The following is a 72,089-nucleotide window of genomic DNA, read 5'->3' as shown; positions in this document are numbered from 1 at the left end:
ACAGTGAGATAATCCCTTGCCTTCCTTTCTGTGCTTCAAACTAGTAGTGACTGGTCACAGTAACAGCAATGAAAAGAGAAAGGTTAAAAAATAAAAGGGTATAATAGATGCATTTCTGTCTCTTTTTCCCTTCCACCTGCCCCAAATTAAAACACAGAAGGCCTATAATTTTCCCTACGCAACAATATTTTAAAGGGAATGGAGGAGTGGAGGTTGTAGGTGAGGTGCAGTCCCTGATATATCTTTCATTTATTATGTAAACATTTATTTCTTTCCTAGATATTTACCCCAGGACCTACTCTGTGTGGATACTAGTTAAAAAAAAAACAGAAATACCTCATAGAATTGACAGGCTTCTCCTCAAAGTACCAGTCTCAAGAAGTACGCAGACCAACAAACAGCATCTCTAGAACATCTGACGCAACTGATACATTATAACTCATTTTATAACTTTTTCCTTTTTTAAAAATTTTTTGTTAGTGAAACATCATGAGGTACAGTTGTAGACTTACAAATTTTTGTGCTTGGATTTCAGTTATACAATAATCGAGTGCCCATCCCTCCACCAGTGCCATTCTCCACCACCACTGATCCCAGTATCCCTCCTACCCTACATCCCCCCATCCCACCCTGCCTCTGTGGCAGGGCATTCCGTTTTGTTCTCTCTCTCTCTCCTTTTGGGTGCTGAGATTTTCAAAAGGGGCATTGAGTGGCAATCATATTCAGACTATAGTCTACTTTCAGCATGCTTCTCCCATCCTGGGAGGGTGCTCCCAACATCATTTATTGGTGCTCCCTTCTCTATCTGAGCTGCCTTTTCCCCTGGCTTGTGTGAGTGGCCTCCAAGCCATGGAGTAAACCTCCCAGGACCTATCTCAGCTATTCTTGGATGTTAGTCTCCTATTTTGTTACTTTATGTTACCCAGATGAATGCAATCTTTCTATGTCTGTCCCTTTCTTTCTCAATCATTTCGCTTAGCTTGATACTTCCCATGTAGCACAACTTTTTAGCTTTTAAATTGGCAACTCTGCAGAAACGCTTAAAGCCCAAAAGTTTTTCATTTGAAATTCACCAAAATATACCATTATATTACTTATAACAGAAGTTTTTCACCTCCATCTGCTTAACATGTTTTTGCTCAAAATAATAAGCAATAATAGAACTTCCCATTTGTCTCTACTTTTATAAAGAACTAATTTTACTTATTCTACTTCTGTTATTACTTTTAACTTTTATTTTATTTTTTATTTTGGTTTTTGTGCTACACCTTATAGTGCTCAGACTACTCCTGACTCTGCATTCAGGTATGGCTCCTGGCTGGGCTTCAGGGACCATAGGCAGTGCTGGCAATAAAACTGAAGTGAGTGTGTGAAAAGCAGGCTCCTGACTCACAGGACTATCACTCCGGCCCACTTTTAACTTTAAAAGCTCAAAGATTTAGAGTTAGACAACTACATCATAAACCAAGATGACAGGAAAACAATTATATCTGTATATGAGAGTTAAGATTACATAATATGTTTTTATTATCTAACAATAAAATTCCTACAAAATCCACATGGTATAATACCTAATATGTAGCACTGTAGCACTGTCCTACCATTGTTCATCGATTTGCTCCAGCAGGCCCAGTAACATCTCCATTGTGAGACTTGTTGTTTCTGTGTTTGGCATATCAAATACGTCATGGGTAGCTTGCCAGGCTTTGCCGTGTGGGTGAGATACTCTCAGTAGCTTGCCGTGCTCTCTGAGAGGGGCAGAGAAATCAAACTCAGGTCTGCTGCTTGCAAGGCAAATGCCCTGCCTGCTGGGCTATCGCTCCAGCCCAATACCTAATATAGGATAGTCAAAATAAATTTAACATCTCCAACTCTAGCCTTTTTAAATAAAAGTGAAAATGTTATCTGTGTTATCTGTGATCATTTATTTTTATAATTTTCTTGCATTCTATAGGCAAAAGTAGCACTGTAGCACTGTCCTCCCGTTGTTCATCGATTTGCTCAAGCGGGCATCAGTAACATCTCCCAGCAAATTGTGAGACTTATTACTGTTTTTGGCATATTGAATACGTCATGGGTAGCTTGCCAGGCTTTGCCGTGCAGGCGAGATACTCTAGGTAGCTTGCCGGGCTCTCTGATAGAGACGGAGGAATCAAAGCCAGGGCAGACAAAATTCATAAGCTACTACTTTAGGAAAAGAACAAAGTGGACAAGACAGAATACTGATACACCGACCCTAAGAGAAAAAAAAAAAGAGAATATGGGCTAATTAAAGTTCACAGAACAACGAGAAAATGTTCTTTCCAAAGCTTGAAGTGCCATTATATTGCTCGTGTGACACCAGAGATTCGGGTTTGCTTTTTCAGCAATGCCAGGAGTCCTAGGACTGTAGCAGGCAATGCATGGTAAATAATACAGAAGGAAACAAGATCAGACCCCATGGGATGCAAGTGCCGACATGCGCTCATGTCTTAAATTTTCATTTTTTGAGAAATGTTTTGAGTCTTCATTAAGACTCATGTCTTACATTTTCATATTTTGAGAACCCAAATTCTTATAAGATGTCTGAGGGCTTAAGGAAACAAAATGACCTGAATTGTGCTTTTAAGAAATTTATCCTAGCATCCATGAGATAAATGAATAGCAAAATGGAAGCCTCAAGCCTGGCTGGGGGTATTAAGAGTTCACCAGGTGATGGTCAAGGGCAGAAGAAAAGAGAATGGAACATATTGAAGATGTAATTTGTTGTGTGTATATGGTGTACTGATTGAACTAGCATCACCACATGCAAGTCATGTGCTTTATATGTGAGTCCCATCCCTGCAAAAAAATAATATTTAAAAATTGTTATTGGGGTCACACCCAGAACTGTTGGTGGATAGCTATGTGATGCTGAGGATCAAACGTGTCTAGCATACGCTATCCTATAGAGCCATATCCTTGTCCAAGAGTGCAGCTATGTTTTCGAGGAAGACCTAAAATACTTTGCTTTTATAAATTAGTCATAAGGAAAAGAAGTGGATTAAGAACAATGTTTCGGAAAGTATAATTAGTACAGGGGCTACGGTGCTTACCTTGCATACAGTAGATTGTGGTTTCATGCTGCACACTGCATGTATTTCCCAGAGCACAACCAGGGGTCACTCCTAAGCACAAAGCCAGAAATGGCCCCTTGTATACAACTGTGTCTGTCCCCCCTCACCACTTCTCCCCGAAAGTATGTAGTTTATGTTTTCTGCTTTAGCTATTATAGAGTTGGGTAGACAGTTTGCTATTACTAAGATGGAGGAATATGGCCTGGAATATTAACCAGGACATTTCTTTATAAAGACATTCAATTTTATATAGTCCTCCCATTGTTCATCGATTTGCTCGAGCGGACCCAGTAACGTCTCCATTGTGAGACTTGTTGTTACTGTGTTTGGCATATTGAATATGCCACGGGTAGCTTGCCAGGCTTTGCCGTGCAGGCGAGATACTCTAGGTAGCTTGCCAGGCTCTCCGAGGAGGGTAAAGGAATCAAATCCGGGTCTGCCGTGCTGGCTACATGCAAGGCAAACACCTTACTGCTGTGCTATTGCTCCAGCCCAATTTTATATAATCATATCTGAGTCAGCCCGGCCGAGCCAGGTTTGATTCCTCTGCCCCTCTTGGAGAGCCTGGCAAGCTACTGAGAGTATCTCGCCCGCAGGGCAGAGCCTGGCAAGCTCCCCATGGCGCATTCGATATGCCAAACACAGTCTCAAAATGGAGACTTTACTGGGCCCACTTGAGCAAACTGATGAACAACGGGAGGACAGTGTTACAGTGCTATATATTTAATAGAGATATCAATCAAGTAGGCAGTTAAATACTTGAGTCCACAGTTCTAGGGAAATTTGAGGATTAGAGATAAAGAAGCCATACAACACAGATAATGCTTATGTATCTCCCTATAATGTGTTAAGTAATACCTTTTCTTATATTTACTCAATGAATACCCAGAGCAATCCCATGTTATGATTCTTCACAGTCAGTCACAGTCACAGTCCTCCCGTTGTTCATCGATTTGCTCTAGTGGGCCCAGTAACATCTCCATCGTGAGACTTATTGTTACTGTGTTTGGCATGTACAGTAAACTGAGGCACTCAACGTAAAGTTTTTGGTAATGGATGTGAAAGCCTCTTTCACGACACTATAATTCTGAAAACAATGTGACTCACTAATAGTAGGTGGGGTGACAATGAGACCAGTGCATAAAACAGAAATTTAAAAATCATGAAAATCTCCACATATTAGAACCTGAATGTTGACTATAAAGAGGGCTTTAAAAGTTGCATAAGTCAATGTATATTTTGTTTTGTTTTGGGGTCACCAGTGGTGCTCAGCTATTACATTTTTTGTGTATTGGGGGACCATATGAGGGGTTGGAGATTAAACCCAGCATCCTGCAAGCAAAGCATGCACTCCAGCCCATTTATCTCTCTTTCTGGCCCCAGAGTTGGTATTCTTTATTGGCATTTTTCTTCTCAGAGAGATCGCTGTGGAGGTGGGAACATTTGAACAAACAACTGTTGCAAAATCATGACTATTATGAGAAGACAGCTTGTTCCAAGAAATATTGCTTATACCACATAAACACTTTTAAAAAGATGCTTCAAATTAAAAAAGAAAAATAGAAACAACAAAAATTTGGTCAGAGTCTTAGAGAATATTTCTGAGAATTCTGACACTTCAGAGAACAATCAAATGGGCAAAATGAGCAACCAGTCTTTTTTCCCTTGCAAATTACTTCATACTTTTGTTGTTATATTCTTCTTTTAAACTTAGAGAATATAGAACATATTATACCCATTCAATTATAATTCTTTAATATCTATTGTACTAATAACTGCTTATAAAACATAATTCAATCAGTAGTAACATTGATTAATAGTATAATTTTTTTGATTAAGTAATCTTCCAGTAGGCAGGGGTCAAACCCACCAACTGGCCCCCCTGGCATCGTGTAATCCCATCAACGGCCAAGAGCCAGAAATTATAAAACCCAGCTCCCGGAAGAGAACAGCGCAGAGTCTCCTGTCCCCGTGCCTGCCTGTCCTTGCCAGGGCCCCTTGGAGCGGGGCGGGTTGAGTTTCCTTCCCTGCCTTGACCAGAGCTCCGGCAGCCGAACACCTCCAGAACCAGCCACAGCCATGCTGAGACCACTCTCCACACGCATGAAGGTACCGGCAGAGGAACAAAGGCATGCGGGTCCCGGGTCTGAACATCCTCCACTCAGATTCTACATCTTCCAGTAAGCAGGGGTCAAACCCACCAACTGGCCCCCTGGCATTGTGTAATCCGATCAACGGCCAAGACCCAGAGACTATAAAACCCAGCTCCCTGAAGCACATGGCCGCATTTGCAGCCACATGACATCTTATTATCTCATTCTTACTTTGGACAAACTGGCAGGCTACCGAATGTAATCTGCCCATATGGCAGAGTCTGGCAAACTCCCCGTGGTGTACCCAATATGCCAAATACCAGTAACAATAATGGGTATCATTCTCCTAACCCTGAAAGAACCTTGAATATGGCACTTTTTAAAAATCTCAGGGCTAGGATGAAGACGTTACTGGGGCCTGCTCGAGGCAATCGATGAACAAGTGAATACACTGGTCATACAGAGCAAAGAACCACAAATATTCTTGAAACAGAGAGATTATCAGATTAGCTCACATTTTCAGTTTTTACTTAATTGAGCCAAATTTGGCATTGCTCTAAGGTTACTCTCATCTCATCACTTGGGGAGGGGTTATTGTTAGCAGTGCTCAGAGGACCATATTGTGCTGGGGATCCAACCAAGGGCCTCTTGTGTATGTTCCAGCCATTTGAGTTACGTTAGGTCTTTTGGAAAAACATATCATGATCAAAATATCTAAGTAGAATATTTTATTCATACATTTATTTATTCATTTCAAATGTGTATTGAGCAGATTTAAAAATTTAAAAATAACCAAGTAGCTATCCTAGTACCCTCTTGGTACCAGTTGTGTGCTGAAGTTAATTCTGTGAACTACAGATAATTAAGGTGACTGTTCCTATTAAGAATACTTACTCCCTTTGATATTAATTTTTCATAAAGTAGGACTGATAATTTGCCTTAAAAGACATTCAAACAGTAAGTTTCTAACAAAGAAGTACCAACAACACCCCTTCCCCTACCACACACTAACAAATGATTTATATGAAAAAAATAGAAAGTAAGTCATATTGTGAAAGGTCTCGAAAGTGGTATGACAGAGATTGGTCATCAGATCCCCACACCTTTTCTTTTTGTTTTTCTATGTAGTTCGAGAAGATAGAGCTTTAGCCAGGACTAGACACTCTCAATTAAAAAGTGTCTTCTCTAGTTTCTCTCTCAGTAAGATGATTCTGTTTTGATAATTAGACAAATTAGACATGGGAGGTATATATTAATTACCACAATGAGAGGAGGGCACATCCCAGGTAAGAAATGGAGGTCATACTTGGAGGTACTTTCTATCTGTGCTCAGAGATTCATTTCATGCCAGGGATGGAGCTGGATTTCCCGCAGGCAAAGTATGGCTCAGACAACTATTTTTTCAACCCTGCATGTCATCATAAAGACAGATCTTATCCTTGATTTTCCTTTATTAATCTCACTCCAATTCCCACTGAAAAATCACAAGAGCAGCTTTGGAAACCGTGCATTAAAGATGGCAAAATTATTTCTCCAACTATGAGCTGTTCATACCTGTACTGAAATATGAGGTGAAATCATGTAGTACTAGTTTTATCACAACCACGACCACTACCACAACCATCCTGTTGTTCGTCGATTGCCTCGAGCCCCAGTAACGTCTCCTTCATCCTAGCCCTGAGATTTTTTTAAAAGTGCCATATTCAAGGCTCTTTCAGGGTTAGGAGAATGAGACTCATCATTGTTACTGGTATTTGGCATATTGGGTATGCCACGGGGAGTTTGTCAGACTCTGCGGTGTGGGCAGGTTACATTCGGTAGCCTGCCAGTTTGTCCAAAGTAGGAAGGAGATAATAAGATGTCGTGCAGCCGCGTGCTTCCGGGAGCTGGGTTTTATAGTCTCTGGGTCTTGGCCATTGTTTTATAATTCTGCATAATTCCCTAGAGATGCATGAGAGTCCTGTGTATCATAGATTCATTTGTTTTGATGGAAGTTATTCCATTCTGTTTTGCTTAATCATTCACTCATTGAAGAACATTTGAGGTTTTTATTTCAATTTGAACTTATGAATAATAAAACTGAGATAGTTATATAGGTAGCATTCTACCTGTGTATGTATATTTTCATTTCTGTGAGATAAATGTTCAAAATTACAACTGCTGATTGTATAAATGTTTATATTTATATTTTATTTTAAAGAAATTGCTAAAAGTTTTAGAATAGTTACATCATTTTATTTTCCCACTGGCAATCTGGCTTTCCAACATTCTTGCTAACAATATGACGATTATTTTGTATTTTAGACATTTTATCTACAGGTAGTAAGAATATGGTTTTAATTTGCATTTTCCAAATGACACCCAACATCTACTTCCACGTGCTTATTGTTTATATATTCACTTTGGTAAATGTCTGCTCAAATTCTTGTTTACTTTTATTTTACTGTTTTGTTCTTTACTGTCAACTTGTTTCTTATTGATATTTTTGGGGAGGGGTGGATTGGGACCACACCTGACTATGCTCATGGCTTACTCCTAGCTCTCTGCTCAGGGATCACTCCTGTATGTGCTCAGGTGACCATAGTAGTAGGAGCTGAGAATCAAATCTGGGAATCAACTTTGTCTGAGACAAGTGACTTACCTCTACACTATCCCCTTGAGCCCTTTCTGTTGAGTTTTTAAGTACTTTTTATCTATTCTGTATTTAAAAATACATGAACTATACATAAGAAAGCAAAATTGAACTTTATGATGAATTAATACTACTTTTTCTTATTGGCAGACCCAGCCAAAAGGATGCAAGGATAAATTTCAGACTGGAAAACAAATTTTCAAATCACATAGCCAGTCACGAATTTGTAACTGGTTTCAATGCTAGAGACTAAATATTTTCTTTGGTGCTTTTATGTAAAAGTTTACAGTTTTACATTTGAATTTTTTTATGTATTTTGTGTGAATTTTGGAAAATTTATCTTTTTATACCTTCAGAAATGTATCATTATTTAGTTTTGATGCATTAATGGGAAAGGTTTAGCTATGGATAGAATGAATTAGATTTCTAATACTCAATATTCTAATATTCAAAAATGATGCATTTTTTTCCCTCAGTGGAACACAAATTTAAAAGTATCAACTATCACATGAGGATGATAGAGGTTCCTATCATAGCAAATACTAAACTTGGTCAAAGAATAACTAGAAGATTATTTAAGTAAAGCATTATTCCTGTAATAGTCTACAGACTTTTGTTAATCCCTTTGATGATACAAACAAAGTATCAGCAGGGAAACTCATATAGCTGTTTGTGATTTAGAAAACAGTTCATTGATTTGCTCGAGCGGCCCAGTAACGTCTCCATTGGAGACTTTGTTGTTACTGTGTTAGGCTTATCAAATACATCACGGGTAGCTTGCCAGGCTCTGCTGTGCCGAAGAGATACTCTCGGTAGCTTGCCGGGCTCTCCAAGAGGGGCGGAGCAATCGAACTTGGGTCGGCATATTGGCTGCATGCAAGGCAAACGCCCTACCACTGTGCTATAGCTCCAGCTCTAGAAAACAGTATCTGAATTAATAATATAATAATAAGTCTTTCTTTTTAAGAAAAGTTGGCACAAATTAATACTTGAAAATATGAACTGTAACTATGCTTAACCAAAATTGATTCGGAACATTTAAACCTGACTCATAGTTTTGTACTCTAGAACACTGGTACATGAAAAAATCTGTCTCAATTTAAAGAGCTCTTTCAATAAGTACAAAATGAAAATTTCTAAATGACAAGGAAACATTATGTAATGGTTTGAAGAGCTTTCCTCCCTTAGTGCAACATTTTTTCTTCTAAATAAGTTTGAATATAATAAGTCCTGGTTAATTGTTATTTCTTCAGCTGCTTTTCTATAAGGCAAATCATTACCCATTCACACCCTGTCTGAAAAAGTACTCAAATGTTCCACTTTGATGAAGAAATCTAATCTTTATTTCTATGATGTTAGCACAATATACTCACACAATAGCTCTGATTTTTACTTAACAAAATACATTATAGCACTTTACAAACTTTGTCAGTTTGGAAAACATTGCATAACATTTTATTAAACACAATACTTTATATATATTATTTATATATATTCATAATTTTATTTACTTTAAAAAGATAATTAGATCTCTATATTCAATACTTGATTTCTTCAGTAAAGCACAGCCTAATAAAGGAAGAAGTGTTCTCATTAGCAAATAAGATCAATAGAACACTAAGAAGAGACACCATCTGTTAGTCTCATTCGTTTTAAATTAAGGTACTAGTGGAATGTAAACAAATCTTTTTTTGTATTTGTCTTTTTTACAAAAAGATGTGTTATCAAATATACATGCAGAGGTCTGAGTTCTAGCAACTATCGTAGTTCCTTAACAATGTGGTACAATTCATTAAGTCATTAAAAACTGTAGCCTTTGGCACTTTGAGTAGAAAAAGAATATCTCAATATTTATGTAAAGAAAAAAAATTTCCATGACTAGAGAAGTATTTTAAAATCTTTTGTTAGAAATAGGAAAGATTAGGAAATAACACACTGCACCTGAAATGTTGCAGCTTTTTTGTTCTTCAGAGTACTAAAACCAGTCCACCGGCCCTCGACACACTAGCAAATGCCAGCAGGAATGTTGTGATGGTGGTGGTGGTGGTGGTGGTGATGGTTGTAAGTGGGAAAGGCAACATTTAACTCCCACTTCCATCTCTGAGAAGGAAATTGCCCTCAGGGATATAGTTGAATCTGTATTTTATTGCCAGAGTTTTCAGTTCTGTTGGTTTCAGCTAAATCCCTAATGCTTTGGGAGATCGGTGACTCTAGAAAGCTCTGCCCTTTTACTGTCATTATGTGGTTCTCTTCGGCTCTAAATGCATTTTTTATTTTTCTTCTCATTTAAAACCTGAGAACCTGTCATCTAGTTTTATTTGTTCCCCTCGAACCCCTGGGCAATCATCAAGTTTATATTAGAATTATTAAGAAACAATGTAAAAAATGTTCAATACCAAACTCTAGGAACCAAATATTTCTTTGTATTTAAAATTTCCAGTTGGTAAACATTTCAAAATATTTTGTTTGTATCTTCTTATTATTGATAGTACTGGTTTCTTTTGATTTAGGCTGAAGGCTTTATTTAGGATAGGTAGCAAAAATTGGTGTTTGTATCTAAGCACTAAAATTGTGCCAGTTTAGATATTTTGAAGAAATACATTCTTAATTCATAATATTATGATACCTTTTCTTTATCAATATTCTTTTTTTTCCCGAATGTTTTCTGTTGGTGTCTAATAAAAACATTTTAGGGAAGAAGGTAATATCTAACCAGTGGCTCTAATTTGCTGGTTATCATGATATCAACATGTTAATAACAAGGACCAAGGAGAATTTTTGGATTTCTTGTTAAGATAGCAACCCAAGTCAGCTGATAAGAGACATCTGAGGGTAGACTTGACCAACATAGCTGGCAACATAACCTACAGTGTCAAGTTTTAGTTCAGATTTCTTATTTGTAAATTTACAGCGGTATATTTTGCTCAAGGAATGTCAACTATTATTTTGCTTTAGAAATAGAATAACTTATTTATAACATCAACATCTTTTTAAAAACAATAAATAAAATAGAAGCCACAAAATGCAAAATATGATCACAATAATTTCAAAAGATGCTCTTAAAACAATATGTAGTTATGTAAATCTACTCACTAAAAAAAGTCATCATTAGCAGTACCTATACGAAAATAAAAAATCAGAAAAAATATTCAGAACTTACTAGTTATTCTCTTTCACTGAAAATATTCTTACAATTTTTTTGTGGTAGAAAGCATAACTTTGAAAGAAATGCATGGAACCTTTTCATTCTTTTTGACTTTGACAGAGCCACTATGGAGAAGCTGCGGGGTGTCCTATTCTAACACAAAGGAGCCAGCCTCTTCGTAAAACAGTAGCATTTCTTTGACAAGGAATTGCACACCACTATTTCACAGCTAAATAGAATTTGAGAGCTTACATATTATATATACTATAATAATCAGCACCAGACACTTTGAACTTGAGGTGCAGATTTTGCAAAATGAATATATAATACTGCATGGCCTCTGCTGCACGGAAAACGTTTGTTCTGGTTTCCCACAGCTAATTATAAAGAAACATCCCTTACGTTGGCACATTCAGGAAACAATAGTATACATGGAAGGAAACCACTTTTTTTTTCTTTTTGATGATGTCTGAAGAAGTGTCTTCACATTATCACGTTAGGTTCTTGCATTGTGCTTTTCCTTCTCATTGTGAAATCAAGGAACTTGAATGTAAGTAGTCCTCAACAGTCAGTTAATTGGGGATCTGATGGTGGCTAAAATAGTCTGGTGAGAAGGTTTCCCGATCCACTGGATCAGAGCACAGGTAAAATCGACACTGATTTGCTGGGGGGCGGGGAGAGGGGCGGGGTGGTGTTGGGCGGGGCTGTCACCCAAACTACTGAATGGACATCTCTCAATCCTTGTAAGCCCGCGTGGGGGAGGTTCCTTTGTAGAAGATGTTTCGAGTGTTTTCCGGGCTGTTGCCTCGTTCGGGGATTAAGATGATGTTGCCCTTCCTGCGCAGGGTGGAGTCGCGGGAGGAAGACACGGACAGCGTCTCGGAGCCCATCTCGCTGCCCTCGACCGGCGTGACACGGATGGTGGTGATGCCGTGGTGGTGATGCTCGTTGCTGTCAATGTTGCTGCGCTTGCGGTCTCCGGACCCGAAACTGTCCTTCAGGGACTCGCAGCTCTCGGAGTCCCGGTTGAGATCGTTGAGCTCGTACGTCTGGCGCAGGCTGCTCTTCTCGGGCGCTTTCCACTTCCACGAGCCGCTGCCCTCGCCCTCGGTGGACGGGATCTGGATGATGGGCCTGTTGTTCTCTGGGTGCGCCTCGACCCTCACGATCCCGCTGGGCTCGTGGTCCGTCAGGGTTTTGTAGCGGATGGAGCCGGTGCAGGAGACGGAGCTGCCCTCCGTGTTCTTGGGGCTGCTCTGCAGGACACCCTGCTGCTTGGACATTGCGATCACCTGCATGATCCGGGGCTGGCTGTTGCCTCGGTTACACGCTACAGTCTTCTCCGCGGCTTTCAACCACTTGGCGCGAGCAGAGCTGCTTTTGGGGGAGGTGCTGATGTTTTCCTGGGTCTCCTCGGGGATGTGCACCAACTGCGAGGATCCTGGGCGGGACTGAATGGACACTCGGGGGCCACCGGGCATGCTGTTGTTGCACCCGGGGACACTGCCGGGCTGGATCTTGAGGTACTGATTGCCAGGACCGTGGTGGTCTCCGTTGACTCCCACTCTCGACGGCTCTGAGCTTGACCTCATCTCGATGGACCTGGGTGGGGACTGTCCCTGCTCCGTCTCTATGACTTGCAGGGACAGCTTCCGGCTTTCATTCTTATTCTTCCACTGGGTGAGGAGCTGCTTGGACCTTGCCGAATCCATCGAGGCATGGATGGAGGCGTTTCTCCGGACTGGGTCTTCTACAGATGGGGTGTTGGCTCTCGGGAGGGTATTGCTAAAGGTGACCATGTTCTCCTTCCCCATGGGGCTCCGTGGGGTGATGATTTCAACGTCAGCATTGGCTCTTTTGAGGTTGGTCAAGGAGCTAGCATCTCTGGGGTTGCGATTGAGGATGCCTTCGGTGTGAGCAATTCCATCACTGCCACTACCACTTTTGGCAGCTAAAACTCGGTTGGGGTCTTGATTGGGGTCGGTCAGAGATCGAAGGGCTTCTCTGTGCTGAAACATACTCTCTTCGCTAGGAAGAAAGTTCCCCACGGCATACAGACCCTAGTGTTGAAGAGAAACAACATCAAGCACCAAGAGACAGTCAGTGTCCCTACAGAAGTATGTAAAAAAAAAAAAAACCCATGGACTCCATACACATCACCAACACCACAAATAACCAAGAAGTAAACTGAGAATTACTCAGGAAATAGTTTCTAAGTGAAAGAAAGCATGAACCAATAAACACAGAGTAGATTATTAATTATTATTAGTTGGGTTTTCCTTTCCTTTCTCCAGTGGACAGGATAATTTTGAGACTCTCATCCTCTACATCTTTTGCACAACTAAATGTTGTCACCTTGGTATACTCATTTTTTCCCTCTGATTTCAATTTGATCATAGGTCTGTACTTGTACACTAAATTCGTAGTTCTGCAGTAGTACACAGTTTGAAGTTTTATTGAATTCTGTGTTTAGACACAGCATATAAAGTTTTGTTTTCAGACAGATAAGCATTTACATAAGGCCAAAGCTCTGATGAAGAAGTTTTACCCTTTTTGAACATATAACATCTAATCCCTGCTGGATTTTCTGTTTGGGGGATGTGCAAACAGCAGATACTTATTGGTTAACTTCAGTAGCACTGTAGCACTGTCCTGTAGCACTGTCCTCCTGTTCATCAATTTGATTTGCTCGAGCAGGCACCAGTAACGTCTCCATTGTGAGACTTGTTGTTACTGTTTTTGGCATATCGAATACGTCATGGGGAGCTTGGCAGGCTCTGCTGTGCGGGCAGGACGCTCTTGGTAGTTTGTTGGCTCTCTGAGAGGGGCGGAGGAATTGAACCTGGGTCAGCTGATGCAAGGCAAATGCCCTAACCGCTGTGCTATTGCTCCAGGCACATTTTAATTTCAGTAGATAGGACTTGATGTCTACTTTTAAGTAGATATTAAAGTAGACATACTTTTAAGTTCAGTAGGTGGAACTTAATGTCTACTTTTAAGATCTAACCATAAGAATCCATAGATTTGCCATTTTATAGAGTTTAACATGAATAAACAGCATTGGCTGTGAACTGATTACTTTCCAATTTCACATCATAGAATGTAAACAGAAATAGAATGAACTCGTTTCTGACTCCCCAATTACTTAATCCCTTGTTCAAAACTTCTTCTAAATTATATGTATCTAAACTCGGTTGCCGCATCTCCGGGATTAACAGTCCTAATCAAATGTTATGTTAAAATTGTACTTAAAGGTATTAATTTAGAAAAATCTTCCAGTACTTTACTCCTTTACTCTACAAATAAGTTCCGCTTGAATTTTTCAACATTCAGGACCAAGTACTGTGCTTCAAAAACACAGTTGTTTAGTTTTTATTCTGATATAAGGTAGAGAGTTACTACTTTGTATTCTATGTGAAAATATAGATTTCTGAGAGGACACATAATTTGCTAAGCAACAGAAGACTTGAAAAGTCATGGTACTTTTGATTATGGCTCCCAGACCCCATGCAAGTTCCAGGATGTCAAGAATGGATACTGTAAGGCAATGGTAGGCAGTTCTCACTCTCTACACATGTGCACATGTGTGTAGGGTGCTCCCAAGTTTGCTTAAGAGGTTCTGGGTCCCGAGGGCAATTCTGGGCCAGGTCAAGCTGGCAGGAGGTTCAATGCAAGGGCCTGAGACTGAGATGATGCACAGCCCTGAGATGCCAGTGGTGCCCAGGCCACCCTAATGGTGCTGGAGGCCTTCAGGGTTGCATCTTGTGATGCTCGGAGGACCATTTGGTGCCAGGAATTGAATGTGGGTAGGGCTCATGCTGTTGTATTATCTTTTGAATGCTTTTATATTCTTTAACAGACACTGATGATTCATCCATAGTTAATTCAATTCTATGAACATTTCTTAGTGCACAAACTTTATCAATTTCTGTCCCCACTATAGGAAGTAGTGGAGCATGAGATTTGATGTAATAATATTTACTATGCTAATTTTGAAAACAGAAAAGGAATCATTGCTCAATACTTCTAAACTTGTATTATATTATCTTCTAATCCATTTTCTTGCGATGCCTTTCACAGTGGACTCAGACCACATGGTTGAGAATTGTTGCTATAGAAGAACTAATTTTTCTGTCAGTTCATCTCAGTTTTCTGCATATTCTCTCTTCCTCTGCATGCTGGTATATTGGTATTCCTTGATTTCTTCAGTTCTTTTGAATTGGCAGTTTTATATATCTTCAAACATAATAGCATGAATACAAGTAAGTCCATCATTTCCAAATCTATTTCTGATTGCTCTTTGAACTCCAGATTCAACTACTCAACTGCTTCTTGACACTTAAACCTAGCTTGTCAATCCACTTTCCTTTGCAACCTGCTTCATCCCATCATTTGGATGGCCTGCCAATGCACATAGCATCTGCCCAGTCTTCAAGTAAGAAATCCAGACATTTTCTCTTATACCTCCTGTTCCCTCAGCCCCACTTACATTGCTTTTTTAAAATCTCATGTTTATCTTTGAAATATTTCTGAAAAATGTGCATTTTCTTATGCTCAAATGAACTTCCTTCTTTCTTCACACCAAGAAACTCTCATGTTTTAAAATATACAACACTTCTACAAAGGCTTATTTAATTGAACTTTTTTTTCCTACAAGCACTTCATCCATATCCTGTTATATCAGTTAATACATTATAACCACTTATATTAGTATTTAATCTGTAAACTACTTGAGGATGTGTCTTATTCTCAATGTTATAATACTCAAGATAACAATGCCATAATTTGTTGAATCAATGTAAAAATAATGGGTACATGCATGAGTTAATGAGATGGATATTTTCAGTTTCTTTTGCAGAAGCTATTTTCTTTGAAAGAAAATCAAGCCTGAAAACAGAGTACTTGTAAATAATTCAGGATTAGTAGATGATAGTTATGTTCTGTTACTATTGTTTTTTGTTGTCTATGTTATATAATAGTCTACAAAACTTTCACTTTCACTAATTTTACTTCTACTAATAATATTCATTTTCCTCTTCTATAAAGCTGTACTAAAAGTATCAGTGGCTTTTTTGGGTGGGAAGGAGTTTAAAGATAAAATACTTTAATCCTTCTAAAATATCAGTTTTTCATCCATGATAAAAATTAAATTTACATACACACATATATTTACACACTCATATGCCTTTTGGAAGTGGGATACCTGTTTTGGCTAAGATTAGTGATGCAATTAGAATATGACTAAATTATAGAATGAAATAGCATGTTTTTCTATATTAAGCATTATCAAGTAATAACAACAATAATCATAGACTGTTTACCAAGTACAGAGCAATTCCTCCTCCTATTAAAAAGCCACAATAGACATCCACTGGGTGGTTCTTATACTGAGTTATTCGTGTTAGCCCACAGATAATTCCACAGATGATAAATGTGAAGACCAAGAGAGGCTTCAGAAGCTTAGAAGAATCCGTTAATGTGGAATTGAAGTACATCTTAAAAATGAAAAACAAAGGGTAAGTACGTTAGCAAGGTCATCCTATTATGTTATAAGCAAGTTAAACTCAAAATCCTAATGATTGTTACACTTGACATCATACCCAAGCCATTATTATGTTTTATACTTGACAAAAAGAAACTGTATGATCAAATGCTTTAAGCAAGTCAGACATCTCATTTATCTACATGGAAGTTTGAAAAGAAAAGTCTGATCAGTTCAGTGAGCAGGGTAACTATTTGGTATATATAACTATAATTGTTAAATAATTTGTTTCTTTTTTTCACATAAGATGTCACTCATGGCTATAGTAGTAAATATAATGTGATGATTCATTAGCAATTATCACATTTACTCTATGAAGTGACATGAATACAGAGCACTTAAAAATAAAAGGTGTGTACTTTTAATGCAATTCTTGTTTATATCATTCACTTTGTAGTTTACAGTACTTTTCATGAAGTATAATATTGTATTATGTAGATAACAAGATTTTTGACTATATAGAAAAATTATTGAAATATTCTTTATAGTAGCATCCCATTTCTTCTTTTCATGCCATTGTGTGCAAGGTTTGCTGGAATAACATTTACTTTTTATTACTGCATGGTTGGATACCATAATTAGACACCTGAGGAGAGCATCGATTCTCTGCTTTTCTGGCAGTTTGGCTTAAAGACCAAGTTACTTACCGACACATATACAGCCGCAAAGGCAGCGAGAGTTGCATGTTGAGAAGGGAATGATTTTCTGTCAAAGAAAAAGTCAAATTATTCTTTCTGTTCAGAAACACTGTTAACAACTCTATCAAGTACATAGGGTGGTTAAAATGTTCAACTTCACAGCCACAAGACAACCAATAATAACTTTAATTTGTTTAGTTTTCTGGATAAAGAGCTGGATACAGTAATCACTGCTGATCTTCATTAATATTTACATTAGTTAATAAATGTGATACAGTTTTCATATAAAACCCTAGCTCTATAAGGAATTACTTTGTTACACCTCTGGATTGACAACTGATAAAAAATGGATTAGAAAACATTATAGTTGTTATTTGATATAAGAATCTATAATTTAAAACTAAAATTTAATAAAGCCTGGAATTTTAAAGCTTTAAGATTTTTTTCTTAAAAAAATGTTCTTAAGTATATGGTTTCAATTTCAGAAAAATCTAAGATGCAATTATGTTTTCACAGAAGTGGGTTCAAGTTTATTCTTATACTTTAAAAACCCCCTGAAAAATTTAATGAACTGTATCTTTGTATATTCCACTTTGAACTAATTATCATCTTGAGGCTCAGAGAGGTGAGAGAGTTTGAGAGAGGCTAAACAGAGAAGAGTGGGGGCAATTCTAAAAGTATGACAGAATAAAGGAGAACTTTTCTTAAGTGAGTAAAATAAAAATAAAGAAGAGAAAAAAAATTCAGAATATGACTCAGCAATAGGGTCATGCTTTACTTTCCATGAGGCTCTAGGTTCTATCCCATCAACACATACACACAGAGCATAGAAAAAATAAAATTCAGTTCTATTGCTATCCTCCTAGTTATTTTATACCCAGCAAAAAAGATTACCATTCAATTAAATATAAAAGCGGGAGGAAAAATGAGGATCTATAGGATGTAGACCTTAGTAATAATTTTTTGTTATTCTTCTGTAATTTATTTATTGGACATTATATTTCTTGAAATTCTTGGACATTATATTTCTTCATACAGGTTTGTTTATATTGATTGAAAAAAGGCTGCCTTGGGTATTTATTTATTTATTTTACTTTTTCTGTTTCTTAGTTCAGTTATGGATTATACAGGGTACATACATGAAGTGCCAGATAATATTCTTTAAAAAAAATCTATAGGGCTGGAGTAATACTGCAGCAGGTAGGATGCTTGCCTTGCACGGGGTCAGACTGGATTTGGTTCCTGGTACCACATATGGTCCCAGAGCCCCCCTGAGTACCACTGGGTGTGACCCCAAAACAAAAACAAAAATCTATCAAAAGGGGATCAAAGAGATAAATCTAAGGTCTAGAATATGTGCTTTGCACATGACTTGGGAGTAACTCCTAGAAATGCTTGAGGCCCCATGTAGTGGCAAACAATGTGCATGTCTCTGAAGTACAGCCAGGTGTTCTCCTTGCCTCCCTGCCCCTGCCCCCACAATAAACAAGTTTATTGAAAGGGGAAGGGCTGGAGCGATAGCCCAGCAGGTAGGGCGTTTGCCTTGCATGCAGCGGACCCGAGTTCGATTTCTTTGCCCCTCTCAGAGAGCCAGGAAAGCTACTGAGAGTATCTCACTCGAGGCAAGGCCTGGCAAGCTACCCATGACGTATTCGATATGCCAAACACAGTAACAACAAGTCTCACAATGGAGACGTCACTGGGCCCGCTCGAGCAAATCTCGACAGGAGGACAGTGCTACTGAAAGGAAAATTCACATTTTCCAACAAGCATATAATGAAATGGAAATATCATATATGTTTTAATGTTCCACTTAAGTCACTACAAGATGCGTAATGATAATAAACATTGAGGGATTAAATGAGATAAAAACAAAAAGCAAAAATGCAGCCTGATGATACAAAGATAAAATGTTAGGCTGAAAGTTGGAGACAGAGAGAAGGATCAGGAATGAGCTATAAATGAACTCCTATGCTATAATCACAAAAGAGATTGCTGATTTGAAAAGATCAGTTACAAAATTTTTGTAACTATGATACCCATAGCTATTACTAAGCAATGAAAATACGGACATAGGAGCTTTTAAATATAAATCTCTAACCTGCCACTATTAATAACAGTGAGATCAGATCCTGAGCAAATATCTTCCACAATGTAGGAATTTTCTTTGCAAGATACATTCAGAGAAGTATAGTTTGGTTTACACACTGTAAGAAAGTATGGGGCCTGATAGCCTGTGGACAGCTGGATGATATCTGTAATGAGAGCTGTAGAACATAGCCCGAAAACATGTACTCCTAGAAGTAAAAAGAAAGTGTTATCGAGTTAGTGCCAAAAGCTTAAGTCATGTCATCATCAATCATGTTTATTGTACATTATTATAACAATTTGTTGTGATCATTTTTTTGGAGTTTATTTTGAGAATATGGAACATAAATCCCTAAACTTCTAAACAGATAATTTATGTCAAAATAAAGTCACTGATTATATTCATAGCAGTTCTTTTGTGTCATTTTGTAAGTTGAGTTGCAAAAGGGACAATTTTTGATATGAATAACCAAAGGTACTTGTCAGATATCTAATATGTTAAAATGACAAGCTTATGACTTTTTAAAGCATAAAAATGTGGAGATTGAAAAACCTTCGAGTTGCAAGACTGGAAGCAGTTTAAAATTAAATTAAAAAATATTTAAAAGTTTGAGTATTCTTAAAATATTAAGAATATTTAGTTAGCTTGCTTCAACTTCCAGAGGTTTTTCTTTCTTGCAGATTCCAACTCTAGCCATAGTTACCAAAATACTACAAAATTAGTTTTAATTCACTCCAAGCTGTAGTGTTACAGGAATGCAAATTAAAATATAGAGAGCACAAACAGATCCTATTATGGAAATAATAATATCTTGGGTCAAGGACTGTGGCACCTTCTTGCATGTCTGCAAATAGACTTTAAAAAATTATTTCAAATCCATCACTTTCTTTGTCACCTGGGCTGGCCTTAAAGCCACCAATTCACAAATCTTGCCTGTATGGGCACTCAGATTCCATCTCTGCTCTCAGTGACTAGCCTTGGGAGTCTAACTCTCCTCACTTCATCATCTCTAAGGAGCCTATGCCCTCTTTGTCAACATCCAGGATCACACTTATGTTCACATTCATGATTTTCTCAGAGAAACCTCTGTGAGAGGTACCACGGTTAATCCTTGAGTGGATTCTTCTAGTCCAAGGTTATAGGCTTGCAAATGACCCTGGTTTGCACATTCCTTCACTGCTTGTTATCACACAATCAGAGAATCTCAATTCCTTCTCCACTCACTCACTTGAAATTCAGAGCACACAGCCTTTATTTCTAATATCTAACAACTGCAAGCTGTTGGAGAGGAATATGGCCAGGCAGAGAAGCCCAGCCCTTATTTCTGCTGCCAGATGGGACTCCCACAGAAGATGGGGCCTCTAGCTCTGCACCACCCTCAGTCAGGCATTTCAACTTGATTAAGTGCCGCGTTATCTATAATTTTTTGTTTGGTATATATCTGATGACGTATACACCTTATTTCTTTCTTTCTTTATTTATTGCTTTTAGTTTCCTTTATTTGTGATTTAGCCTATTCTTATGTTGCTTAGAGGAGTCAAGTCTAAAGTACAATTTAAGATATATGGGTTTTTTTTCTATAGGGAGCAAAAATTGAATTTAAACATCTGTTAGACTCTAAATGAAATGATATCTTCCTTTGAGTTGAAAGGTTCCAGGTAAAATTAACCTGTTACTGATATTGATAATGAACATAAAACAATCCCATTGATATGATATAATGTGAGTTGATTACTCAACTCAGATAAAGACCTCTGACTTGAAATTGTCCCTGTGCTAATCACAGGAAATGCATGAACTTGATTCAGATGCTTGGCAGCCATGTTTATGGATTCTCCTTAGATCTCATATGAATAGAAGGTGATGGCAGAGGATGTCATCAAGGACAAATAGTCATGACACCGCACTCTATGGTGACATTTTCATACATAATAATTTCTGGACAAAAGCACCTCAGAAGAGTTGAAATGGAGTCACCAATGTGGCAAAAGTAATTTCTGAAAGTTATTCATTCATTCTTGGCTTGCTGACATTTGTTCTCTATTTAAAAAATGACCATGGATCCACGGAAACCATTTTAAAGTAAATATATGTTTCAACCAGAGCTAGGACAAAAAATATACTGAAAAATATTTGCCTCCAGTCTCAAAACAAGGAGTCTAACAGTAAATAACACATTTCATATAAAAAATGCAAAATTTTGATGTTTTCACAATTTTTGTATTGTGTAAAATTCATCATGTACCCAAAATTATACCTCTAAGCTATAGCTTTTAGAACTTACTATCTGTAATTAAATATAACCTTTCTACTTAAAAAATCCTTTCTTTGTGCCTCCCCACACCCACCAACGAATCTGACAGCTCTTCTAAGAAAAGAGTTGAAGTTGCAGCCTCCAGCATTAATGTTGGGCTCCAGTCCAACCCCGTTTCTTCTTTTGGATAGGCAACAGTAGAGAATTCCTTCCCCTACCATAATCTGCAAAAAAAAAAAAAGATAGAGATAGAGAGGTTCAGAAAGTGGATTCAACGGTATAAGTGAATAATTTATCTCATAACATATCATCAGTTTTGCAAAGGTGAAGAAATTGCTATTGTTAAAACATTCTAAGCTATGAGCAATATATCCTGAGCATTTGAAGGAGCAGAGAGCTAGGGCAATCAGGGCACCTCAAAGACCATTACTTGTTTTGTACTCCTAACATATTAGTTAAGAGTGCGACAGCATCCTGGTGTTTCAATGTGGTTAAGACACATGGTCCCTTTCTTTAATCACACCCACTAACACCTAATTGAGTAATCACATGTTTACTGATTGACTCTAATTTTTATCCTTAAAACCAGGAAAACATAATGTTTGGGGGAATAAAATGTTCCAGTGTTAAAATCAGAAACATTTAGTAGATTGTTTTAATAAACTGCCTTGGGGATTGAACAGAAGGATCAGTTTATAAAAGGAATGCATAAGGGTAGAAAAGTTCTAATTCAAAACAGCCGTTCCCCCCAAACATATTAAAATTCAGTTTTATCTAAAAAAATTCTGCATTCACCAATATATTTTACAGAAACCCATAACGCAGCCAACACACACCTGCAATTATTGAATTTTTTTCTATTTAGTTACTGAAATTGAGGTGCTAAGGGGAATTTGCTTGTTTGTTCTAGTTTTATGGCCACACTTAGCTGTGTTTTGGACTTACTCCTGGCTTTCTGTTTAGGATCCTCTTGGTGGACTCAGGAGATCATATGGGATACTGGGGATTGAACCAAGTTCTGCCTGGTGAGGCCAAATTGCCCTACCCATCTATACTCTCTCTCTGCCTCTGAGGATCTAAGTTTTAAATTTCATTTCCTTATATTTAATTATTTAAATTTTAAATTAATCTGTATTTTAAATGAAATAGTCATAGATGGCTAATACTCTCTGGAGAGTACAGATTATAAAAGAATATAAAAATAAACAGAGTAGTATTTTCTACATATGATATATTTAGAAAATGTGTTTACACTGAACCAAATCCAATACTCTAGTATCAGAAGAATTATTTTAAGACAAAGAAGAGTACATTTGCTGTGGTATTTCAGAACGTAAGACATAAGTGAGAGAACTCAATATATTTTTGGCATCATTTTCTTCAAGAAAATTTTCATGTAACTCCTTTCTATACCTTAAACTGAATTCTATCTGCTTTTATATTCCCTAGCAACTCACTCTTTTCTCTAGTATAGCTTTTAGAGGACACCAATTTTTGTTTGTTTATCTCTCACTAGACTGGAATCTTCTGAAGGTAGAACCATTTCTTATTTATCTTTTATCTGCACTGACAAGCATATTGAGCACTGCAGAATCTGCACTGGCTACCTTCACTATGACATTTCCCTGGGCTAACTTTTCTAGGCATGTGGGTTTAGATATATTCGGTTGTTCTGAATAAGAAAAGCAAAAATTTAAATTGAGTTTTATTTATAAAATATATTCAAATATTTGGGGGCACGAGAGATTTTATAGTGAGTTGGGCATTTGCCTTGCATGTGGCTGGCCAGGGTTTGATCCCTCAGCATCACGTATTTCCACCAGGAGTGACTCCCAAACCGAGAGTCAAGATTAAGCTCCGAGCACAACCAAGTATGGCTCAAAACCAAAATCAATGAAAATATTTGGGGTTATAATACCTAAGATATTATTGTGAAATCAGAATTTGAATCTCTGTAGTGTGAAATATGGAGTTACATAAGACGCATTTACGTGACATCATGCCACTTTAACATAACACTAATCCAAGTTTAAGGCCTGAAAGCAGATTTCTGAGAGAAACTTCCAAGTTTCCATGACTTGTTTGATATCTACTTTATAAAATATTGAAACCAGTTTGTTTTTGTCAGTGTGTAGGGACACACTGCAATCCATGCTTGGAGTGCTGAGGAGATAATCTAGGAGATACTTGCCAATGAAGCCATATGGCTTGAATAATGGGCGTCTAAGATGTGACTGAGCTGCTAGGGACTATCAGGACCATACCTGTGTAGTGCTTAATTTAAAGCTGCAGGGCTATACCCAGTGGTTCTGGCACTAGGCATTGCTGGGGTCTGAGCTTTGGTGCTGGTCCCTGATTTTGAGGAAAAAAAAACTGACATCATTTTGATGAACTTCTGCTTTGAATCTTCAGTCTGCCTCATGTCTTTCTTGATGGTGTTTGTGTAACTTTAAACAGTCTTTTATAACAGTTGGGGAAAGTTTTGGGTCAGAAAGGCAGTGCTCAGATCTTACTCCTTGCCTCAGTGATCAGGAGTCACTCCTTGTGTGTTCTGGGGACCATATGTGGTGCTGAGCATCAAACCTGGATTAGCTGTACTATCTGTACTATCTCTGCACTATCTCGCCAGGTCTAAAAAAATCTTAATTTGTATGCAAGTATTTTTAATGGAACTCTACCTATGATCATACATGCATAAAAGTAAAGCAGCACATGTAATATACTCCTTTTAGATCAAAAAAAGAAAAATGGCAAAATGAATTTTTGAAATTATTATACATTGACTTTGTTAACGCTGCCATATTGGTAGCTCTTTCAGGGTCAGGAGAATGGGATCCATTGTATTTACTGGTTTTGGCATATCGAATACACGGGTAGCTTCCCAGGCTCTGCCGTGTGGGCAAAACACTCTCAGTAGCTTGCCAGGTTCTCCGAGAGGGATAGAGGCTTTTAGGGCGGCCTCTAATTGCCCTGACAGGTGTTCCCATGCTTCAAACCATATTTCAGTGCATTCAAGAACGTCATGAACTTGAGAATGTCATGTGACGACTGCAATGGGAAGGAATGGGAGTGAAGATAGAAGGTCGGCAACTACACAACCTGCGCTTTGCTGATGACATCGTTCTTATAACCCCAAACATCAGTCAAGCAGCACAAATGCTAGCCGACTTCGACTGTGAGTGTGGAAGGGTCGGTCTACAGCTGAATCTAACAAAGACAATGTTTATGAAAAATGTCTTGTTCCTGACGTTCCATTCACTCTCAATGGGATGAACATCTCCGAATGCAACAGTTATGTGTACCTAGGTCGAGAAGTCAACATGACAAATAACCTGGCACCTGAGTTGCACAAGAGGAAGAGAGCGGCTTGGAATGCCTTCAAGAACATCGAAGAAATAGCTAAGAGGATGAGAACCTCCGGCTCCGGGTACATCTCATCCATTCCACTGTTCTTCCTGCATTAACGTATGCCTCAGAGACCTGGGCCTATGAAAATAGGATGAGAACACTATTCAGGTCTCCCAAAGAGGAATCGAAAGAGCTATGCTTGGAGTATCACGCTTCACTCAAATGAGAGAAAGAATCTGGAGTTCCCACCTTCATCGATGATCAAGAATCAGGGACACTGTCTCATTTGCCAAAGTGTTGAAAATCAGATGGGCTGGATACGTAATGAGATTTGGAAATGACCACTGGACTAGAGCCATTACCGACTGGATTCCACGGGATATCAAAAGATCATGTGGCCGCCCACTTATGAGATGGTGAGACTTCTTCTTCAAGCTCCTGAATGATCAATTTGAGGCTCTTTGTGTTTCTTACCACTGGGCTACATTAGCACACGACAGGGATGAATGGAGACTTTGCTGGCACCCACTCGAGCGAATCGATGGATAATGGGATGTAAAGTGATCAAGTGATTATACATTGACTTAATTATTTCATGCAATATAATGCTACACTATTACTTTAAGTTAGACATGGAAACAATTGGTTCTATATTCTACACAGATAAATGCTACCTGATCTACCACACATACAGAATAAAATAATAGTTATGACGAATTCATCATTTCAAAAAAATTGACCACTTGTTCCTGAAGTATTGTAATATGATTAAAATAGAATGGTTTTATAGTCATAACTTTCATCTTATTTCTGTGAAAATTTTTGTTGTTCTTTCCAATTACATTTATTATTCTTGTCCATGAATGATAAATCATAAGAAGTTACTAATCCAGTGCTACTAGGGAAATGTACCTATCTGCAGCACAAACATCATTATCTCAAATGACCTTTAGATTTTAGTTTTTCTTAGTTAAATATTCTCAAAACATATTAAGGGAGACCTTCCCAGCATTGACTTGATTGTGTGACATGAACAGAAATTTTCTATAAATATTTTGACAGCATCTAACTTTCCCTGTTTCTAAGAAACACATCAATTCTTCTCCTGTATCACTGCTTCAGTTAATCTTGATCTATAAGTCAGCCCATAGATGTTTGAAAATGTTATATTAGATTTTAAGATAGAATTCTCCTCAGTTAAAAGGAAGTCATTATCTTATATATTTTCATTATTCCTATTTCTTTCCTTGATCTGGACTGCCTATTACCATGTTGTGATATTAGTTTCAGAGTTCAGTTCTCCATATAGAATTGTGTTGTTACTGTCATTTGTAAATAGGAAACTATTTACGAGATGTATATTTTTAAAGTATTCAGATTATCTCATACACAGCTAGAAAAACAATTATTTTTCATGTCAAATATCATAACAGATTTTTTGTTATTTTTTTTAAGAATTCTGCAGTGACTTTTACAGGGGAGATGTAGACAGGAAAAAAAATGCTTATTTTTACAAGGACACTGACTTTAGAATAGTCTCCAGAAGGATAACTCACAATCCAAAATGTTTTATAAAAACAACAGAACAAAAAAATGTAACTTTCACAATAGTATCTTCAGTGTTTTCATTTTCAGTTAATGTTTTTGTAAATCCTAAAACAATTAAATATTCTATATTTTGACCACATGGTGTTCTAAAACTAAAGTTGTGTTTTAGGAACTACAGTTTTTTAAAAGCATTCTTCTATAAAATACTTGTATTTTCGTGTCAATTTTTATGAAGTTTTTTTTTGTTCTTTTTTTTTTTTTGCTTTTTGGGTCACACCCGGCGATGCACAGGGGTTACTCCTGGTTCACGCACTCAAGTATCACTCCTGGCGATGGGGACCATATGGGATGCCGGGAATCAAACCTGGATGCAAGGCAAACACCCTACCTGCTGTGCTGTCACTCCAGGCCCTAAAGATTTATTTTAAACCCTGTTATTTTCTCTGAAAAATAATCTCCAAAGAACTGAACAAAATGTTTTCTTATTGCTTTTAAAAATAAAAATTTAATGTTAAGGATGAAAATATGCAATCTAAGAGATGATGTCTCTCTAGTTATAGAGAGAATAAGATAGATATTTCATAGATAAAAATAATTTTCACAAAAATAAAAACATAAAATAAGTAAATAAGAGATGAAACAAACTTCAGTTTCAAATATAATATCAACAAATTATTTTAAAAATATCCCTCAGACTATTTTAGGGAAACATAAATCGGCCACTCCAAATATGTCTTTGGTAAATGGTTACTAATTGGATGGGGACTCTGGAAGTAGATTGGAGATCACCTTTGAGAAACAAATTTATTTATTTATTCAAATCTTTATTTTTATTAAAAATGGTGATTTATAAAGTTGTTCATTTATAGTTCTTTCAGGCATTTAGTGTTTGCCTGACCTGTTTCTGAGGAACCCAGAAGGGTGCAGGATGATTTATTTTGTATTTGACAGCATAACACAGAATCTGTGAAGTAACCACTAAATAATTCATATAAGTCCTTTTATTAAATAAATTGGTGGGCTTTTGTTCAAAAAAACACCATGTAAAGTCTGTTGGTGGAAGGAGATCTTGTTTTGCTTTGTCTTCTCTCTAGATGAATGAAAACAGGGAGATTTTTTTTTTTCTCTCATACAAGTGAAATCTAGAAACTATTTCCAAATATAAGTTCTCTAAATTTTTATCTTAGTGTGTGCCTTGCCCCCACTCCACCTGGAGCAGACTTATAACACCACGAAGACAAAAAGAACAGGGTCAGGAGACAGTACAGTGGTTTGATCCCAGTACGACAAGGATGGCCTACTGAGCAAGGCTGCAGGGGCTTTAGAAGTTTCCCCATTCTTCCTGAATGGCACTTGGACGACTCCCCAAAGAGAATATAGAAGAAAAGAAAGAAAAGAAACAGAACATTCTTGGGAGTCAGGTATCAGACTGTTATTTTTATTTTTATAAAACGTTAAAAAAAGGTTAGAGTAATAATGTGACTAGAATGCAGCTGGAATTATGATTCTAAAACAAGGCAACTACAGACAGTATAGGATCAACATTGAGAAAAATGTATGTTTGAGAAGAAGGCCTTAAAAACAAGAAGGGATTAGTTGGTAACTAGGCCTTTGGTGCTAAGTGTGGGGTAGTACATATGCTTGTGATGGTGTGAAGCTGTCACTCCTAGTACTTACAAATTGTTGTAAACCGATGCTACCTCAATAGTAATAATAATAACAATAATGTTTAAAAAATAAAGAAAATCTTTGAAGAGAAGTGTGCCATGCAGTATGCTGTTAGCTGTTACTTATTTACCTTAAACCTAGGAAATCAAGGAAAGAATCGCTGATCTCATAAGTGTCCTGGAGCTTTAAGTGATATGGAGGAAATTAGAAACCCCAGGTTATGCTTATCTAGTTTGTCTTTTGGCATGCAGGAAGTAGGGAGGCCCTGTAGAGACAAAGGAATTAAGTGATGCCTTTGTGGTAGGTGTTGGCTGGCTCCCAGATAAAATGGGTCGAATTGGACTCTAAGGAAATTTTGTTCTTTCATTTTTAAGTGCTCAAGAAAGCAGCTTTAGATATTGCATATTAAAAACTTATTGTGGGAAATTATAGAAATAGGACATAGTGATGAGGCCAAGGTTACTGTCCCAGGACATGTAAACAGTGTCAGCAAAGGGGACACTTGTCAGAAATGATGCTTGAAAAAGTGCCAGTTAGACTGCCTCTCCTAGCAACTTAGTAAAATGCCCTAAGGAAGAAAAATTTCTGGCTATCTATCTATCTATCTATTATCTATCTATCTATCTATCTATCTATCATTTATCTATATGTTACGCATAGATAAAAATAAATGATGAAATGTCAACATATTTTCAGAAGTCATAAACATTTCTACATTATTTCATGCATTTTATTTAAAGTATAAAATTATGAATTGGGATTATTATACTCCAATTAGGAGTATTACTTTTGGTAAAATCTATTTAAGAATTTATTCTTTCTTCTTTTGTCAAGTAGCTGTGTGATATAGGTTTTGTTATGTCTTTGGATAAATGACAGAAAAATGCCACTATTGTAAGTAATATTGCACTTTAAAAGTGTTACTTTGAGTCCGTTTCAAGTATGTCATTAAGTTACAATCACCCTGGGTAATTCCAATAGTTCATAGTTCAAATGACTCACTAATAAAAAAATTGTTTTTGACTTTTGGGCTATATACAGGTGTGCTCAGGGTTTACTTCTGGTTCCGTGCTCAGGGATCATTCACGGCAGGGCTCAGGGGATTGAAAATGAGTTGGCCACGTGCAAGGCTACTAGTACTAGTACTGCTGTACTAGACCCCTACTGAATTAGCCCCTTCTCCTGACTCGTTAATGTTTAAAGTATCTGTAGAATTTTATTAAAGTCTGATAAAATTCTACAAAAATTAACTATACATTTATTTTTCAAAAATACTTTATATAATTGTAGTGTAAGTATTTGATATATACAAAGTTTACGAAAACACAAATTCATGCCATGTAAACATATGGAGTTTAGAAGGTATCTTCAGAGTCTTTTCTAAAACACCTAATATTTTAGATAAGAATAGGCCAATTAGGTAATCTTGTAAAAACCATTTAAAACACCTTTTTATTTGACAGCTACATTTTCTAACATTCATGAGCATTCAGAAACAAAGTAAGAGTTCCTATTGAACTCTGAAATAAATATTATTATACCTATAAAATGTTTTTGGTTCTTAAAGTAGGATTCTGGGAGTAGATATTGTGGAAGGGCTCAACTAGTCTTATCTATTAATTAGTCTTAGTTTGTTGTTAAAAATGTACAATTTAGCAAACTAAAAGCAACTATATTTTTAATTGAATTCCAGAGAATTTCTGTTACAGATTTTACATTGCAAATGGTTGTCTTAATCTCAATTTGTCTTTTGTGTGTGTTCCAGGAATGTGAGTAGCACCTTCTTTACATTATAATTATTAATGCTTAGTTAACATGATACATATTATAATATAAAATGCTGACATAATAAAAATGAAGTCTACAGGAACCAGAAAGATAATACAGAAAATATGGTACTGCCTTGAATGTAGTCAATCTGGGTCAATCCCTGGCACCCACATAATGCCCTGAGCCCAAAATCAGGACTAGAATGATCGCTAATTGCAAAATCTGGGGTGAGCCGAGTGTGGTCCACAAACAAAAGAAACAAATGAAACCTATACTTGGTGTCAAAATGTCCACTGTATATAGCCCCTGTTTTTCAGATATTTGATCAAACAACAAGATTCATTATATCAGAAATGTCTTATTAATTATTTAAAGAGAAATTTACAGTTACAAACTTTTCTTTTTCATAATTATTTGCAAAGCCAAGCAAAAGGGATATATGCATTTGGCTATTATATAATCTTAACCTTTAAAAAATTTTAAAAAATTTAATTGAATTACAGTGATGTATAAAGTTACAAAGATGCTCATTATTGGGTTTCAGTCATGAAATATTCCAACACCCATTCCTTCACCAGTGTACATTTCCCACCACCAATGCCCCCAGTTTCCTTTCCCTCCCACCTCTATGTAGGGCACTTTTCTTCTCTCTCTCTGTCTCTCTCTCTCACCTTTCTTTCTCTCTCTCTCTCTTATAGTTTACAATACAGATACTGGAAGGTTATCAGGTATAAGCTACTTTCAACACTCATCCAAACTGATCATTTCCATCTATTATTGCCCTACTGGTTCCTTCTCTATCCTAACTGCCCTTTGCCCCCCCAGACACTCCTGTGGTAAGCTTCCAATCATTGACCATACCAGCTGGCCAATGATTTATATATGTATATATATATATAATCATATACATATATACATATATGTGTATAAAATCTTAACTTTTAGTGCCAATAATTTTCAACTATCTAGTTTTCCCCCATATTGCTATCAAAATATCAAAGGATTTTCCAGGCCAAGACCACATTTTTTTTCATATTATTTACACAAATATGGTCATTCTTGGTTTAGAGGGACTGGCAAACACAATTTATGGGCAACTCTTACCGTAATTGCAGGTCCAGCAAAAGCCAAGCTAAGCAACATGAGAAAGGGAATTGCTTCCTGGGTGGGTTCAATATACGGCATGCTAAGACTCCGGTCATAGCAGCTAAATCCAGAATGCACAGGTTTGAAGACATCCGTGAGTTCAAGGAAGTACAGACTGACCACCGATGATGCCAAAATAGGCAACTGAGAACAAAGGACAAAGATGTTCAGTTTATCGTATGCATGGATTCAGTTACGAATGAGAATTCTTTCCCCTTCTCTCATCATGCCTCTCTTGTTTCAGAATAGTAATCATTCATAGATATTATTACTTCTTCCTTTAAAATGTATTTTCAGTTTATTCACTGTTTCCACAGTCTACAATGAGCTCATGCCTCCTTCACCTTTGCTCTTGGGTTAATTCCTAACTGATGTTCTACTTTCACCCTCTCCCACACCCCATCCATTTTCTCATCTTTTTTCCACTGGGCACTTGAAAATATTTTAGATCAATTCACTAGCTATCATATGGCAGTCCTGGTTGCCATTCTGCTTGAATAAACTTCAAATACCACAACAAGGAGTTTGAGGTTTCTACAGAATCTGGCACTTATTTCAGCTTCTTACATCTTCTCATATAACATTCACACCACACCCCAGACACTCACCACCACAATTCTATTGGTATTCACTCTATTTTATTGATATATAATTGACACATAACATTGATTCTATCTGTAAAATATAATGATTATTTAATTGCATACATTATTAAATGACCAACCCTTAGCCTAGTTTCTATCTGTTTCCACATAGTTACAATTTTCTTGAAAACTGAAAATCTACTTTCTTAGCAACTTTTAAATATACATCATGGATTTATTATTATTTATAGTTAACATACTCCATATTATTTTCTATGATTTATTTAACTTGCACTTGAAAATCTGTACCTTTTGATTCTCTTCATCCATTTTGCCCATCCTATTCTTTTGCCTTAATCACTCACCAATCTGTTTCCTGTATTTGTGTTTGTTGTTGTTGGTTTATTATGGTGATTTTTTTCATTTCCCATCTAAGTGAAATTAATTTGACATTGTCTTCCTGTTTTGCATGTAGATATTTCTCCCTCAAAGAATTCAAAGTACATAAAAATCTCCAGGGCTCAGTGTGCTGAGTTCATGCTTTCTATGAATGCAAGAGTTTGAATCCCAGACATATTTGATTCCCCGACATATACAGTTTCCCTGAGCAACATCAGGAGTATTTCCTAAATAAATGCTGAGAGTAGCCCCTTAATGCTGCTGAGCCTGACTCTCAAACTATAACCCAGTCAATCAAACAAAAACAAGCCTTACATTTCTCTTAATTTGATCACTCCAAATAGCTGATCATTTTTCCTCACCACTTCTTTCTTCAGGAATGCAATAATAGCAACTCTCAGTCATAACCAATTAATCAATACTTCATAGTGCAAAATTGAGAATCTCTCATTATATCCAATTTGGTATTTTTGTTTTAATTTAACATATATTTCATGTAATATTTTACATTGAATTTTATTTTATATATTTTAATTAAAGTTGTTTGCTTATCTTTCTATTACGATGTAAGACATGCTATTATTAACTATCTTTTGCAGGTGACTACATTTAGTTTACTTTAGTCAGTGGCAATGGCTGATTCTCAACCCAGAAATTATAGCTCACATATCATAATTATTTTTCTACTATTTCTTTCCAAGATGGTAATAGTGTTTTAGGATAATGAAATACAACCACATTAATTTATAGTATTGATTGGCAAAACTACTATGTTCCATTTGGAAATTTTTAATCAAACTATGTATCACCTAGCATGAATAAGTTTGATCTTAAAATATGGTGTTCATAAATTCATAAAAGTTTTTCCTAAATAATTTTAATGTAAATAATTTTAAATATTTTAAATATTTCAATAATTTTAGAATATTTCAAATTTAAATTTGATTTAATGATCCCCTTCTTTCGGCTTTGATTTGTTTACTTTGCATTTTAGGTCTTTGGGTTTTTTTTTATAAACAACAACAGTAACAACACAAAAAACAACAAAAACAAAAAAAAATGAGGAGCATAAAATGAGGCTCCTATAACTATGCCACTTGGACTTTGAGACCTCAAGCTCCAGAACTTTGAGTTACCTCACTGACACTTGAGTGACTAATTTCTAAATGCTTGAACCTTTGATAAGTGAGTTTGATGATGTCTGCAGAAAGATAAAACATACCAACATATGTAATCTAAAAATTAAGTAAATATTCCCTGTACTATTCACCCCTGAATTTGGAGGTGATGGAATTAGAATTAAGTATTAGATTACATTAGAATGAAAAATCCTAATTTTTAGATACATTAGTGTTGGATATTAACCCTAAGTGTTTTAGGCTTCACTGGTGAGTTGCTCCTTTTCCTCCTCCCAGAGAAGCTTGATATGCCCTAGTTAGCATCCCTAATTTAGTTAAAGTTTATTTTTAACCTTTCCTTTGTGTTGGATATTACCCCTAAGTGTTTTAGGCTTCATCTGTGAATTGCCCCCTTTCTTCTTCCCAGAGAAGCCTACCATGCTCTTGTTAGCATCCCTAATTTAGTTAGTCTATCTTTAACCTTTCCTTTGTATTTTACCTCTTATTGTCTCAGTTCCCCAAGTCTGTCTTGATTACTTATAAACCAAAACTTTCTGGTAATTCTGGACTTTATATTTGTAGAGGTTTGTATCTTAAGTGCTGTGTGTTTATACCTGTTTTTCTATTTCCTTATAGCTTTTTTACGCCAAACACAGTAACAACAAGGTCTCCAATGGAGATGTTACTGGGCCCGCTCGAGCAAATCGATGAACAATGGGAGGACAGTGACAGTGACAGTGACTATAGAGCAATGATTTTTGGTGAAACATTAGATTTTGTTCAATTTTAATGAAGATATAAACATGGAATGAAATCACTATTCCTACTGAGTTTGAACCTCTGTGTGTGTGTGTGTGTGTGTGTGTGTGTGTGTGTGTGTGTAGGACACTATACGTTTTTAGATAGTGGAGAAAATACTGTATAAGTTCTTCCACTTACTACCACCAGTGTGAACTTAGAAATGAACTATTGATAATGATATCATCAAATATAACTTATTTCATAATGCCATACTTTATCATATTTTCTGAAACCAGTTTCCTCACTTTCAATTCCCTTGTACTTCTTTTTAAGAAATTACTATTTTATACTGTGGTTAACTGCTTTTCTATGGTTAACTGTTTTAGACTATTTATAGCCATTTTTCTCTTTGTGAAATAAAAAAAAACTTTAGGTAGCAGTATAATTTTATTTTATTTTATTTTATAATATAATTTTATTCATTTTAGATATGGCCAAAACAGTAACAACAAGTCTCACTTTGTGTTCCTGGGGCAAGCAGACACCACTGTACAGTAGCACGGGACACAGAGGAATGGAAACATTACTGGTGCCTGCCTGATGGGATAACAGTGCAGTGCTATAATTTTCATCTTAGTTTGTTCTGTCATTAGCATTCTTGAAGCTGTCAGGCTTTCCAGTTTTAGCATTTTTTATTCATGTGTTTAATTGTCTTCAACTTTATGTTTTAAAACTTCTATTTGTTTTTAAAATAGTAATCACACTATTTTCCCTTTTCCTTTTGATGCCTCTTCCCTGACTTCTTTCTCTCTCTTTTTTAAAAAACAATGCCTAGGGAGTCTGAGGCCATGCTCAGTGCTTGGGCCTGATGACACAATTTGCTGTTCAGATCTAGGAAGACTGAGGCCACCAGGGCCTGCCCAGGCAGTATTCACGGGTCACAGCTGGAGGCCCACCCCGACTGTACCCAGTGGTGTTCCGGTAATTCTTTGATTTGAAAGCATTTCTTACCCTTCATCTCTTAATTTATCTCTTACATCATTTTGTTTTTGGAAATAATTATTTGACCAAAATAGTTGTATTGGGAAAAAAACAGTAATTTTATGCATTGCTTGCCTATGCTGTATTTTACTTCCAGACAGTATAATAAGTTAAATTACAATGTTTACTTCGAATTTACTTGGCCTTGAAGGTATCTTCTGAAGTGCTCAGCAACAGAACTTTCTTTTTAAAGTAAGACGTTTACCAGTTCTATGTGCTAGTTTTGGTATAAATAGAGAATTGATATAAACATAATAAAATTATAGGCATCTTTTGATTGCATTTAAAATAAGACTTTAGAAGAAATTTTGAAAGTTCTATATAATAAGATATCAGGAATTCTTTTCAGTAGTCAAGAAAAATTTTATGCACTATTAGAGGAATGAGATTACGTAAGGATTAAGGAAACTTTTCAGAAAGAAAAGATTGAGTCTTCTTACCATCTGTTAAGGAACTTGTAAGAACAAATAATAGAGCTATATTTAAAGAAAAAAATGTTAGCAGTTAGAGCAGATAGGGCCAACAAAAGAAATGTGCTTCAAAAGATTACATTTGCAATATAATGTTGAAACCTCTCGTGCACATTAAAAAAGTAAAGTCTACATTAGATAGTAATTTAAATGAGACATTATAGGCAGTCTATCATAGGTGACTTATTTCCTTTTAGCATGTTGACAATAAGAACACACTTTACTTCTCGATTGAATGGTTTCACTTTAAAACCTAGCCAGAGTGGTACCTGTATGTTCCCTTTTTCTCTTTTGTCACAGACAGTACAAATCAGAGTTCTCTGAGATCTTATTAATTTGGTGAGACTCTGGTAAGAAAATTTAATTAACACATAGGATACTAATTGTCAATTGATTTGCTCAACATATATTTACTGAGAGTCCACTAGGGCTACACATTGTTCTATGTTGTGATAAATCCAGGTCCTTATCTTCATAAAATTTTCCTTCTTTAGCTTCTGCACCCCAAAAGAAACAGTGACCAAAATACAGTCTACAGAATGGGAAAGAATATTCACCCAATACCCATCTGATGAGGGGTTGATATCAAGAATATACAAGGCACTGGTTGAACTCTACAAGAAGAAAACATCTAACATCATCAAAAAATGGGGTGATTAAATGAACAGAAAAATTCTCAAAGAAGAAATCCAAATGGCTAAAAGGCACACGAGAAAATGCGCTACATCACTAATCATCAGGGAGATCCAGATCAAAACAACAATGAGATATCATTTTGCACCACAGAGACTGGCACACATCCAAAATAACAAAAGCAACTAGTGTTGGCACGGATGTGGGGAAAAAGAGACTCTCCTTCACTGCTGGTAGGAATCTCGACTGGTTCAGCCCTTTTGGAAAACAGTATGGAGGATTCTCAAAAAATTAGAATCACTGTATCACTGTCATCCTGTTGTTCATCGATTGTCTCGAGCAGGCCCCAGTAACGTCTCCTTCATCCTAGCCCTGAGATTTTAAAAAGTGCCATATTCGAGGATCTTTTAGAGTCAGGAGAATGAGACTCATCATTGTTACTGGTTTGTGGCATATTGAATATGATATGGGGAGTTTGCCAGACTCTGCCATGTGGGCAGGATATTTTTGGTTCTCCAGAGTAGAATCAGATAAGATGGCTTCTGGGAACAGGGTTTTATAAGTCTCTGGGTCTTGGCCGTTGATGGGATTACATGGTGCCAGGGGCAGTTGGTGGGTGTAATGCCTACATACTAGATGGGGATCTGGGTGGAGGAGGCCCAGTCCCAATCCGAGCAGGCTTGGAGATCTACGCCCTGGGTCCCACACACCTGGGTTCCTCTGCCGGTTTCTTCATGCGTGATGCTCATCCAAATGTGTGGAGAGTGGTTTTAAGCATGGCTGTGGCTGGAGTCTTCAGCTGCTGGGGCTCTGCTCAAGGTGGGGAGGGAAACTCAACCCACCCTCCTCCAAGGGGCCCCGGTGAGGACTGAGGACGGCCAGGCACGGAGGCAGGAGACTCTGTGCTGTTCTCTTCTGGGAGCAGGGTTTTATAAGACCTCCAGTTCCAGCCACAGCCATGCTCCACATGTTCGGACGAGCCTCACGCATGAAGGAACTGGCAGAGGAACCCAGGTGTGCGGGACCCGAGGCGTAGATCTCCAGGCCTGCTCGGATTGGAACTGGGGCCTCCTCCACCCAGATCCCCATCTTCCAGTATGTAGGCTTTACAGCCACCAACGGCCCCCGTGCCGTGTAATCCCATCAATGGCCAAGACCCAGAGACTATAAAAAATTAGAAATTGAGCTCCAATTTGACCCAGCAATACCATTCCTGGGAATATATCCCCGGAGAGGCAAAAAGTATAATCGAAATGACATCATTTGTATGTTCATTGCTACAGTGTTTACAATAGCCAAAATCTGGAAAAAAATGCAAGTGCCTGAGAACAGATGACTGGTTAAAAAAACATTAGTACATCTACACAATGGAATACTATGCAGCTGTTAGAAAAAATGAAGTCATGAAATTTACATATAAGTTGATCAACATGGAAAGTATCATGTTAAGTGAAATGAGTCAGAAAGAGAGGGACAGACATAGAAAGATTGCACTCATCTGTGGAATATAAAGTAACTGAATGGAAAATTAACTCCCAGGGGTAGTAGAGATAAGGACCAGGAGGTCTGCTCCATGGCTTCAAAACCAGCCTCACATGCTGGGGGAAAAGGTAGCTCAGATAGACAAGGGAATACCAATTAAAGCATATTGGGAGAACCCATTCGGGTTGAAAGATGAGTGCCGAAAGTAGATTACAGACGGAACACAATGGCCACTCAAAACCTCTATTGCAAACTAAAACACCCAAAAAGAGAGAGAACAAAAGGGAACGCCCTGCCTCAGAGGCAGGGTGGGGTGGGGGATATGGGGTGGGGGTGGTGGGAAGGATATTGGGAACATTGGTGGAGGAGAATGGGCACTGGTGGAGGAATGGGTAAACAATTATTGTATGAGTGAAATACAAAAGTTCATAAGTTTGTAACTCTACCTCACGGTGATTCACTAATAAATTTTTTCTAATTTCCTTCTTTAAGAAGGTCAATAAAATAGTATTATAACTAAAGATGACAAAACAGAAAGTTGTTGGTAACTGTGGGAGTTGCTGTTTTAGAAGAAGACCTACCTAATGTCATTTCAATAGATGATTGAATGACAAAGAAGAAACTAACCATATTAAAGCACTGTAGCACTGTCCTCCTGTTGTTCATCAGTTTGCTCAGGTAGGCACCAATAATGTCTCCATTGTGAGACTTGTTGTTACTGTTTTGGCATATTGAATATATCACGAGTAGCTTGCCAGGCTTCGCTGTGCGGGCAGAGGAATCGAACCTAGGTGGGCCACGTGCAAGGCAAACGCCCTATCTGCTGTGCTACAGCTCCAGCCCAACCACATTAAAACCATGTGAAAAGCTAGGGAAAGTGGTAGAAGTGAGCACTCTGGTAAAGGGTATGGTGTTTGGGTGGTATATTCATGGAGCTGTCATTAATGCTATTGCAAATCACAGTACCACAATAAAAGGTGGAGAAGCATAGTCACAAAGAATTGTGATAAGAGGTGAAGTCAGGAACAATAGATTTGAAGTCAAATTGCACAGAATTGAAGGTTGTGACTAGAGTTAGTATTTTATCTGAAGTATAATTTAGAAACATTCTGGAGAAATTAAGCAGATATTTAAGATTATGTGAACTACATGTCACAAAGTTTATTTTAGTTGCTAGTTGTTGCACAGAGGATGAATTGCAATGGGTGAAAAATAGGAATGTGAAAATGGGAAGGTTTTTCAAAAAATGTGTATTACATACCTTGTATGTGCTAGACACTATTCTGAGTGTGAATAGTTATAGCTGCAAACACAACAGACAACTACCAGCACACAGAGCTGACAGAATAGTAGATATGAGCAGTTATCCAGCAAGAGCTAATGTTAGCTTTCACTAGGGTGCTATATAATGTAGTGGGAATTTGTGGGTTCTGCATGTGATTTTGGAGATTTGAGAAGATAGGATTTATTGACTGAATATAATAAAGCTGGACTTCCAGAGTTTGGTACTTGATCTGCTAGGGCTCTGGCATTCTTTACTGGGATGGAAAAGAGAAGATTAAGTACAAAGATTCTTAAGTTTGTGTTTTGGAAATTTGAAAATTGAGATGTCTATAAGTTATCAAAATAGCTGTCAAGAAGAGAGAAGAACGTCAATCTGCAGCAGAATGGAGAGTCCAAGTTTGCAGGGAGAAATCTGTAGAATTTGATATAGGATCCTTTACACAACACTCCACTTTTAAAGAACACTTGGGATCAAAATGTTAAAACTTAATTTCCTTGGTTTTGATATAAGTAATTACACAAGGTATAAAAGTATTTAATGGTAAGCATGTCACTCATATATAAAATATAAAATAAGCAGTTTTTACAATAAATAAATTTTTGAAGGGCCAGGAAGATAGTACAGCAACTAAAGTGATTGCCTTGCTTGTGGCTGATGTGGGTTTGATTCCCCTTGAGCACAGCAGGAATGATCCCTGAGGACAGAGCCATGAGTGTACCCTGAGCACTGTGGGGCATGATTCAAAACAATAAATAAATAAATAAATAAATAAAGTATTAAAAATGAAACACTAGGGACTGGGAATATAGTTCTAAGGGATGGAGTGCATACTTTGATTGAAGAAGCCCCAAGTTTGACTTTTGGCACTGCGTGATCCCCCCAAGAGCTGCCAGGAATGATCCCTGAGCACTGAGTCAAGAGTTTCTACTGAGTCAAGAATTTCTCTGGACTATCACTGGGTGTGACCCCCTAAACCAAAAATATTGAGAAACTGGGAACTGATAAATATTTCCAAATTATGAGAAAGTAAATTTTTAAAAAATATATTAAAACTGCAATTGAAAGCAATAGTAACAAGCCAAAACCATTTTATTAAAATATCTGACCATAAGAAAGGTTGTCTGAGGTTGATGCCTACTGATGATAGAATTTTCCACCTCCTATAGTGTGAAATCTTTTATAACCCACATTATTATTTGCGAATAGATATGTTTACTTGAAACATTAGCAATAATAATAACCAACATGGGGTTTTATTGCTTATAAAATAACTCCACCTCTATTGCAGTATATCCAGACAAGCCTCAAAAATTAAGAATGATAGGAAACACACTGACACATGTAGTGTTACTAAAGGAAAAAGATAGGTCAGAAATAGTCTGTGGCATTGTTCAAAGTCTAGAAAACTACACTGGTTTTCTCAAACAAAATATATGATATGAATAGAGACAAGTCAGAAAGGACAATGTGGCTGGGGAAACTAAGACTGACCTCAGGAGCAAGATAATCCAGTTTCTTCCCTCATTTATACACTAGCTTCTGGGCTTTGCAACAAGGCTTAAAAGGACCTGACAGAATCATTTGATTAGTGAGTAAGTCACTTATTATATTGTTGTGCTCTAAGTCCTAAAATTCTCCACATGCTTGCCTGATTTAAGAAACATGTCTCACATATTTCTACCTCTACCCTCTAGAATATGTTCTGGTTTCTTTATTCTTTCCTCATTTGGTTTAATCCCTTTTTATGCATTCAGTCTGATTTTACCATGATCCAGCAATAATTGCATCTTTCATCCTTAGGAGTGTCTCACTAGGGGTTGGAGTGATAGTGCAGCAGACAGGGTGCTTTCCTTGCAGGAGGCCCACCTGGGTTTGATCCCTGGCCCCACATATGATCCCTGGATTGCCAACAGGAATGATCCCGAGCACAGAGCCTCGAGTAAGGCTGTGCATTACCACACAGTGAAGAAACAAAAAAGTTCCTTGTTAATAAAAAAGCACAGTAGTACTGTCCTCCCGTTCATCAATTTGCTCTAGCATGCACCAGTAACGTTTCCATTGTGAGACTTGCTACAGTTTTTGGCATATCGAATACACCGTGAGGAGCTTGCCAGACTCTGCCACGTGGGTAGGATACTCTCGGTAGCTTGTCAGACTCTCTGGGAGAGGCAGAGAAATCAAATCCGTGTCAGCTGCATGCAAGGCAAAAGTCCTACCTGCTGTGCTATCGCTCCAGGCCGTTAATAACAAAATTAAGTAAAAATTTTCTACATATTTATGACCTTTTATACTTAGCCTTGCTAATCTTGCTTAATTTTGTCCTCTACTTCCCCAACCCAGAGAACCCATATTTCATATTTTTGATTATTATAAAAATAATCCTCATAAATGTTGAGTTAACTATTTTCTCCCTTAAATCTCCTGATAGTCTACATTCAGAAATTAAATAACTAACATATTTTATTGTAGGGCTAATTAGAATTCCTTGTGTTGTGGTTCTTTTTATATTACCAACCTCTGTCTTAAGATTGGGTACTTTAAAAAAAAACTCTCTAATATAAATTTTGAATGTGTTAAGATGTCTGCCAAAGACTTTCTTAATCTAAAGGAAGTTGGGCATTACTATTAAAGAAACAAAAAATATGGATAACTTCTTAACAATGCGTTGTTTGTATTGAAGATGTAGGTGCCATCTCATGTTTGGTAATGGCTGCTGCTGCATTCAATTTGTAGCTTTTACAGTATCAAGAAGTAATTCCCCCAAATATCTCCAATTTATAGATAGAACAATGAGACTGAGTTAGGTTCTAGTAATCTCCCATTAGTCACAAACCTGGTAAGTGCAAAAACCCAGATTCCTCCTCAGGTACCTAAATCTCGGGACATATACTCCAATCTGCTTGCTAGTGGGTCTCATTCTGCTTTTGCCCTCAACATTACAACAACTACTGTGATTCATAAATAGGGAGGGTATTACAGAGCATATGTGTTTTGAAAAACAAAAACAAAAGAAAACAAAACAAGCACTTGGTTGTTCCTAATCCATAAGCACTTGGTTTCTCCATGGACTTCGTCCACGGAGAAGTGGACAAACCACTTATAGATAAAAATTGCTTCTTCTGCTTAGATATAATGCCAATGCTTTCTATTTATTTATTTATTTACTTAATTTTTATTTTTTATTTATTGAATCACTGTGGGAAAAGTTACAAAGCTTTCAGGTTTAAGTTTCGGTCATGCAATGATAAAATACATTTCCCTTCGCCAGTACTTATTTTTCACAACCAAGAACCCCAATATCCCTCCCCTCCCAACCCTCTGAATGCCTGTGAGGCAGATGAATTCTAAATAATACTCTATCTACTTTGATTAGATTCATTGCTTTGACAAAAGATGCACTATTATTGTTTAGAGTTTACACCCCAAAATCAGACCTGCTGAAAAGGTATTGTGAAATAATTTGTTTTCTACAGCTGGTTATAAGAACCAAATGGTGTCGCGCAGCCGCAATGGCATTTTGGATTTCTGATATTTTACTTATTAAGCCTGGAAGTATTTCTGATGAGAGCCAGATAATTATAAGATTGGTTTCTGTGGCTCTGGAGCCATGGCTGTGCCGGAGAGCCGCTCGTGGGGGGCAACCCGTGACCTCCGTAGGGCGTGAAGCTAATGCCAATTAGCTTTCTAAAGCTCACTTCACTTTCAATTAAAAAAAATTATTGAGCAACTTACATATCTAATAAAAAGAGAATATATACATATATATGTACATATATGTATACTATTCCATTTCTATTAAGACATTTCCCCATAAATGATCATGATTTATTGTTAGTGTTACTCCCAATCTCCTTGGGAAGTTACAGGTAAATTTAAAGACCCAGGTTTAGATCGTTTAAACTGCATCCCTTGCTTCTGAATACAAGGCCAATAATTGAAATCGGAGCTCTTAAATTCCTGGAAGCAAGCACTCCATTAAGCACAGCTGTCTCCCTAGCACTACCATATGGCACCACTCTAGGGCTTTTCAGGAAAGAGTGGCCCCAGGGTGCATGGGAAATGTCTTCTTCAAGAACAGAGGCTAGAGATGACCTTGTATGCAAGGGGGTTAAGCTGCAGTGAGTGAAGGAGCTGGGCACTTTGAAAATTGTAGAGAACTATCTCAAGAACCATTGGTTGGTTCTGTCTAAGATATCTGCCTTTATCTTCACTTTGTGGTTGTTTTCTAACATACTATATTGGGAAATGGGTGCATTTACAACTCCAGATGCATTTCTATAATTGCTATTTTCATTGCATCTCTTGTTCTGGCTACTCCCTACTCAGAGGTAAACCCAAAAAGCCTTATCAGAGCAAGTGTGTGTGTGTGTGTGTGTGTGTGTGTGTGTGTGTGTGTGTTGGGTGTGAGTCGGGTAGGAGGGGGTGCAGGGAGGTGACAAATGTTCCTTTTATTTTCTTTCCTATTCAGTGGTAAGGTCTTAGAGACAAAGAAATAGGCTAATGAATATATATCCACGGTTTAAAATGTAGCATGAAGTAATGTATGTGTGGATAAAGTAAATGTCAATATCCTTTTAAAATTAAAGAAGACAGGAAGCTAAAACTGAGTCTTCAGACAGCAATTGCAACAAATAGGAAAGAGTCTCTAATCGTACTATATACATGTTAGGTTTAATCTGTAAAACCTCTTCTATATATCTTTTTACCCAAATATAAACTAAATCTTTACAGTTCTACAAACCCTAGGTGTGATCATTCATTGTTCTAATAGTTATGTCTAAAATAATGATACATGGCTGTTTTATTGCCTGGATATTGATTTTGTATATGCCTTGAGGTAAAGCTTTGTAATCACCACATTTAACCTCAGGTCTTGAAGATTTGTTCCTCTTACATAATTAGACTCTGAAATATGTGCATTGTCTTGGGAGGTATTTTTTTTTCTTTTTAAACCAAATTAGAAACTGACACCTAAGGCTGGGAACCTGTATTTCAGTTATTAAAAGTAATTGCTCTTAAATTGCCAGGTACTGTTATACCTTGTATATAAACTCATACCTTCTTCACAACACCTCTTTTATATTCTATATTAACTGTATTAGGCACTATCTCATCTCTTTGTGTATATGACGGGCTTGAGACACACAAGAACTTCATGATCTGAGCATGATTATACCAATAGAAATCTAGCATCCAAGTTTATGTTTGTACCTATATCTACTGCCTCTTGCCTAAAAATTCTTTCAATAAACTTTACCTTTCTAAAGTATTTTTAAAAAATAGCAAAAATAAATTAATATGACTGTATACTTTTCCTTTACAATCAATATTATTCTGCAATTTCTGCTAAATGGAATTATGCATTTATTTTTGCATGCAGAGTATGCATGCAAATAAATATGAGATGTTCAACACATTAAGATCAAATAGCATTTTACTATTAGTGGGATTATTTTATTCATTAGATAAAGCACATCTATTTTTATCTAAAAAATCCTACAGGGAAATACATAGTGCCTTTAGAATTTAAGACATGTCTTTATACAGAACCAAACTAGTCTTCAATAGGAAGCTTGGCTACTTGGGATCGGGTGTTGGTGGGGTGGGGATGGGTAGATAGGACAGGGAAGGAAATAATACAACCATAGTGGAGGAAGTATTCAACCTGGAGGAGAGAGGTGCTGAAAGGTATTAAGTTCCATGAATGAACATATCATCAGCAGTACTGTGAACATGGTGCAAAAACTGTGGGCTTTTTTTTTTTACGTTGGTGGAGGAATTGTACACTGGTCAAGATATTGGTGTTGAAATATCGTACGCCTGAAACCGAATTCTGAATAGTTTTTTAATTCACGCTGACTAAATAGAAAATACATTATGCAAATTTTAAAAAAATAAAACAAAAGGAATAGTAATGTCAAGGAAATAAAAACTAACTGAAAATTTGTGAAATACAGGTTAAAAGAGGCAAATTTCTCATACTGAGACTAATGTGGTCATATCACTCTACGGACAAATTATTGATTTAGAAGCATCAGTATTTTGAAATTATTTTTCTCAAGTTTTCTAAAATTATGTGTACATTTTAAAAAATCATTAAATCACTTAATCCAATCACTATTAAGCTGAAATTTTCTATTATTCATTAATTACTCTATTTAACAGGGATTTATACTGCCTTCTATAAGCCACTTTAAACCTATCAGTAATTCAGAGAAAGTCCTTGTAGTCTAATCTGGAGATGAGAAGTCTACCAGATATTCTGAGACAGTCTCTTTTCCTAAGCGTGGCTCCTATATGCTTAGATAACATTATTAATCTTGTCTCAAGATTAAAGATTTTCCATGACAACTAAAACTTATTTATACAAATGTATCTTTTGGAGAGCTTGATACATATAAAAGAAATACTGAAAGAAAATTGTAATTAATAACTTATTTTCCAACATCCTAATTGTTGGGATTAAGTGAACTACAATTTTACTGTTTTTCTGTGAGCAGTGTCAAAAATTATGTGAATAAATATACAAACAAAACAAAGTACAACATAATAGGATATAGATAAATCTGTTAAAAGAGCACTTGTTTATGACTAAGTTCTTTAATGAATAAATATAACTACTGTTGTATTTGCCAGGTCTTTCTTGGAGATATCTACTGATATCAGACACAAATGCTGGGCAGGTGGCCAGATAGAATGGAGGTGGCCTTCAAACTGAAAGAAAATATGGGAGAAATAAGCAACAGGGTGAGAAGGTTCCAGAGAGATAGTATAGTTCTTGGGTATAGTATAGATAGTATAGTATAGTTCTTGGGTAAGATAGTGTAGTTTTTGCTTTGTACGCAGCCCATCCTTGTTGTATCCAGCATCCCATAGGAGTGATCCCTAAATGCAGGGCCACAAGCAAGCCCTGAAGAGTGTTGCATGTGTCTTCCCAAATAGAAATCAATTAGGCGACTATTTACCAACAGTCTATACGCCAATCTTAGAGCACCCTCAGACACTGACAACCTAGCTGTCTGGCATGTGGAGATAAGTAACCTGATCTTGTTCTCAAAAGAGGGAAGCTCCAGCCTCAAGATCAAACTGTCCTTTCCTCCTTTATTATGCTAATTGGATTTACCTAACTTAGAAGTTCATACTTTCATTGCAATTTTTAATACAGCCTGGAAGAAAAACAATCCAGGAAAGAACATGGTACTGAGACTCAGCTTACTAAGGTATTTGTACTTCCATCCTATGCCGTGTTGACCTCTGTAATCTCCATATGAAGTGAATATGGTGACAAAGGACACAACCAAGCTTGCTAGGAATGTTGAAAAGAGAGATTCTTAGACTTTATAGCCCCACTGTGCAGGCATTTTCTAGAGGGTGCAGCATTTGTCCTTCTTAAATATGTTGGAACACACAACTTAAGTCTTTTCAATTTCTTCCCTATTACTGATTAGAACTGAAAAGACTCCCACTAGCTTTCAGGGTCAGTCAGAAAATAAATCTAAAGTTAAGGTAAAAGTGAACGTCTAGTTTAGGCTGTATTTCCTTCCCTCCCTTATTGAAGTTGCTCAATTTCTTGATTAACATGACAATTTGTGCATCATAAATTTTTTTAAACCGCTCTTTTCTCCCTACTCTTTTTCTTGCTTTTAGCAGTTGGGATTAGTGAATAGTAGGTTCTCTTAATCATATCCTGATCTAAACATCTAAATAGTCACTATAACCAAATTTATCCATGAAGTAACCATACATGATAGGTTTAAATATTGAGGAATCTTGCATTGCCAAATAAATTTTCTTCATTCATGGTAAAATTCAACCAGAGACAAAAAACCAAATGATAATTTAGGGCAGAGAGGAGTTTCAAAAGACTCTATATGGATAAATTTATATCAATGTTTTTATGAATATATAACAATATATATGTATTCTCTGTAACATATATTTCACAACAGATTGTTGCCCATCTTTATATAAGGGTTTTCCCATGAATACTTCTGTTTTATGTCAAAATCATTGCCATTTCGAAGTCCAACATGTTTGAATAATTCAAATGTCAGTTGCTACAACACAAACATTAGCATTATCACTCAGAAGATAAACCCCTGTAGGGTATGTCCCCAAACCTTTTAAAAAATGATTTTTGTGAACATTACCCTAACAGCTTAAATTAGGTCATTTATTCACCAAGTTGGAATATCTTTTGATATTGTCCTAATTATCTGGATTATGTCATTTTCATTATTTCCTGGAGACTAAGTTGGGATATAAGAAGTTAAATTTAACTTGGACAGTTTCTGCTATTAACACGCTGTTATTCGTCATCGATTGCCTCGAGCAGGCCCCAGTAACGTCTCCTTCATCCTAGCCCTGAGATTATATTCAAGGCTCTTTAGGAGAATGAGACCCATCAATGTTACTGGTATTTGGCATATTGGGTACGCCACGGGGAGTTTGCCAGACTCTGCCGTGTGGGCAGGCTACATTCGGTAGCCTGCCAGTTTGTCCAAAGTAGGAATGAGATAACACGCTAACTAACATTAAACTCTATAAAGATTGGTAGGGTCTCAAAGAGTACGTATTCACTAAATCCTTTGAGCTAGGACGTGCAGTAGTGTGATAACTAACAAGCTCAGTATATGTGAATTATCTCCCATTGACAAGTCAAGTAAGAGGACTCAGAGTCTCCATTCTGTAAATGAGTGTGTTTGTGTGTGCAACTCCATTTATATAAATAATGAGTCTACATTCTAATAAGGTTTTCTTTTATGCTTTCTACATTTCAATTAGTTACCATATTGTTATATGCACTTTTTAAACAAATCAATGTGATCCCCATGAAAAAGGTCTAGGAATTAGAGACTTTTCTAGGAATTAGAGATTTGCCTTTCCAATATCTAAAGTCCCAGGTACTGAGAGTGATACCGAGAGTATTGCAGGGTGATACCATTTCACCGAAACTCTTCAGTGCCACCCTCGAGAACGTCATGCAACTACTGGAATGGGAATGAATAGAAGTGAACATAGACAGTCAGCAACTACACCACCTCCACTTTGCTGATGACATCATTCTAATAACACCAAGATTAGCAAAGCAGCACAAATGCTGGCCGACTTCGTGAGTGTGGAAAGGTCGGACTATAGCTGAACCTCACGAAGACAATGTTTATGAGAAACAGTCTCATTCCTGGTGTTCCATTTGCTCTCAACAGAATGACCATCTCCGAATGCAACAGTTATGTGTACCTAGGTCAAAAAGTCAACATGACGAATGACCTGGCACCTGAGTTGCACAGGAGGAAGAGAGTGGCTTGGAATGCCTTCAAGAGCATCAAAGAAATAGCTAAGAGGGCAAAGAACCTCTGGCTCCAGGCACACCTCTTCGATTCCACTGTTCTTCCTGCATTAACATATGCCTCAGAGACCTGGGCCCTACGAAAACAGGATGAGAATGCTATACGGGTCTCCCAAAGAGGAATCGAAAGAGCTTTCCATGGAGTATCACTCAAATGAGAGAAAGAATCGGAGTTCTGACCTCCGTCGACGATCAAGAATCAGGGACGCTGTCTCCTTTGCCAAAGTGTCAAAAATCAGATGGGCTGTACAAGTAATGAGATTTGGAGATGACTCCTGGACTAGAGCCGTTACTGACTGGATTCCATGAGACATCAAAAGATCGCGTGGAAAGTATCATGTTAAGCGAAATGAGTCAGAAAAGAGAGGGATAGACATAGAAAGATTGCATTCATCTGGGGAACAGAAAGTAACAAAATAGGAGATTAACACCCAAGAGTGGCCGAGATTAATACCAGGAATTTTTCTCCATGGCTTGGAGGCCAGCCACACACTCTAGGGGAAAAGGGAGCTCAGATAGAGAAGGTAGCACCAAATAAAGGGTGTTGGGAGGATCCTCCCAGGATGGGAGAAGCATGCTGAAAGTAGACTATAGACCAAACATGATTGCCACTCAATGCCTCTTTTGCAAACCACAATACCCAAAAGGAGAGAGAGAACAAAAGGGAACGCCCTGCCACAGAGGCAGGGTGGGATGGGGGTGGTGAGGGGTGGGAGGGATACTGGGACCCGTGGTGGTGGAAAATGGGCACTGGTGAAGGGATGGGTACTTGATCATTGTATAACTGAAATCCAAGCACAAAAATTTGTAAGTCAGACTTCTTGGTCAAGATCCTGAACAATCGGTTTGAGGATCTTCATGTTCCTAAAATGAACGAACGCCATTGGGCTACACTAGCACACGGTAGGGACGAATGGAGATGTTACTGGCTCCCGCTCAAGCAAATCGATGAGTAACAAGAAGTCAAAGTGATCAGCTACCGAGAGTATCCCGCCCGCATGGCAGAACCTGGTAAACTACTCATGGCTTATTCTGGCCCAAAACAGTAACAATAACAGGCCTCATTCCCCTGACCCTGAAAGAGCCCCCAATACACCACTGAGTTACACTAGCATGTGACAAGGACAATGGAGTTGTTACTGGCACTCCCTCCAGCAAACTGATGATCAAAGGGATAACAAGTGACAAATGACAAAGTCCCAGGGAATGTTTACTTTATACAAAATAGGGGATATTGGTGTTGTAGTTGGGAAAAAGAAAATTCATTTATTGAACTTGCATCAGAAATTGTTGATCATATTACAAAATGTGTATACTATGAAAGGATCATGAAGATAGCATGAACACAATTTTCACTGTTTTTGAGAAAACTGAACTTTGGAGAGAGTAACGCACACAATATCACAAAACTAGAAGCAGGCCAAGTTAGGAAAAAAATCAATGATTATTATTTTATAAAATCCAGGCATTTTTTTTTTTTGCTTTTTGGGTCACACCCAGCAATGCTCAGGGGTTACTCCTGGCTCATACACTCAGGAATTGCTCCTGGCAGTGCTTGGCGGACCATATGGGATGCTGGAAATCGAACCTGTGTCGGCCATGTTGGCAGTGTGCAAGGCAAACACCTTACCCGCTGTGCTATCGCTCCAGCCCCCAGGCATTGGTATTTAATGTTTTATTCTATCATAAATATAAAAGGACCTTTGCTTTTATGTGTGTCTTATGCCAGGGCTTCTTAAAATATTTCCATTTGCAACTTCGTTTCACCCAAGAAATTCAATATAAGTAAACACTGCAAGAAACACCTAGGATTCATTACATGGTTGATTTTGAATTTATTTTTGGTTGTTGTGAGTTCTGAAACCTTTTACTGTTGCCAATTTTTTGCTGCCCCCACATTTTGTTACTCAACTCTATACGGGATCAGGACCTACAGCTTAAGAAACTAGGCCTTGTGAAACAAAACTGCTTTTCCATGAATATTAAAAATTTATGTCTTTGTTTAAATAAAATGACTTTTAAAATTCTCAAATTTCAAATTATATGTAAGTATGCCCCAGATCATAAAATGAATATAATAAGGAAATGACGACTCATATAGGCCTTGGAGACTTATTTAATCTTAACTTGCTCAAAAATCAACAAGGCAGAGCAACATCTATAATGGAACATTCAGCATCTATTGTTTTTTTTTCTCTTTTTGGGTCACCCTTGCTGTGCACAGGGATCAGTCTTGGCTAAGCTCAGGGGAATAGATATGTTATGCTGAATAGTCTGCTAAGAAAGCAAATGCTTTATTGTACTATCTGTACTATCTCTATGGCTCCCATAATCTATTACTTTACAAACAAAAATATCCACTGACCACTAAAAAATTAAGTTCAGGAAAATTATTTTCATAATTATCAATTCTGCCTTATCTAGGCAGATACCTAAGATCTTATTTCTACAATTTATACAATTAGTATCTTATAGTACAGACATTTCACACTTGTGCCATCAGGTCCTCGATGGATGCATCAGATGCCAGAGTACATGCACTGGAAGAACAGTCATTTTTGTCTTTCTTCATTTTGACAGCCTAGTTCGGCCTTGAGATTTTATCAGCCTCTCCTTCCACATCCTTCTCAATGCTGCCATATTCAGGGTCAGGGAAATGAGACTCATTGTATTTACTGTATTGGCATATCGAATACACCACGAATAGCTTGCCAGGCTCTGCCATGTGGGTGGGATATTCTCAGTAGCCTGAAAACACAAATAAACTTTATAGGTGTTCCTATTCAGGCATATGTGCTGGTATGATACTCTCAGTAGCCTGCCGGGTTCTCGGAGAGCGAGAACTAGAGAATAAGAAGCCTGGGAGCTTGGTGTTATAGTCTCTGGATCCTGGCCGTTGATGGCGTTACAGGGCAGTTGGTGGGTGTAACTGTCTATACCACCTCCGCTTTGCTGATGACATCGTTCTAATAACACCAAACATCAGCCAAGCAGCACAAATGATGACCGACTTCAACCGTAATTGTGGAAAGGTTGGATTACAGCTGAATCTCACAAAGACAATGTTCATGAGAAACAGTCTTGCTCCTGACATTCCCTTCTCTCTATGGAATGACGATCTCTGAATGCAACAGTTATGTGTACCTGAGTCGAGAAGTCAACATGACGAATGACCTGGCACCTGAGTTGCACAGGAGGAAGAGAGTGGCTTGGAACACCTTCAAAAGCGTCGAAGAAATAACTAAGAGGACAAAGACCCTCCAGCTCCGAGCACATCTCTTCGATTGCAATGTTCTTCCTGCATTAACATATGCCTCAGAGACCTGGGCTCTATGAAAATAGAATGAGAACACTATTTGGGTCTCTCAAAGAGGAATCGAAAGAGCTATGCTTGGAGTATCATGCTTCACTCAAATGAGAGAAAGAATCCGGAGTTCCGACCTCCGTCAATGCTCAAGAATCAGGGATGCTGTCTCATTTGCCAAGGCATTGAAAATCAGATGGGCTGGACACGTAATGAGATTTGAAGACGAACGCTGGACTGGAGCCATTACCAACTGGATTCCACAGGACATCAAAAGATCGCATGGCCGCCCACCTATGAGATGGTCAGACTTCTTTGTCAAGACCCTTAACAATTGGTTTGAGGCTCTTCGTGTTCCTAGAACGAGCAGAAGACATTGGGCTATACTATCACACAACAGGGATGAATGGAGACATTACTGGTGCCTGCTCGAGCAAATCAATGAGTAACAGAATATCAAGTGATCAAGTTATCCTTATCTAGGCATTTAGTGACAATTTGCTAAAATTCTACTATGGGTTAGGGTTAGGAAAAAATGCCAGTAATAGTTAAATATTATTAATTTCCAAAAAGCACATGAAAAATAATACTTACTCCATAAACAAATAATTTCATAGGCACATACAGATATTCTGGAATCACATTTTAGCATTGCTTCTTGGAAAGTACTTAATACCAGATTGGAATTTACCTTTTTGGAAACAGTTCATGAAGACTTCACTGCTGAAACGTGAAGAGGACTTTATTAAATAGAAATTTTACTTCTGAGATGCAGTATATGCTTTAGATGACGACATTAAGTTGCAGACAACATATATGATATATATGTATTTCCACTGTTCTCCATCCAAGTTAATAAAATAGTTTGTTGGTCTTTTAATCAAAATGCGCTGATTATAATTATGTATATTATCCTTTGCTCGATTTGCTCGAGCTGGCCCAGTAATGTCTCCATTGGAGACTTTGTTGTTACTGTGTCTGGCATATCGAATACTCTCGGTAGCTTGCCGGGCTCTCCGAGAGGGGCGGAGGAATCGAACTCGGGTCGGCCATGTTGGCCGCTTGTAAGGCGAACGCCCTACCCGCTGTGCTATCGCTAACTTTCTCTTTAACTGACATCAGATTTATTTTGTATCAATCTATATATACTTATATCTGTATATACACATATACAGTAGTGCCAGGGATTGGAACCAGAGCTTCACATATACTAATACAAGGTTTTCTTTCTGTTTTATTGTTTTGAGTCCACACCTGGCAGTACCTAGGCTTACTCCTTCCTCTGTTCAGCAATCATTTCTGGCAGGCTTGGGATAAAGGATGTCAGGGATCGAATCCACATTGGTTGGATACAATGCAAACACCATGCTTGCTGCACTATCTTTCCACCTATATAATTATCAGTTTTATAGTATCTACAGAGCCATCATATAGCTGTCTTTTGTTGAGTAACATAAATGTTTTATGATTATAAAACAACCAAACTATAATGGACCTAAAGGGTAATTGATTTGGTGTCTAATTACTGAAAGAAAAAAGAACTCAATAATATTTGTGTCAAAATTAGCATTTCTATCCTTGGTTTTCCCATTGAAAAAAATCTACTTGATCATGAAGAAATTAATATATTTTAAAATTATTTAGAAATACATTTCTAAGCCAATTCTAGACAGAAAGCATAGAAATTTGAGGTATTCGTAATTAGACATTTCACAGTTTAGACAAGTTTTTTTCCTTGGGGTCATCAAAAAGAATAGCATTACTGAGTTTTGACAAGTTCTTGGACTTCCTTGAATCTGTTACTTAATCTGTGAAAGAGTTAATACTTACTATTTAGTTGTAGTTAAAGTCAGTTAAAGAATAAAATGACACAATGTATGTAAAAACATTAAAATGCAATGGAAATTTTATTGATTTAATTTTACTTTATTATTGATCCTGCAAACTACTTTTATTTTTTCTCCTGAAAACTACATTTATACTCCTTCTAATATTTTTTCTTTCCTCTAGTTTGTCAGATACCTCAACAATGAAAAATACTGTAAAACTCTAGGTGGGCAGTTAGGCAATGACAAAGGCAGTGTTTTTAATTTTCTAATATTTAGTTTTAATCACACTTTTCGAGTTCTTAACAATTTTCGAGGGAGGACCATTAATTCATAACTGGTTTAGCATGTTATTTAATGCAATGTGGTGTCATGACTGTTTACCCTGCCCCAGATAACCTTCAAACATCTAGCACAATTTGTTCATATGTAGAATTAGAATGACCTGCATTTTAAGTGTTATAATCCAAGGGGAAACTCTAATTTTAGGAATTCTAGAAATAGAAATAATTAGGAACAAGGGCTAGAACAGCAGTCAAGGGACTAAGAATCTATTCATGATTTTGTATTACCTATATTGTGATTTTAGGTAATCACTAATAGTTTAAAGCTGTAATTTTCTCATTTGTGATACAAGAAAGATTCAAACCTGGTCTGAGATTTTCTTAGACTTAATCTGGAACTAAGAAATTTCCTCACTTAAAACAAAAAAATGCAGAATGTCCTGACCCAGTGCCAGGCTGTCTTCACCAGGGCACCTTGGTGGGGGACGGATTGAGTTTCCTTCCCTGCCCCAAGCAGAACCCCAGTAGCCAAAAACCTCCAGAACCCAGCCATAGCCATGCTCAAGGCTGCTCTGCACACACTCAGAGAACTTTACCCATGAAGGAACCAGCAGAGAAACCCAGGTATGCGGGACCCGTGGCTGAGATCTCCAAGCCCGCTTGGATCAGGACTGAGCCTTCTTCCCCCAGATTCCCAGTTTTCCAGTAGCTTGGCAGTCACACCCACAAACTGCCCCTGGATCATCCCATCAACGGCCAAGATCCAGAGACTATAAACTAAAGTTCCAGAAAGAGAGTGATGCAGTATTTCCTGGAGCGCTCGGCCACTGATGTACCTAAAGTAGTACACATTTGTTTGGTTTTAACATACTTGCTTGTATTCTCTTATATATGGGCTTAAATGGCTCCAGAATGAAATACAACAACTTTCACACACTTCCCTCTTACTCTGGTGGGAAGATACTTGCTGGTGGAATGGGTGTTTGAATATTATCTGTAATGAATAATTGTGAACTACTTTATGAAAATAAAATGTATAAAAATCGCAAAAAAGAAAAAAGAAAAAATAAAGGACACATTGGAACTGGAAAGACAACTCAAAGGGCCACAGCTCCTGCTTTGCACTGCAGGAAACCTAGGTTCTATTCCTGGGACTGATGGTGTGGTCCCCTAACCACCACCAGGAGAAAACCCTGATCCCTAGAGCACTGCTGATGTGGTGCTCAAACAAAACACAGCCTAACTAAACTATTAATTAAGATAAGATAAAAAGATAAAGGCCCTCCCGTTGTTCAGTTGTTCATCGATTTGCTCGAGCGGGCTCAGTAACGTCTCCATTGGAGACTTTGTTGTTACTGTGTTTGGCATATCGGATACGTCATGGGGAGCTTGCCAGGCTCTGCCATGCGGGCAAGATACTCTCAGTAGCTTGCCGGGCTCTCCGAGAGGGGTGGAGGAATCGAACTCAGGTCGGCCATGTTGGCTGCGTGCAAGGCAAAAGCCCTACCGCTGTGCTGTCGCTCCTCCAACCAACTTGGTGGTGATAATAATCGCTAACTCATGTTTGAGTGTTTAGTCCTGTGCTAAATGCTTCAGTGGATGACACCACTTAACCTCTTGGCAATTTATGAAGTTGTGACTAACAGCTGCCCCACATGGGGAAACCTTAAACTATTAATTAAATTTTAAAAAATGTTGTTTGAAAAATAGCCTGTGCTGGACACATATACTGAGGGGAAGACAACTGTAATATCTTCTATGCCTTCCAAAAGAAAGAGTAAAAAATCCCATTTCAGATCCCTTCTACTTGACAAGTCTAAAACACACACTTACACACACTTATGGTTTGTTCACAGATTAAATCCCTTCCATTGTAACATGGATATACACATTTAGAAATAGAATTCCTTCGAAATCGATTTCCGAGTGTTTTTTTCCCCTCATAATCCAGTCTACATTGGCCTTTTTGTTTTTATTATCTCTTTAGATTCTTTACCTCACACTCCACCACTCTCACAGAACAATGCATTCTACTTTCTTAAACATTCTGTTCCAAATATTCCCTCTCTCTTGCCTCATTCGGTCTCCACAGGATACTCCTGGTTGTCATGGGTGCTATCCCAAAGAAATCATCCATTTGTTTGTTTGTTTTGGTGCCACACTCACTAGTGCTCAGAGATTACACCTGGTTCTGTGCTTAGTGATCATTTCTGACAGCCCAGGGAACCATATAGGTTGCGAGATGTTGTACACAGTTTGGCCATACACAAGGCATCTGCTTTACCCACTGTACTATCACTCTGGCACAAATTTAGTATATGTGCTGTGAAGCAAGCACTTTGATTTTTGTGTGGTTTGTTTGTTTGTTTGTTTTGTTTGGGGGTAATATCCATTGGGATTCAGAGCTTACTCCTGGCTCTGTGACACGGGATCATCACTTTATTGGGTGCCAGGGATCAAACCTGGGTCAGCTGCATGCAAGAACATATTCCTTTTAGGTAGACAAACATCATGTCTTCTACACACACAATTTTCTTTTTTATTTCCTTTTATTTTTCATGAAAGGAGTTTGTGTATTTTCATGGCAAAAGAAACTCCAGCTGAAATAAATATATACCCCATCGAATGGAAAAATGTACTTACACACAATACATCAGATAAAGGGCTAATATCCAACAAATATAAAGCTCTCACAAAGCTCAAGAACAACAGTAAAAATATATACATATTAAAAATAGGGAGAGGAGAAAAACAAATAATTCCCCAAAGAAGACATTTGGATGACTGACAGGCATATAAAAAGTGTTCAGTGTCACTTACTATCAGGGAAATGAAAATCAGAACTACAATGAGATGTTGCCTCACACCAATGAGAATAGCACATATCAAAAATACCAGAAATAACAACTGCTGGTGGGGAAGTGGTGGGAAAAAAAAACAAAACAAAAACCCTCATTCACTGTTGGGAATATCAGCCTCTATGGGGATTTCTCAAAAATTTTTAGAATTGAGTTTCCATCTTACCCAGCATTCCACTTTTTTACATATACTTCCCAAATACAAAAACATTAATTTGTAAACATTCACACACACCTATGTTTATCATAGTGCTTAGTATAATAGCCAGGGTGTAGAAACAACTCAAGTGCCCAAAGAAATATGAGTGCATAAAGAAGTTGTGATACATACACACAATGGAATACTACTCAGCTCTAAGAAAAGATGGTGTCTTAAAGTTCACCGCCACAAGGATGGAAATGGAGGGCGTCATAATAAGTGAAATAAGCCAGAGAGAAAAAATGCTGGATTTTCTCACTCATCTGTGGAATGTAGAGAAACAAAAAAAAATAGACATGATAGTATGATTTAAAAAGCTCTTGATTTTGGAGTATAAAATTGACTAATAAGAGAGGGTAGAGGTGACATAAGGAAAATGATGGGGCAACAGTAAATGTATTAGAAGCATTCAGAACCATTGCAACCCTGTTACCTAAACTATAATTTGAAAGTAAATTATTATTATTAAATTATTATTTTATTTTTGGGACTACACCCACCAAGTGCTCCAGGCTTACTCCTGGCTCATCACTCTCGGAAGACATGCAGGACCATATAGAAGGCTGGGGATCAAACCCAGGTCAGCCATTTGCAAGGCAAACAGCCTTACCCACTGTATGATATCTGGAGTCCCAAAAAGTAAATTATTTTTTTAAATAGGGAAAACAAAAACATTGCCAGCTCCTCTCTATAATTTTGATTTAATCCATGTCAGATTTAAATAAGGTAATATGGAGATTGGGCTGGAGCGATAGCACAGTGGGTAAGGCGTTTGCCTTGCACGCAGCCAACATGGCCGACCCGAGTTCGATTCCTCTGTCCCTCTCGGAGAGCCTGGCAAGCTACCGAGAGTATCTCGCCCGCACGGCAGAGCCTGGCAAGCTACCCGTGACGTACTCGATATGCCAAACACAGTAACAAGTCTCATGATGGAGACGTTACTGGGCCCGCTCGAGCAAATCGATGAACAACGGGAGGACCTTGATGACCGTGATGAATGTGGAGATTGTGCTAACAACACCAAGTATAGTTGCCAAATAAAGACAAACTCAGAATCTTCCAAGAACCTGCCTGCGGGTATCATGAATTTAGGGAAGTTAAGGTAGAAGCTCCTCTCCTTATTCCATGTTATCATTAAGTTGGGCATTATCGAAGCATGTGTGAGGTAGCATGGTGCAATGGCAATGGAGTGAAAAGCAAAATGGTTAACCACTCCAATTTTAGCTCCTTGATTTAATTATCATGTGTCTCCAAAAAGATGTTTAGCTCTCTGAGCTACTATTTTGAAGATTTAAAAAAAATATAGGGGGATGGGGATAGATATTCAGGCAATCCCTTAATACAATTAGTATCTTCTGGAGTACTTCTGCTTCAGCATAACAGAATCATAAAGCTTAAATGCAATTGACTTGAAATTATACTGGAGGTTTTAACTAATTTCAATGCTATATATAGAATTAACTATATTTCAGGGCTTTAATGGGTTCTAGTACTACAGGGTAAATAACTAGGCATTGTATTCAGGAGTTAAAATCACTGTTTACTATCATCCTAACATGAAGAAGTTAAAAAAAAATCTTGATTTAAGCAACAACACCCTGGCTAGTGCAATTTGAACACCATGTCTTGATATTATTATGTTTGACAAAAACTTAATACAGGTTTTGTTTTCTTCCTTCTGGGAAGTACCCACCATTTCTTAATTGTAGCAAATAATAAGATTCCTTGATAGAACTAAATATCAAACCACAGAGTCAACAACATTGAATCATGAGACCTAAACTTTAAAAACCAAACTTTAAAAGGCACCTGTGGAGATGGCAGGCTAGGGGAGGAGAGAGGGTGAGACAGGGAACCCGGGAATGCTGGTGGAGGGAAGTTGACAACTAGTGGTGGGACCAGTGAGGGGATATCATATGTCTAAAATCCCACTATGAATAACTTTGTAAATCATGATCTTTCAATAAAATAAAATTTTGAGGAAAAAAGATTCCCATTCTAGATTAGGGAGTCACTGATGAGCACTGCCAGTATGACCCAACCCACCAATCTCCCAAATAAAATAAAAACTGCTTGAATTGATCTGGATTATCTAGCCTTAAAATTTAATGTATTTCCCACCCTCTTAACATATTTCTGTGCATTTATATTTCATTTTGAAATAATGCACTTTAGAAACAATCAGGAGGGACTCCTGAGTGCAGGAATAACCTCAGAACCTCTGAACATGAGGTGAGGTGTGCCTCCTCCAATCAAAAACCAACCAAAAGTCAACCAGGTGTGACTCTGGGAGACTGACTCTGCCCACGTGCTGGATCTTCCAAAGCTCTCCAGGGCTCAACTCCCATTCCTTTATTTCCTTTGTTCTCTGCGGGCAGAGTCTCCTGCCCCCGCACCTGGCTGTCCTAACCCAGGCCCCTTGGAGGGGCGTGGGTTGAGCTTCCCTCCCCACCCCGACCTGAGCCCTGGCAGCCGAAGACCTCCAGATCCAGCCACAGCCATGCTGAGATCACTCTCCACATGTCTGGATGAGCCTCATGCCTGGAGGGACCGGCAGAGGAACCCAGGCATGGGGGTACCAGGGATGGGATCTCTAAGCCTGTTCGAATTGGGACTGGGCCTTCTCCACCCAGATCCCCCATCTTCCAGTAGGTAGGTGTCACACCCACCAGCTGCCACCGGCTCCAGGTGGTCCAATCAATGGCCAAGGTTTAGAGACTATAAAACCCAGCTCCCAGAAGACATCTTATTATCTCATTCTTACTTTGAAGAACCCGGCCGGCTACCAAAAGTATCTGCCTGCACGGCAGAGTCTGGCAAACTTCCCGTGTTGTACTCAATATGCCAAATACCAGTAACAATGATGGGTCTCATTCTCCTAACCCTGAAAGAGCATTGGCTCTTTTAAAATCTCAGGGCTGGGAAGAAGGAGACATTACTGGTGCCTGCTCGAGGCAATCAACGAACAACAGGATGATCATGATCGTGATCGATAGCAGGGGCTGAGCGATAGCATGGGGCTGGAGCCATAGCACAGTGGTAGGGCATTTGCCTTGCGCGCAGCCAGTCCAGCCAAGCCGGGTTCAATTCCTCTGCCCGTCTCGGAGAGCCCAGCAAGCTACTGAGAGTATCTTGCCCATGGCAAAGCCTGGAAAGCTACCCACGATGTATTAATATGCCAAACACAGTAACAACAAGTCTCAAAATGGAGACATTACTGGGCCCGCTCGAGCAAATCGGTGAACAACGGGAGAGCAGTGCTATAGTGCTACACTATTGTCATTATACACTCCATCTCACACATGTTTCCTTGATATTGTTCATTTTATGCTAACCGAAGAGAGTAAGAGAGATAGATGAAGATGATATTCTTGTTGCTGTGTTTGTGTATGTATGTAAGAAAAATAAGAAAGTTCAAACTATCTATGTGTGTGTGTATATATATATATATATATATATATATATATATATATATTTCCTTCCAGAGGGTAGGGTACTCACCTTGCTTGTGGCCAACCTGTTTTCAATCCCTGAGACCCCATATGGTCTCCCGAGTGCTACTGAAAATAATTCCTGAGAGCAGAGCAAGAAGTAATCCCTGAGCATCACTGGATGTGACCCCCAAATAATCCAAAATTATATATTCTTACATTTAGGTTACTAAAAACTCTTTGACTTCAATAAATTAAATATCAGATTTATAATAAAATATATTTAATAAACCAGAGTATCTACACATATTTTTTTATTTATTAAGCATTTATATCTAGGAATGGGAAGATAACTCTAAGAAGGCTGAGAGCTCTTGTTTTGCATGATGATTCTCCAAATTCGATCCCTGACACTGCAAGTTCTCCAGCTCCACTCAGAGAGACTCATATGAAAAAAAAATTATCTTTTTAGCATACTTGGTAACGTTTCATTCACTGCATACTTAATTGACTTAAACCTAAGTCTTTTGTAATGAGTGCAACATTTGTGCAACTGAACACATGTGGGGTCATTTCAATGTTCTGCACAGTGGAAATGCATTAGGCAAAAATATGCAATCAACCTTATCACATGGAATGCAGAATTATTAAGTTAGAAAGACCTTTTACTAAATCTAGCCATGCTGCTTACTTGAATTGCCACCATATGTGATACATCTATCACTTAGAAAGTGGAATTGTAAAGGCAAATGAAGCATTTTTTTCCAAACACATTGTTATGATCTACTTTTCTGTTCAACCTCATAAGGTCTTAAATGTGCTTGATGGGGAGTTTCTTTCACAACGCAATCTGTCTTTCCTCAAGTTGAGCAATACAAAACTAAATTTTCAAACTTATAAAATGAGATGTGTTGAAAATCATGTTTTTTAAAAAGTCAATTTAAAATAGTGATATATTTAGTAACTGTCAACTATATGCCCCTTTATCTGCAAACAACTGACAGCATAAACCAAAGGTGTAAAAGGAATGAATTTCATTCAGTAACTGTTCATTTAGCATCCAATTTGGTGAAGAACAAGGACAAGATAACTTGATTTTAGAAGTTGAGTATCACCAGTGCCCACAGGAATATAATTAGACACCTACTGTCACTACACAAATGGATTGCCACTGTCCTGTTCTTTCTCTGCACTTGGTTACAGGACTTATTGGAAAGCTTGATGCTAACTAACAAATCGGCATGGGGAGAATGTGTAGTGTCCACCAACACCGAGTGTTTAGTCTGATATCAGGAAAAACTATAATTTTAGTCAATGTGCTCTTATCTTAATCTACATCTTCCAATTTTTACCAGTGAGAAATTACTGGAAGTAACTTTGCAACAAGCTGAAAGAAACAGTGTAAAAAGCATACACTCTGAGTTCACATTGGCTACTAAATTTCTTTTGTAAACTTGGGCAAGATGCTTAACTTTCATGAGTTTCAATTCAGTTTTCTTTGAAACATGGATAATAATGGCTTCTTTCTTACCAAGAATCTTTGAAGAGTGGACAAGATGGTACATGTAAAGAATTTTGATTTATTCTCATTGAGTGTTTCATGAAAGAAAGTCATACGTCATTGTTGTACAACTTGCACAAAGCACTCAATTATTTGCTCTTCTATTTAGAACTATGAAGATGAAAATGAACCTTGCAACCAAAGTTACTTCTAGAAATTGGGAAAAGGTAACTTCTGAACAATAAAAACTCCTCCCAAGAGTTTTTAGGAACTTTATTCCTTGTTAGGATTTAATTCCTTGAGATCATTCTAGAAGTAAATTTTTGAAAATATTTACTCAGATCAAGGACATTAATTGAAATTGAAATTTAGTTGAAAGAAGCTAAAATACATCACAAATGCCAATTTGAGGTAAGGAATATTGCTTTATGTCTTTCATGCTTTATTAGAATATTTTAAGTTATGAGTTAATTTTCTGTTCTATATGGATATATATGTGTATTTGTTTTTATAGTGTACAATTTCTGCTATATCTCAAAGAATGAGAGAAGTGGCTTGGCCAAAGTTACTTAGGTAGTATATTGTAGTGGTAGTATTTGAATTAGGCTAATATTATTGTGAGTTCTGGAATTTCATTAATAAATCATGCTACCTTTTCCCTGTCATAATTCTGTCTAACATAGTGTTAGCCTCTTTTGATCTCACTGAGAATTGTTTCCCCTTCAGTTTCCTAGTTAAAGTTGCTTCCTATTGCATCCATATCATGAGTAGAAATTCATGTGATATTACATGACATTCAATTATTTTTAGTATTATATGTTGCTGTGCTGGGTATCAAACTCAGAGTCTCACGCATGCAAGGCATGAAGGTTCTACCACTGAGCTGCTGAGCTATATCCCTGGCCTTGAATAACAATTGAAAGGAGTCTGACTTTTTTAAAGAAAAGCAAAGTTCAAGTTTTTCATGTTGTTGCTGACTTTAAACCCAGAGCCTGTTTTGTTCTGAAAATATGGTTCTTTTCACCTTTTTTTGGTTAAATAAAATATTGTTTGAAGTAATATAAAAGGTTCGAAATGTGTGCCTTGGACCAATAGCTGATGGCAAAAGATTCACTAATCTATCATTAATCCATTTTAGTTACCACTGTCTTAGAAAACTGTGCTGTAAAACAGAGCATCATTACTCCAAAGCATTATACTGACATTAATTCATGCTATATTTATTCATTCCTCAGAGAATATGCAAAACTCGTTTTCCCGAGCTTCAAAATGAGTCATTCCAAATAAATCGGTGGTGCACCCTGTCAACCCCTTAAGTAATTGTGCACTAATGTTTTCTCCCATTTTCTAGGTGCCTCTTCATGGTTTATCATATATTTAAGTTTCAGGGAGATGATTTGCATCCACTTGTACGGCTCTCCCTATTAAGTCTGTTACCCCCAAGACTTAATGTCATAAATGCCATTCTAAAACCAAAAATAGTCTTCAAATAATTGTTCTACGCATCACCCTGTGAAGGAGTTTGTAGGTTATGTCTAAATAGATCTAAATATATCTAAATAGATCAAGTAATATATAACATGACTTTGGACTATTCAATACTCCTTGGAGAGAAGTAATATGTATGACATATTTGTTTATGAGAATGCATTTCAAATGCATTATGAGGTGAAGGTACATATATTCCTGTTAAATATACCTCAAAATTCACACACAATTTTTGTTCTTTCTGTTTTTTAGAGGCTGTGGGGAGATGAACCACATGAGGTTGTGCTCAGGGTTTACTCCTGGCTCTGTACTCAGGAATCAGACCTATTGGAGCTCAGGGGACCACAAGGACTACCAGGGATCAAACCCAGGTTAGAACACATACGAAGCAAGTGCTTTGCCCACTGTACTATCTCTCTGGCCCTCATGCATATATTTTTAAAGGCACCTGCTTAATTCACTGTTTTGCACTGTCTTTCAAGAAAGTGCTTTTCTTGAAGCCATAAAGCTGCAATCCATATGTAATCAACTCTAGCTCAGGCTTCTTCAGCCTGGAGGTAGAACCCAGAAATGAACTGATTTCCTTTAGACAGATCCACCATCCAGATAAGAATGAAAAACTAGTACAAAACTAAACTACAGATTAGCTATTAGACAAATCAAGACAGACAGAATTGAACTTGAAGGCCAGTATCCCATGTTTTTGTTCCTTTGCTCTCTATCTTTCAACAAAATTACCTAAATTCTGGCATCAAAAACCACTGTGAAAAATGGAAAGGCAAAATAAGTGAATGAATGAGTTACTTTAAAGAAACAGATCTGTCTTTCTTCTTATCTATGGGTAGTGTATAAAGCAGTACCATTATTTCTCTGAGACTTATGCAAATCACATATCTGAAAACTGAAAATATTTTTAAAATGTGTGGCACCTAACATAATTACACAGCTAATATTTTCTACTAATATTTTCTATAAGAACAATCTAACAATGTTCCTTTCCCTAAGTTTTGAGGCAATATCTATCTAACAACACAGGCAAGCTTATGATCATCCAGTACAGAATAGCAATCTGCAGAATCTACAATATGTACTTGGAAGTGCTAAACCTCCATATTTGGCTGAGAAGACGGCCAGGGAAGGACTTCTATAATTAAGCAACAGTCTTATACTGCTTTACAACCAAGACTCTGATGAAATAAACAGCATCAATTTATGCCTAAACATCTGATTTTAGGAAACCTGTACAATGCATCTCAGGTAGACACTTATGATCTAATAAGCTTCTTGCTTAAAAATGTCTTCCAGTGAAACAGAGCACAGGGCATGGAATGACTGTACCTGTCAATCTTGATAACCTTCCCATAAATTGTTTCTCCCTTAAATTGTGTGTTCTGGTAAGTTGGAGATTCATTATGAACAATACACATGTAATTGTCTATCTGTAATACTGTTCATCATAGAACGTAGGCAATATACAAATGATGTAAAATACCACTGCATTATTTAGATAAATTATGCACCTACTGCTATCATAAATAAGGACATAAGCATATGTATGCAAGACATATGGGCATGAATATATTGTTGTATATTTAATTTTCGTTAACCATGGAAGAGGGCCTGATGCCCACAGCTTAGACCCAATTTTAGAAGCAGAGGTGAGCACCACAGTAATTATAATGGAAGGATTTTGTTGCTGTTTGGTGATGTGGAAACAGTCCATAGCCCTTACACTATGTAAACATCCCCAACTCTCATACACCGCAGCTGTGCATTTGAATTCGCATCTGAAAGCTCACCGAATTTTAGATGGGTTCTCCAAGACTGAAGACAAGGCTCCCAAAATACCTTTCTGCCCCTCCTGGGCCTAAGCGCACGCAGGCACCCAGGAGGGCAGGGACTAACCCGCACGCTCCCACCCAGCCAGGTACTCTTCCCGGCCAGCCACCCACAGCCAGTGACACCAGCGACACCGCCAGCGGGTATCACCTGGGCTTGCAGACACTGGCAGTCGTGCTCCCAGAGAGCTCCAGAGACACTGGGGGCAGGGGAGAAGGTTGGGCATCTGGGGACAGCGGCGCGCCTCCAACTCCACCAGTGCAGCCCCGCGGATCTGCATTGCCAAGGCGCGGGGCCAACTCACCTCCACGAAGTAGAAGCAGGGCAGAAGGGTGACGCTGTCCTTGATCACTTTCCCCTTCGGCCTCTCCTTCGCCGACATGCCTGCTGCCGGCCGGGGCCCGCGTCCGCCCCCGGGCGAGGTGTGCACGGCGTAGCCCTGGCGAGCGCTCTGCTCCCGCCGCCAGCGCCCCGCGCCGCTGATGTCACATTCCCCGCGGGCACCGCTGGAGCCAGCGCGCTGCATGCAGCGCCTCCGCCTCTCCCCACCCCTCTTTGCAGCAACTCGGCGCCTCCCGAGCCGCAGGTCGGCTCCCGCCCCGACTCTGGCTCCTGCACCCGCTGTCCTCCTCGAGAGAAGCCCAGTCTCCTCCTCCTCCAAGCTGTTGCTGCAATGGCTTCCCCTCCCCACCACCCTCCCTCTCAGCTCTCCACCGCCCTTGCTTGGGCTTCATGGGTGTCTGAGCTTGACGTCAAGACTCAAAAAGGGGGACGCACCCCTGAATTCTGCAGCAGAAGCCATCGGAGCTGCTCTAGAAGCACCACAACTCCCTGGGCAACGTCCTAAAGCCCTCCAGGAATAGTTGGCACTTGAGGGGTGCTGGGGGACAAGAGACACATCTCTGGCTCACTGAGCCACAGGAATGAAAACAGAGACCATCCCGAGAAGTAGGCTCCTGTGGGAACTCCTGAAAGTCTAGGGCTTCCAGGAATGATGTCCCTTCCTTGGAGGCTCTGCTCACAGTCCTCCTAGGTGCCTTCCGACCAACTGACAAACACTTCGTGTCAGTGTTCTGGGTGGCAGCTGTGTGGGTAGTGTCCCTTAGCCCTAAGGGCAGAGCACCCTCTCAGTTCACCACCCCACACAGCCTGTGACCCTTGCTGGCATTCCAATATTATCCATGCAAGGAAGACCTTCCTCAGACATTGGCTGCTCAAATCCTTCATCTCGCTGGTGTTTTGATTAACTGTTCTGAATTTTGTGGTTATTTTGGTAACCCAGCTGTGCCAGACGATATAAAAGAAAATAAACAGTAAATAGAAAACACGCATGACATGCATGAAATAACCTTCTTCCAGGGTGATTTCCAACAAGCCGGAAATATGCAATTTCCAGAAACTGATGGCAAATTCTCACCCCACTGTGTAGCACACTTCTTCATGTGCTTACTGTCTTAGCTCAGCTGCTATAACAAACATGTTAGACTAGAAACTCAAGTAACTAACATTTGATGCTTGTGGTTTCAGAAGCTGCAAGTTTGAGACCAGGGTACCACTTAATCAGGTGGTACTAAGGGCTTGCTTTTTGGAGAAAGGTACTTTTCTGGTATCTTATGTAGGCACAACTGTTATGGTGAGGGCCCCATTATCATCACCATCATCTAGATCTACTTACCTATAAAAGACACCTCAAAGCTCAGTCATGAATAATTTTGTAACTCAATGACCTGTCAATCCTAGCTTAGCACTTTTTTAACGCCTCTATTTAGAAATGCTCTTTGAGCAATATTGCATGCCTACATCTCTCAAGTAAATTACACCTTTGTTCAAATTTACATTTTAGAAGCTGAGAGAGAGTGTAGCAGGTAGGGCTCTTGCTATCACAGGAGCAACTTGGTTTTCATCCCTGGTATTGCATAGTGTCCCCTGAGTCCAACCAGGAATGATCCCTGAGCACAGAGCCAGGATTAATCCTGAGCACTGCTGGTGTGTCTCCATCCCTAGAAAAAACAAAACCAAATTTAAACTCTTAGGAATCTTTTCCTTAGTAACTGGCTCTACTTAAGGAGATTTTGTTACCCCAGACTTCCTTATTATTTCATGTTGTATTATTTTTCTTCATAGACACACAACTAATATTTTCTAATATTTAGTATTATTTGGATAATACCTAATACTAGTAATATTACCTAATATTATATATTTATATTCTTAATTGATAACATTATCTAATAATATTATTAGTTAGATAATACTGTCTAATATTTATCATATATTTCTGAATCAGTTTTTTGTTCATTGCTTTTTTCTTCCACTAGATTGCAAACTTTATAAGTTTAAAAAGTTTGTTGTGGGGCCTGGAGAGATAGCACAGCGGGTAGGGCATTTGCCTTGCATGCGGCCGACCGAGGTTCTATTCCCAGCATCCCATATGGTCCTCTGAGCACCGCCAGGAGTGAGTCCTGGGTGCAGAGCCAGGAGTAACCCCTGTGCATCGCCGGGTGTGACCCAAAAAGAAAAAAAAGTTTGTTGTCATTATATAGCAGTCATAACTGAAACTGGACCTAGAAAATAGCTTGTGTCCAAAAAATATATCTGTTGAAAAACTTCATGAGGATCTTGAGAGATAACCCATCAGATGAGGCTTGCAAGTTGCCTTTCAAAGTTCAATCCTGTCACCACTGTTGTAGACCAAGAGATAAGCCTTGAGCATCACGGATATGGCCTCAAGTACCATACCTCCTCAGAAAAGAGAAGAAATTCATAAAATAACTAAATTAACTGATGCATACACCATAATGTTGCACTTTAAAAAAAAACATACTGAAAGGATTGCCCTTAGATATAAGTATAAGGAAGTAACAAAACTAAGATGCAATCTGAAAAGGATTTACCCTATCTCCAGTTGAAGAGGTGCAAAACATAAGAGCAAATAAACCAACATGAAAGATATGTAGTACAAGTTCACTTGGAGATGATTCCATGAAGTAAGGCCTTAGAACATGAATGGTGCTAGTCTGGATATAGAAGGCTGGGCCTCTATAAGTGAGGAGAAATATCTGTGCAGAAAAAAGGAGACTGATAATAAAGTTCAGTATCGTTTTGCTTGTCCACACTCTAGGAACAGACACTTACTGCACAGAAATCCCCAAGAAACTAGGAAAGACCTATCAAAACCATTTTGCAAAAGCAATAGATGCTCCTTATCCTAGAGTTACCCAGACCCCTCTACTTTGGTTGTGTAACTTTTCTCCTTTGCTTGATCGGATGTACGTCATTCTTGGCATCATCCCTTTCGTTAACTGTATCGGGTTCTTGAGAAGAATTCAGGACTTTCACATCCTTGCCTGTGCACCACTTCAGGCTGACTTTTCTGAGTTGTGAACTGACTTTAAAGGCAAGCTCACGAGGAGTAGAGGCAGGAGAGTTCAAACTAAAGGGCAGGAACACTCTCGCTAGGGCTTACTCCCCACTCTCTCCGAGCTAGCTTCATATCCTGTGGCTGCCCACCCATCCACCGACAGCAATACTAAATGTTTGATGATTATTAGTGATTCTGTTTGTAAATTATGATGTTACTAATAACTATGCCTCTCTTCACCATCAAAGTTACTTTGCAATTATTTGTTCTTATTTTAACTTTCTTAGAACCTTGATTTATAATTTTTTACAGAATTTAAAGTCAGCTAGATTATTTTTGAAATGTATTTTCTTAAAAGCTCAGTATTTCTATACAGAGGTGAGGTTTAAAAGAAGACTATTCGGAGGGATACACAATATCCCACAATGGTGGTGAAGAATGGGCACTGGTGGAGGGATGGGTGTATGACTGAAATGTAAGCATGAAAGTTTGTAAGTCTGTAATTTTATCTCACTATGATTCAATAAAAAAAGAAAAAAGAAGACTATAGTTCCTTAACTTCATTAGATAAGAGCTGAAAATGTGTGACAAAATATTGTGAATACATGCTCATGATACCTCAGCAATTTAAGAAATTCTCACTATGTATCTAAAAGGAGAGTACCTTTTATTGTATATATAATTTAAGAAACTTAAATTAATATTTATAACTTAACACAGAATTAAGAAAATTCAATTTAGATGTGTACAATTAAACAGGAATTAAAAAAAAAATCTTGCTATATGTCCAAAAGGTACCCTTTAGTTGGTTTGACTAGTTTGTTCCAACTTCATGGTCAGAGATTAAGAAATATTTTTAATTCAAAGTCAATCATTTTTGTAAATTCTTTCTCACCTGTCCAGTCTTTTGTTGCATTATCATTTTTTATAATAATCATGTCACAAAGTTCCATTGCTCAGTCCCTTAAGAGTAAATATGATGGTAATAACTTATAGTTTATATTGGGGAAATGGTTGAGTACACTTTACCTACTGTAAGTTGAAAATCATGTGTAAAATAAGGCAATGAAGAGGCACATTTTTTCCAAATTTACAGAAAAAATTTGTAGATAGCATTTAGAGATGAAAAATTAAATAGATAAAAAGTTAATCAGGAAGAATGAGTTTTGGAGTCAGAGAAGCTGAGTTCAGGCTTAGGACCTGACAAGTTTGCAATATTTTGAGCAAGTCATTCAGTACCTCTGAGCTTCATTTTCCTGATATGTAAAACATAAACAGGATAGGCTCCTCTTGACCAGAATGCCCAATAGATCAAATGTGACGTTTCATGTAAAAGCATTTAGCAAAATGTAAAATTTTCCTTCTGGTCACCTATCTTTCCAACCCACAAATATTAGTTGTTCTTCCACAAAGTTACCATTTGATAAGATTTGGAGAAAAGGATAGACACTGTTCTTACTCTCATAGATGCACTGTCCACAGTCTTCCCGTTGTTCATCAATTTTCTCGAGCAGGCACCAGTGACGTCTCCATTATAATATTTTGTTGTTACTGTTTTTGGCATATTGAATATGTCACGGGGAGCTTGCCAGACTTTGCCGTGTGGGCAAAATACTCTCGGTAGCTTGCCGGGCTCTCCTAAAGGAACAGAGGAATCGAACCCGGGTCGGCCACGTGCAAGGCAAACACCCTACTCGCTGTGCTATTGCTCCAGCGCACCCTCATAGATATCATGTCAAATAAACAGAGTATGTAGAAATCAAAACAACAAGAAAATGCTCCTCATGAACAAAGTACTAGATGCAATAGAATGACTGTAATTTGTTAAGGGCAGGAGCCCTAGCATAGCGGGTACAGGGTTTGTCTCACATGCTGGTGACCTGGGTTCGAATCCTCCACCCCTCTCAGAGAGCCCAGCAAGCTACAGAGAGTATTCCGTCTGCAGGGCAAAGCCTGGCAAACTCCTCATGGCGTGTTCGATATGCCAGAAATAGTAACAATAAGTCTCACAATGGAGACATTACTGGTTCCTGCTCGAGAAAATCGATGAACAACGGAAGGAAGTGACAGTGACAGTGACAGGGATACTTTGTGAAGTTGAGAGTTTCAACATAGTAGATTGTTCCAAGAACTGTGATCCTAAAGACTGTACATACTGCCACTCAAAATAAACAAATGACAATTTTTGTGATGTATACTACTAAAGAAACTATTGCAAAGCAGTAGTAATCACTGTGGGAAACTTTTTAAATATGGTGGCCAAAGAAGGGTTTAAGAGTTGATGTTGAAATCACTTGTTCCATTGAGGCTACTTATTTCATGGAGGAATTTTCTGAGCTAAAAACAATGTTCTAAGTCTCCTCCACTATGCAAATTTATGTGGAGGTCAAGATCAGATCTTGTACATTGAATGTTGGTCCAGGACATTAGTTCCCAGTCCTTTGAATAATAGTGCATTAAAAAAAATTTAATGCGCCCCACAGAAATTGAAGATTTTCAGTGGAAATTTTGTTTTCGAGCATTCAAATAAAGAAAGGCACCAACTGCTGACTTTACTAAAAAGTCAGCAGTCTGACATTTCACAAGACAGAGCACTTCACAGCACAAATAACCTGGAAAAAATATCTGAAATGTATTTGACATCATCATTAAAACTGTCAGGATCCTGAGCTAAAAATGTCATTTTCCTATGTATTGGTTTAGGCCAAAGAGTATTCAGTGGATTACTCTTCTTCAGCTTCGTGGCAACTATTCAGCCCCTGGATATTTATATCACATCTTTACAGTCATAAAAACAGATTATTTAATTTAGCATTCTATTTCTCAGAGATCATCCCACTTTATTTTGAGGAGACACTGCAAGATTTAATTGTTTTTCAGAAATAGACTTAAAAGAACTGGATATGTAGATAGGTGAAGGAAAGAAAGTCCTGAGCTACAAAAGGTCCTAGAAAATGGAAAAGTGATGTTCTATTTCTGGTCCTATTATTGAATAGTTGTATGTTGTGGAGAGGAGCATTTTACTCAGGAAATGGATTTCTTCATTTAAAAAACATAGTTAGAATGGCAAAATGGACTTCAATTGTTTCTGCTTGGCCTAGATCCACTGTTACCTCTTATAAAGGGTTATTGAATTTTTTATTTGTTTTGTTTTTAGGTCACACCAGGTGGTGCTCATGGCTTACTCCTGGCTCTGCACTTAGGAATAACCCCTGGAGGTGTTCAGGATGCATATGGAATGTCAGGGATCGAAGTTGGGTCAGCGGAGTGCAAGACAAGCAACCTACCGCTGTACTATCTCTCAGGCCCCAAAGGTTATTGACAGACCCTTCCACTCCTGTCGTCAAAACTGGTCTATACAGTAGATTTTCAATCTTAGACTGACCAAATCGTAGACTATGGAGCCAAATGCAAACATTTGGACTATGTTTCAGAACTGATTGATGACCAAGACCAAAAAATATATTGCTGTTAATTCATGACAGAAACAGAGAGAAAAGCAATTAATACTGGCCTTCCTGTTCTCAGAATTTTCTTTGTTTCTTTCCTTTCAAAATCTTACTTTTATGTTTCTTGTTTCTTGTTTGTTTTTGCACCTTAACAGCTGTCCAAACAAATTCTTTTCTCTGACCCCATGTTCTCTTTAGCCCTTTCCTCCTCCTTGTGGGACTTTTAATTAATTTGTCTAGGATCAGTTTCTCTGACGACAATAAAAATCAAAAGCAAAAAAAAAAAATAACTAATATAATGAATCACAGGAAATTAATCTGATAAAGAATTAACTTGAAAATCTTTTTCAGTTAAATACTCAACAGTTCTTTTCTGACAGCAAAAGGTTTGCAATTGAATTCTATTTTCAATGAGTTTTGCCCCTGTGATTCTTTACCAGGAGAAGGTAGAAGGTGATTCTTCACAATTCCACAAGCTC

At 37.9% G+C, this 72,089-nt stretch overlaps 1 protein-coding gene across 1 annotated transcript; it reads right to left on the bottom strand.

Moving 5' to 3' along the window:
- Positions 1-11,699: 11,699 nt before the first annotated feature.
- PLPPR4 (phospholipid phosphatase related 4) lies at positions 11,700-65,281 on the bottom strand. The gene is made up of 7 exons (XM_056139036.1): positions 65,105-65,281; positions 30,927-31,112; positions 21,583-21,712; positions 19,247-19,442; positions 17,155-17,212; positions 16,287-16,460; positions 11,700-13,025 (listed from the first exon to the last, which is right to left on the bottom strand). The coding sequence occupies exons 1-7, from the start codon at positions 65,180-65,182 to the stop codon at positions 11,700-11,702; spliced, it is 2,148 nt and encodes a 715-aa protein (XP_055995011.1). The 5' UTR covers positions 65,183-65,281.
- Positions 65,282-72,089: the final 6,808 nt, after the last annotated feature.

The sequence above is a fragment of the Sorex fumeus genome, unplaced genomic scaffold (assembly GCF_029834395.1).
Source record: "Sorex fumeus unplaced genomic scaffold, SorFum_2.1 ptg000131l, whole genome shotgun sequence".
NCBI classification, from domain to species: domain Eukaryota; kingdom Metazoa; phylum Chordata; class Mammalia; order Eulipotyphla; family Soricidae; genus Sorex; species Sorex fumeus.
Note: the sequence above shows the minus strand (reverse complement) of the source record. Positions and strands in the feature narration are given on the sequence as shown.

Excerpts from the sequence above, each read along its gene's own strand:
- PLPPR4 (XM_056139036.1), bottom strand. The coding sequence starts at position 65,182 with ATGTCGGCGAAGGAGAGGCCGAAGGGGAAAGTGATCAAGGACAGCGTC. Across the intron at positions 31,113-65,104 it reads CCTGCTTCTACTTCGTGGAG|TTGCCTATTTTGGCATCATC; the intron begins GTGAGTTGGCCC and ends CTTTGTTCTCAG. Across the intron at positions 21,713-30,926 it reads TTGCTGGACCTGCAATTACG|ATTATGGTAGGGGAAGGAAT; the intron begins GTAAGAGTTGCC and ends TTTTTTTTGCAG.